We start from the raw sequence: 71,895 nt of genomic DNA, 5'->3' as shown, positions 1-71,895 counted from the left end.
GTGGTCGAAGTGCAAACTCCAACACCCCCATAACTCATCCTTTTTCCCTTTTTTAGATCTCACCACCTCTTGGACTAGTTAGTTGGCCTAGATCTAAATTGATCCAAAAAAATGCATTTACAAGATGTGTTCATGGTTGGTCAGATCAAACAAAAATATAAAATTTTTATCCAGATTTAAAACGAATCAACAATTAAGCCAAACAGATCACTCGACTCATGAACAAATCCACTAAAAAAAGAGTATAATTAGAATTGTGTAAATGAATATAGCTTTTAATGAACAATTCATGAATGATTTGATTCATGTTTTTTTTTTCGCTTATCAAATTAAATCAATAAACATGAACAATATTTTGAAGCTTATTTATTAAAGGAATCAAATATTAAAAAAATTTATTTAATTCATTTATGTTCCTAAATAAACTAGTTTATATTTGTTTAAAATACTTAAAACATTTAAAACTTATTTATTATTCAATTATTATTTAAAATTTTTAACAACCACACGTATGATCCTACCAAGAAAAAAAAAAGCAAGACTGCCTCACTAAATAATTAAAATACTAACTCTTCGTGGATGCTATCATTGAAACTCCCTATGCTTGTATCCTTATCGATTGCTGCAGATAAAGAGGCAACCAGAACTTGCATCGGTCCTACTCCAAATACTTCCATGTGCACTATCGTTTTCATTATTATCAACACTATAACCTTCATGTGTACCCACCGGTATAGCCGATATTAATGTAGTATGTCAATAGGCAAAATAGATTAATTTAAAAAAAATTTGATTGAATCTGAGCTCGAATTTGACCTATTTATGGTTAGCTTATGGAAAAGATAAGGAATTAATCGAAACTAAACCTATTCATAAATCGGGTTATTTCCTACATTGAAGGTCCATTCGAAATCAGAGAGTGTTTGGGCAAAAATATTAGACCCAAAATATGGGCTTGGGTAAAAAATTAGGACCATTTGAAATATGGACTGAGCTCGAGCTTAAACATTTAAGGCTTGAGCTCAATCGACCTGGTCTGTTTTCTAATTTTTCTGATATATTAAGCTTGATAATCACCAAAAGGGTAGGTGAATTGGTGTTTTAAAAAATTTAACAAAATATGACAAATAATGGAGACTTAAAAATTTGTAGTGGTTTGATCCTAATTGCCTACCTCCATTATCTTAGCTTACCACAATTTAGGAATTCCCAAGTTCACTAGATTTGAATTTTTCAATGACAAAGTTTAACCTGTACAAAACACTATCTTTTCACTAGACAAGATAAAATCACTTCTCTTAAAGCTTTCTGCCTAAAAAGCTTAAGCAAACCCTTACAAAGATGAAAAATAAGAATAAGGATTAAAGATAGTTCTCAAAGGAAGATATTACAATGGTAAAGTTCATTCAATGACAATATGACATTTGAAAAGAATAAAAGAGATGGTTACCCAAGTGTGTGTATGAATAAGAACAAAGAGAAGGTAAATGAAAAAAATTGGATTTTTCTGCAATTGACTTCACAATTTTATTGTTTGTCTTCAATATGGAGTTATTGACTTGTATTAAGCCTTCTAATAATCTTGGAGACGTTAGGAGATAATTAGAGTCATTACAACATTAAATTTGAGCATTAAGACAATAGACCACTTGTATCAGTACAAATGGACTTGTGCTGATAGAAGTTTTAAAAAATGTAACAGTTGGAACCCAATGTATCAGTAGAAGAGTACTTGTATCGATAGAAGCTTGAGGGTTTCAAGGGTTTGGACTTTTACCGATAGTTGTATCGATAGAAGGTGCAAGGGAACCCAAAAATGCTCACTGACTTATATTGGCAAAAGAGCCCTCAAGTATCGGTAGAATTATGGAGGAATGCTTGGGGTGCTCTTTAACTTGCTTCTTTCAATAGAACTCCTCCCAAGTATTAATATTGATGTCCACAAAACCAACTAAAAATATGACAAAAGCAAGTGCATCTATCAATAAATAGTATATGTTAGGGATCGTCCCGATTAAGCAACAAACAAGTAAAAATAGCGGAAGAAATTGAGAAGATGAACACACAAATTTAAAGTGGAAAAACCCCTCCAAAGAGGATAAAAAACCACGAGAAAATATAATTTTACTATAATAGCAAAAGAACGAAGAGTACAAAAGATGGAGATAAAACTAAATCCCAAAAACCCAAAAACAAAGAAACCTCAAAACGTAAACACAAAATTCTCTAAATGTGTTATGAGTTCTAATCTCTAATGGGTGTGTTTACTAATGTTGTAAAAGAGCCTATTTATAGGCTAAATTCATATGTCAAATAATAATAAAATAATCTAAACTAATCAGTGTTTGACTGAAACAAATAAACAGAGTTTAACTAATAGATTATTTATCAAATTTGACTAAAAATAGGAGTCATACTTAACAAATCTCCACCTTGACTCATATTTCCACAATGCCATCTTTGCCAAATCCCGCCACGAGCCTATCTTGAACTATGCAGGGAATTAACTGAGTCGAATCTGTGCTTAGAAACTGGAAGACTTCTAGCCTTCAACTTGTACACTGCCAAATCAAAACTAACCCGGGTTTGATTTTTACGAACACGGTGCCCTAACTTTTCAAAACCTGCATCCAAAAGAGAACCTCTCTTCAACAAAACGGTCATACATTTTTCCCTCCTATGACCAAGTTACCTCCGCTCCAAACGAGTTGACTTCGACTCTGTAACGGACGAGGGACGTCCGATTTCACCAGTCACTGTAGAACCTTCCATAATATAAAGACTGCCAGTTATTTTACCTTTTAACAAAATGAGAGCTTCACGAGATACTTTAATACCGTTTGACTCGATGTTAATTCTGTATCCTTTCAAGTCTAAAATACTCAAGCAGATAAGATTCTTTCGTAAATCAGGTACATACCTGACATATGAGAGTGTCCTAATCGTCCCATAATGTATCCTAATTTTAGCAGTACCAATACCAATTGCCTTACTAGATGAATCGTTTCCCATGCGCACAACTCCACCTTCAACCGAACTGTATGTAGAGAGCCATTCTCTATTGGGACACATGTGGAAAGAACATCCCGAATCTAGGATCCACTCGGACGTGAGCTTGGAGTTACTGCTCGTTGATACTAACAAGAAATCATCACCTCTTTCATCGATCAAATTAGGAACAGCTACATCTTCCTCGTTACTCTCAGCAGCTCTTTTATTTCGCAGTTTATAACAATCTGCTTTGATGTGACCTAACTTTTTACAATAGCGACACCTTTTGTCTCTTTTCTTTGATGTTATCAAAACGGAAGCTTGCCTATTTGCCTTGCTATCCAAATGAAGCTCATTGTCGAGTTTGTCTCTACTCAACAAATGACCCTTCACATTTTTGAACGAGATTTTGTCTCTGCTATAAATCAGGGTCTCCCTGAAGGACTTGTATGAAGGGGGTAAAGAGCACAATAATAGCATAGCTTGATCTTCATCATCAATATGAACCTCAACGTTCTTTAAATCATTTTAAAGAGTAATGAATTGACTGATGTGATCTCTAAGAAGCTCACCTTCGTTCATGCGAAATGTAAATAGACGTTGTTTCAACACTAAACGATTAGCCAAAGACTTAGTTGCATAAAGAGTTTCTAACCTTTTCCACAAGGCGAATGAGGTCTTCTCCATCAATACCTCTTGCAATACCGTATTCGCGAGGCACAACTGGATTGCAGACAAGGCCTTTTCATCAAGCTCTTCCCATTCTGTTTTATTTAGATTCTCAGGCTTTTTCTCGGTAACAACCTTTTTTCAAACCGGATTGAACTAGAATTACCATCATCCGAACTTGCCACAGATTAAAATTTGTCTCACCATCGAACTTCTCAATTTCAAATCTTGTTGTTGCCATATCTGAATAGGCTGATCTATGAAAATTGAACTAGCTCTGATACCACTTGTTAGGGATCGTCCCGATTAAGCAACAAACAAGTAAAAATAGCGGAAGAAATTGAGAAGATGAACACACAAATTTAACGTGGAAAAACGCCTCCAAAGAGGATAAAAAACCACTGGCAAATATAATTTTACTATAATAGCAAAAAAACGAAGAGTACAAAAGATGAAAATAAAACTAAACCCCAAAAACCCAAAAACAAAGAACCCTCAAAACGTAAACACAAAATTCTCTAAATGTGTTATGAGTTCTAATCTCTAATGGGTGTGTTTACTAAGTTGTAAAAGAGCCTATTTATAGGCTAAATTCATATGTCAAATAATAATAAAATAATCTAAACTAATCAGTGTTTGACTGAAACAAATAAACAGATTTTAACTAATAGATTATTTCTCAAATTTGACTAAAAATAGGAGTCATACTTAACAGTATAGCTACGGTGAGCAAATGTATCGTTCCCACAAGGACCAAAAGAACTAGTAATTGTCGTCTTTCTATTATTTAACCGAAAAATTGAAGTGATTGAATTAAACTAAAATTAACTAAGAAGTCGATAAAGAACAAATCAGGAAAATAATTGAATAATAACCAAGAAGGGAAATAATACCTAGGAAAGAATCCACCTAGACTGCATCTATCATTATTAATCTGAATTAAACAATGTATTCACTTAATATCTTGATCAGTAGAAATCCCTAAATTATGCTAATATCTCTATTCAAGACTAAGAGCAATTGACTCTAAGTTGATTAATTGAAATTTATTTCTAATTAAAACCCCTATTATCGCATTAACTAAATCTATGGATTCTCCTATTAGATTTGACTCTAATCCGGTAGATTTATGTCATCTTATTTCTAGGTTTGCATACAACTCCACTCAATTATGCTAGATCTACTCTTAAACAGGGTTTATTCCTCCTCTGAATTAAGCACATCAAACATGAACTAATAATCTGAAAATATTAAATCAAGAATTAAGCACACATAACTGAGAACAAGATTCAAGTATTTATTACGTAAAACAGAAATCAAAGGACAGAATTCATCAGAGGGTTCATCTCCCCTAGGTATTTAGAAAATTAGTTCATACTCGCGAATAAAAACATCTCAAAATCAACATATCCACAAGAAATAAAGAAACTCATAATAAACTTCAAAGAAATTAAAAGGAGATCTTCAATCTTGATGGAAATATGCTTCAGAGTTGAATTCAATGGCATTTTCCGAGTTGTTTTCTTCAATCTACTATCACGACCCATTTTCATCTTCTTATATTTGGTATTTATAGGTCTTAGAATGCCTAAAAAAACCTAAAAATTGTGTTTTTCTGAGTGCCCAGAATACAACCCACGAAATTGACACAGTCTAGCACATGGCCATGTCGCAGCCCGTGTGGCTCATACGGCCATGTGTCTAGCCCGTGTGGGAAGGCCCAACCCGTGTGACTCCTGAAATCTGCTCTAATTATCCGATTTTTGCTCTGTTTTGCTCGTTTTGCTCCTAAATGCTCTTCTGAGTATAGAAACATGAATTTAAAGGATTAGTAGCATAAAATTCACCATTTTGCATTGATTAATCACCCAAAAATTCATTAAGAATAATATTAAAATATGTTACTTTTGACACTTCTCAGATACAATTGTAAATGTATCAGTAGAAGAGCCCCCAAGTATCGATTTAAGTCTGGATGAATGCTTAGGTTGCTTTTTAACTTACTTCTATGGTTACTTGTATGCACTTGTATCAGTAGAAGTATTCTAAAGTTGTAAAAACTGTTCTGAATCAAGATTTTTCAATGGCAGATTATAACTTTAATCATTTGATGAGTCTGTAAACACTTAAAAATAAATTTACAAGATTATATCAATTGATTTCAAATATGACTAAGTGAGAATTAATAATTTGTCTTTTTTTATATCAAAACATTTTAAAAACTAGGGCTAACATAATATGTTATTGTATGTAATTTATAACAAAAAAAATACAGAAATATATAATATTTATAATTTTAACATTAAAAAAATTTAAGGGTTAGTATTTGGTACACTAGCAATATATATTTTTTATTCCACGACTAGCTTTAAAAAATTACCATATGTCTTTTTTTTAATAAATATTTTATTATACCTCTATACCACACTTACAATACCTTGACTCTGCTTGTAGAGTCTAAAAACGCAACTAGTAGTGTACCAAATATTATTACAAAAAGTCAATGTCTGTATATAAAATTTTAACAAATGAAAAAAATATTAAATATTAAAAAAATACAAACGAGTCTAAATTGGATTTGGTTAACCATTTATAAATATGAACAGGTTTGGGTAAAATTCTAAGTTTATAGTTCTGGCTAAACCAAACTTGAGTAAGAGTAAAATGTATTAATATCATACTTAAACTCGACTAGAATCTGGCCCGGTCCATTAAGGCTTCCAATAAAAACTCTGCTATGCTTGAGCTTGGGCTGCTTATGGTTAGGTTGAGATTGAGAATCCAAACATGTAGCTTGGCTCACAAACCTGCCTAGCCCATACTTGTTACTTTCACTGAGGGACGACAGCAAAAAACCCAACCCAAAACACTAAAACAGATTGTTGTTTCTTTGTTTTTTTATTTGGTCTAATTTTCTGTCAGTCCCTACATTATTCTATATTTAAATTTTAGTATCCTACTTTTAATTTTAAAAAAGTAATCCCTATATTCTCTTAATTTAATAATTGAAGTCTAATTAATAACACTATTAAATTATTCATTCAAAGACAAAAACAAAAACAAAAATACTAAAAATGAGATTATAAGAAAGTGAAAGTCAGATTTCTTTTTATATGACTTTCATATGCGTTTAAATTTGATTAAGTGAGCACTTTTTCTTATTTTAAAAATGTCAAAGAATTCAATTTATAATCTCTTTTATAAATTGAGCGAAATCTTCTACAAAACAATTTAAAATTAAAGGGATACAACAAAATTTAGTTCCTAAATATGACAATTTTTTCAACTTGGTCTATAAATCCTAACATTTTGTAATTTTTCTCAATTTTGATCACTGTGATGACAAGTAATTCTTAAATTGTGGCATGTTATCACCTAACCTTTTTTTTTATAGAAAACTATAAATTTGAGGTGATGATACGACACAATATCAAAGTATCACCTCATCATATGGACCAAACTAGGAAAACTTATCAAGTTATGGATTAATATGGACCAAAAACAAAGTTTAAGGACTAAATTGAAAGTAGTTATTAAGTTCAGGGACAAAATGTTTGATTTATCCCAAAACCAAATCCTGCGACCATTCCCACTTGTTTCCTCCGCCCACCCATATACCCCCTCCTCCATCGTTTCCCCCCTCTTTTATAATCACCCCCACTTTCTCTTCCCTCTTCACCTCCCATTTTCTCTCCTTTTCCTTCCTCCCAAACACTCCTCCCCATTAGCAAAACAAGGGAAGAAAATGGCTACAGCTTTCTCAGCTTCCAAGTTCGCCGCCCAACCATTCCCTCTCAACACAATTTCCCCCACTTCTCAAAACAGCCCTCTCACAATCCCACTACCACCTCACCCTTCCTCGGATCCACCCGCAAACTGATTCGCCTCAGTTCTTCTTCCAATTTGAATCTCTGCCGTCGATATTGGACCGTCGTCGCCGTCTCTGATGTCGTCAAGGGAAAGAAATCCAAATCTACTCCCAATCTGGTAACAACCCCATTTTTACTTTCTTTATGTTAATCTGTTTCATACCAAATCTGAGTTTTTTTATTTATTTTATGTTTAAAGTTCCCTTTTTTAATTTTGTTTTAGTTCATTGCGAAAGAGTAAGGGTTGTAATTATACGAAGATATGGTATTAGGAATAGCGTTTGAAGATATGTGTGCTCAGATGTATTACAGAGGCAAAATGTTTGGTTTCGTTCATCTTTACAATGGCCAAAAGCTGTTTCAACTGGTTTCATTAAGCTCTTAAAGCAGCAAGATTCCGTCGTCAGTACTTACTGTGATCACGTGCACGCCTTAAGCAAAGGCGTCTCTGCACGTGCTGTCATGAGTGAGCTCTTCGGTAAGACCACCGACTGCTGCCGTGGCCAAGGTGGATCGATGCATATGTTCTCGAGGGAGCACAATGTGCTCGGCGGGTTCGCTTTTATTGGTGAAGGGATCCCTGTTGCCACCGGTGCGGCTTTTACATCCAAGTATAAGAGGGAGGTTTTGAAAGAAGCGGATTGCGATCACGTCACTTTGGCATTTTTCGGGGATGGGACTTGTAACAATGGACAGTTCTTTGAGTGTTTGAATATGGCAGCGTTGTGTCGTGTTTATTGTTGAGAACAATTTGTGGGCTATTGGGATGTCTCATTTGAGGGCTACTTCTGATCCTTAAATTTATAAGAAAGGACCTGCTTTCGGGTTGCCGGGTGTTCATGTGGATGGAATGGATGTATTCAAAGTGAGAGAAGTGGCTAGGGAAGCAATTGGCAGAGCTAGGAGAGGAGAAGGTCCAACATTGGTGGAATGTGAGACATATAGGTTTAGAGGACATTCATTGGCTGACCCTGATGAACTTCGTGACCCTGGTAAGCCTTTCATCATCTTTGCTTATTTGTTATTGCTAGGGCTATTGTTACATTTATAAAACAAGAACGACTTGCATCCATGTGTGTTGTGCTAGTCCTAAAATATTGTCTTAGAGTTGAACTGATTAACTCTGTATGTTCCATGGAAATATGTTTGTTATATTATGCTTGAAATTAAAGTGTGGGGATTGAAAGATAAAATGATTCAATTTCTTGGTTCTTGTTTGGCAGCTGAGAAAGCTCACTATGCTGCCAGAGATCCCATCACAGCACTGAAAAAGTACCTCATTGAGAACCGTCTGGCCAGTGAAGCAGACTTGAAGGCTATAGATAAAAAGATAGATGAGGTGGTAGAGGATGCCGTTGAGTTTGCAGATGAAAGCCCTGTTCCTCCTCGAAGCCAGCTGCTCGAAAATGTATTTGCAGATCCAAAAGGTTTTGGAATCGGACCTGATGGCCGATATAGATGTGAAGACCCAAAGTTCACCGAAGGCAGTGCACAGGTCTAAGCTTTCAAAGTAGGAGAGTGATGACAACTATTTATGTCAACTTATTTATTATTACATAGTCACATATGTTTAGTTTGTGCTAGCAGTCACTTGTTCACTTGATTTTAGTGTTTATTGTGTACCAAGTATTGTGTTCTTTAGGTTGTCTATCCATATGAAATTTTGGGTTCATAACATAATTTCCATTTGTTTTTGGATAAATTGCTTTGAATGGCAAACCCCAAAGCTTGGTAGGCTCTATTTCCTGCCATGCTCATAGTTTGATGGTCTTCATATTTTTCTTTTATGATGTTGAGGTTCCTTTCATGAACTGATATTTTGTACATGAGTGAATCCGTGGCATTTGCAAATAGGTAACGATAGTTACAACAAATTGCTGGATGAAACTTTTTGCGACAGTTATTGAAACCGGACCAGTTGGTACTCCCATCTAAAGGGAGTGAACCGGGATAAAAACCGGTTGAGCCGGTTGAATCAAGTTTTGTACTTTTTTAATTTTTATAATTTATTTAATTAAAATCGGATTAGTAATCTGATCAATTGAACCGATAGTTAGACGAAAATTGATAACCTAATTGGTTCAACTATTAATTCGTTTTTAAAAACCATTATTGAAAATAAGGGTGATATTAGTTTGGTTTGGTTGGATTTTTTAGATTTTTAAACTGTCCATAATTCGATTTGATTTTTAGTTTTTTCATATATTTTTTTTGTTCTGAATTTTTTGACTTATTTAACAAAAATGAACTTTATTTTATGAATTTTATATATTATTTAACAAAAATTTAAAGTCCTTTTTTATAAATACTTTTAAAATCATTGATTATTCAACAACTTTTAAATTATTTTCACCATTTTAAATAAAAAAAAGTATTTAGAGAATCGCCCCTCTTTTAATTAGCATTTTTTTCTTTTTCAAATATTTTTCGCTTTTTGGCAAGATAAATTCGGGGTTTTCCTTAATATCGCCCAAAGATTTTAGGGCTACAAATTTTTAATTTTTTTCCGTTTCTTGATCCGATCCCGATCTTATTCGAGCTAGGGTTTCGTTTTTCCGTTTGTTGTTGTTGGTGGTGAATCAACAGATGCATGTCTCGATGTTTTCCGTATCCTCCACCGGGGTACGTAAAGAACGGAATCCGCGATGAGGCACTAATTGAATAGATTAAGATTAATAGAGAAGAAGAGAAGGACAAGAAGGAAAGGAAGAAAGAAAAGAAGGAGAAGAAAGAGAAAAAACGGGAGAAGAAAGAAAGAGATAAGTCTCGGGACAGTGGTGAAGCTGAAAGTAAAAAGCATGGTCATAAGAAAAGGCATATAGATGAGAGGAGCAAAGAAGATAAAAAAGGAGGAGACCGTCAAAAGAAAAGAGAGAACGAAGTGGAATGTTTTGAGAAGAGTACGCTTACCGAAGAACATGGTCAGGCGGTTGGACCACATTACTCTTCCGATAGCACCCTTAACAGCAGTAAAAGACAGAAGCTGAGCTCGACTCCCAACAATGGGCAAAATCCTGGAAGCATTATCCAGATTCCCTTGCCTTCCCAAAGGCATAAAGATCCTGAAGTGCTATCCAGCAAGGAACAGCCTTGCTCTACCTCAGGAAACACTGATGAGGCCTTTGTTCGACGGGTGCATGAGCATGCTCCTAGACCAGGCAAAGAACTGGAAGAACAACCTTGTTCGACTTCCGATATTAAACGCCCGGAGCTAACTTTCAAGCTCGGCAAAGAAAAAGCTTGCTCCACTTCTCGTACATCAGAAACTCTTGCTCATAATGCCAAGGCGCCAACGCCGTCAAACTTGTGTACCACTTGCCCTCCGAAATTAGCTTTACAATTAAAAAACCTTGTGGAGGATAGGGTTATGCCTACACTGCAAAGTGAGTTAACCAGTTCTGGTGATGATGACTGGCTGTTTCAGAAGAAGCAAAACCTCAACACTGAGGTTAAAACCCACAGAGATGGAAATCTTAACTCGAACCAAATGAGCTCGGCAACTTGGCCACGTGCTTGCTTCTTGCCCGACGCCGGTATATACGCATTAGCATTCACGGTGCCGTTCTGAACTATATTTTGCATAGGAGAAAAAGGCATGCAAAGTGTGAGAAACTAGAAAAAAAATTAGTGGTTAATTTTAGTTCATGGTGCTGAAAATGTGAAGGGTTTGTTGCCAGCATTTCAGCTCCTTAACTTCGTCTTAATGTTGGGATTGAGGAGAGGGTAAATTTTGTGCGGCTACCCCTCAGAAAAAAAAAGACAGATGGCTACTGAGGGATTTTTCTTTTTAAACCATTATTGGTGAAAAAGAAAAATAGGTTACTATTGATGTATTACAAAATTCAATTCTTTCTAGTAATATGGGTATCTCTATTTGTTCAAAAAAAATATATTTATATTATAAAAAATTAAAACTAATTATATATTAAATAAAAAATAGAATTCAATTCAGTTTCGGTAATTGCGATTTTTAAACTTGCATTCCCTAAACTATCCAAGCACTTCATTTTGGGTCGATTTAAGTTTTCAATTTTTCTTACTCAGCCTTAATTAAAATTGCATTAACATACCAAGATCAATTTAAAGGCATATAGAAGCGATTATTTTAAAAAGTTAAACATTTTAATTTAATGATATTATTTTGATGGCGTTATTATCGATTTGATGGGGTTGAAACAGTTGCACTAATTGTGTCATATTCAATTAGGGCACTTCAAAATCCCTAATTGATGGTCGACATAATGATTTGGGATTGTTGGCGGTGCATGGGAATGCCAAATCGTCATGGCAGCTAACAATTTAAGGATGGGTGCATAATTAACACCAATCGTCACTCGTCCCAAAAAATATCATTTTGTCCCTTATATGTTGGATCTAGTGCATTAAGTATAGTATTTTTTTTTGTATATTTATATTTTTCAAACAAAAATAATTGAATAAAATATTTATTAATTACATTAATACCCATTATATATTATTCTCAACTTTTTTGCACGCAAAGCAAATGAGAGCATATTGACTCACTAGTTATCTAACGTTTAACTAATACTAAGCGATATTATGTAGTCGAATCATAATATGGAAAGACAACTTGTATTAGTAGATAAATTTAAACAAGTCCTTAGTTTAATCGAAAATGAGCAAACTGATTGAAAGACTAATATGCCGTTTATCAAGTCCAATTAGATGATGCTTTGTCTTGAACATCAGAGCGGATGACTCCCAATAGATAGAGACATAGATATGACTGACTGCATTGACAGTACATTGGACAGAACCCAAGTAAAATAGATCTTAAATCTGTTTATAAATTTATTCACTTGTAACGTTCATAGTGTGCTATATCTTAATCTTGAGTGGATGATGGACTATGTACGCGTGACTTGTATGCTTTGATGTAAATAAAAGCCCGAGTTCAAATAAATAAGAAACTAAAAATTGGTGCGATGTGTTTGTGGGCCAATTCTGCCCAGAGCCCCTAAAGAATAAAACACAATACAACCCAAACTAAACCAATTACAGACCCAACAAAAACTAGACAGGCCCAAAACCAAAATTTCCCAATTCAAGCCCAATTAGCCCAATATCCAAAAAACAGAAAAACAAAAAGAAAACCCTAGCCCGTGCCGCCCCTAACTTCCCTAGGTTTGCCACCGCCTCTGCCACCTTTATCAGCACCGCCTTCCACTTGGACCACCACCTGCAAAGACCAAAAGCAGAAGTGACAACAAATATACAAAAATAGATTAAAACTTTGTAAAATGGCTATATAAGCCACGAAAAACCATTGTAGTTTTGTCCCCAGAATTTTTTCTTGAATACAACAAAAACAGATTCAAGTATACAAACAACAAAAAGAAACAAAGTAGATTGAAGAAAAAACAAAGTTAGAAACGTCCAAAGGTCATTTTTATTTTCTTTATTTTCCTGTTTTTGAAATTGTTTATATTCAAAAATTTCTATTTTCCTTTTGTTTTAAAAAATTGTATATATATATATCAAATATATTATAAAAAGAGGACGAAAACTTACCTGGGGCGTCCGACCACCGTCCATAGTGGAGGCGCGCCAAAGCCGCGGCAGTCCTCCTTCGCCGGATTCTAGGCTTCGACCAGAGGAAGAAGGGATAGCTTTTCCAGTTTTTTTTTAAAATAAGGGCTAAATGATTTTTTTTGTCGAAAAAATTAACTTATATAGGCCCCCCAAAACGACGTCATTTTGAGACTGGCCTCAAATGCCCAAAACAACGTCGTTTTGGGGCGACCCGATTACCCAACCCATTAACCCCTAGGATCCGTGTGTTTTTTAACGGAAGGGCTAATTGTGTCTTTAGCCCTTCCGCTTTTTTATTGTTTACAATTAAGTTTCTTTCATTTTTAATTTTTGCCCTATAATTTATTTCAACTTTCAATATGGTCCACCTTGAAGTTGTGCGTTTTGGAGGGTGGGGATTATTGCCCATTTTGGTCCCTCCTTGTTATTCACGCGTTTTACTTGGTCCTTGTCCTTTTATTTATTTCTGATTTGCCCCAAACTTCTGTTTTAAAACTCAATTTAGCCCTTTTTTTGTTATTTTTGTTATTTTATTATTAAATTAATTAATTTAATATTATTATTACTATTATTATTTTCCTTTTTATTTATTTACTTGTTATTATTATCATATTATTAAATTAATTAGTTTTGCATTATTATTTCTATTATATTTCTTTTTATATTTATTTATCTAATATTTTAAATACATTTATTCTATTTTATCATATTATATTTTTTATTCACATTCTTTTATATGATTACAAACCTTAGATTATTCATTATTTTTATTATCATTCATATTATTCTCATTATTAATAGTATTATTATTTTTAAAAGCCTTGTATATCCCATTTATTCATATGGTTGTTTACTGTTTTTTTTTAGTTTGCTTGTGATCTTTCTTTTATCTGTAATCAACTTGTTTGTTTCATTAATTCATTCTCGTCTTTCCTGTTGTTTTTTAATGCATTTATGTTGTTACGCATATTATCATCGTGATTTATTTTCACAACAAATTTGTGATACATTAATTTTACTCGATACATAAATTATGATTTTAAAATAAGTAATACTTCGTATTTTTAGATTCGAAAGGTCATATCCTAACTTACGGGGTTTCGATTTTCTCGATAAATCTGAATAAATGAACATTTAAAAAAATAGAATTTTAAATAATCTCGGGAATAAAAAAATCGTGTTCTAACTTACGGAATATGATTTCTTTCTAAAACCGAGATAATCGAGTATCTTTCAAATAAGTAAATTTTTCGGCATTTATTCTCGTATCGGGAATTTAAGACAATTGTGTCCTAACTTACGGGATGTAATTCTCTTTCTTAATTAACGTGAAATATGCCCCCTTTCTCGAAAAATTTTCAATATTTTAACAAAGGATCGTATTTTAAATCTCTTCAAGATTTTCAATTCTTGGCACTAGAAAAAAAACGAAGTAATCAACTAGGTACCAATTTTGAGCGTGACGAGAGTGCTAATCCTTCCTCGTGCATCGCCGACTCCCGAACCCGTCTTTCTGAATTTCGTGGACCAAAATCGTTGTTTTAATAAATCAATCTGTTTATTAAAAACAACCACTTTTCAAGGTGACCCTATCCTACCTCATCAAAAAAGGATTGGTGGCGACTCTCATGTTCGTTTTCAAAATCAAAGTCGACCCATTTTACAAAAAAATGGTTTCGATAGCTTGGCGACTCCACTGGGGACCCAAAATAAGAGAGTCAAGCCATGAGTTAATTACTTTTTATCTTTTTGGCAAAAATTAAAAACTTGGTTTAAATATACGATCCTTTCGTTGCATTTCATTTGACTTTGTTGCGATCTTCATTATTTTGGTTTATAATATCTTTACTAGGTTGAGCTTTTTATATATTTCTGCACATTACATCGCATAATCGGTTGATTTTACCCTTTTAAATGGGATTGAGAAGCTATTCCTTCGTGAGGTATTCACCTCCGTATAGGATGGTGGATCACTTTCAGAATACATCCATACCTATATCTTCGTGAGATTTTTATGTCCGTATAACTATAGGGAAATGTATTTCCCTGAACTAAACTCGGTCCATCTGAGCCTGTAATGGGTGAGGATCGAGGAATCTGCTGGTTCAAGTACCTTTACGTTAGAACCGAACCCCATATAGCGAGACCTAAGAGCCCACCTTAGGTAGAGCCATACCAAACCTTAGTGGTTACCCAAATAGATGCTTTACTTATTATTCTTCATTTGCTTTAAACTGTGTATAAAGTATTGACTTGTTTTACTTTTATTGTAACTGCGTGGCATTTTCATCAAAAAAGGTGTTGATTCACATTCGATTGCTAAATAGATAACTTGTCATGGAAAAAGGGTTTCTTGATAAAGTAGAGGATAATGCAGTCGTTCGGATATGGGCCGAGACAACGCAACAAGAAAAGGGTAATAGTCTTACTGAGGGGTACGTGTTAGATTTGTGGGATTTTATTTGTATTAGTGTAACCCAAAATAATCTTCAAGAGACGAAAGAAATATGGGACAATGGGATGACAAGATCAAGCAACTACTGTAATTATGGTGATTTCCCCCATCTATTTGATATCAAAGTTGACAAGTACTTATTCTGAGCTCTCGCCAAGTATTGAAACCCTGCTTATAGTTGTTTTACTTTTGGAAAGGTGGATTTGGTACCTACTGTAGAAGAGTACACAATTTTGCTCCGTTGCCTGAAGATTCAAATTGACAAGGCTTATTCCAGAGTTGCCAACATCCCAATGTTCTTAAAAAAGCTGATGAACATCATGGGAATGAGCGAACAGTGGGTTGCAGCCCGAATCAAGTAGAAAAGTGATGGTAAGTGCATTCCCTAGAGAAATTTGAGAGATTTGATCATAGCACATCCCGATGTGAAGAAGAGGGTTGATGTCTTCGCGTTAAGCATTTACGGATTGGTTATTTTCCCTAAGGGTTTAGGGCATATAGACGATGTGGTCTCTGATTTATGTGACCGACTTGATAAAAGGGTCACACTCATTCCCGTAATTTTGACTGAAACTTTCAAATCCTTGAACACATACCGATGAACGGGTGAATGGAGATTCATTAGATGCGCACAACTCTTACTAGCGTGGTTCCACAACCATTTTTGGAAAGTGAAAAAGTCTCATATCGAATCTTCTCCGAAAACTATTATTCGCTGAAAGGGTTAGTGGCTACGCCGAGACGAGATAATATCACAAAGGAGAAATGGATGATAATTCTCCAAAATCTGCGAGACGAATAAGTTGAGTGGAGAGCCTTTTAGATGGTCCCTGACGAGATTTTATATCGGTGTGGAGATTTTGATTAGGTTCCCCTACTTGGAATATGGATGGCTATTGAGTATACTCCTCTGCTCGTGTTAAGACAATACAGATCAAGACAGTTTACGTCAATAACACAAGGGTTAACTCAGTGCGAGTTTGTATACAAGGGAGATAATTACAAAAAAAAAAGTTCATGAAATATCGAACTCTTGGAACTGAACTTGCATAATGAAAAGGTTTGCTGCTAACCTGACGACTACCCCTGAGCACGACCGATGATGGGGTCAGAGAATCAAGGAAAACATCCCTACGTCAAACTAAAAAAACATCCGTTCAATAGAATAACACTTGCAGGTGATCCCGTCTGAGCTAGAGATCTTCAAACAGGATTCTGAGAGAAAGAGTTTGGAACTAGAAAAAAGGATAGAGCAATTGGAGGAGGAGAAAATGCAGCTGGGACTGGATGTCGACGTCTAGAAACTAGAGGCTGAGAAAGGGGAAGAATAAAGCTGAAAAAGATTTGGATAGTTTGAAAATAAACTACAAGAAGTTGCGATTGTCAATAAGAATTGTCGGTTTGAGAAAAACGTCAGAATAATGGCTGCAAGCAATTAAAGAGGAAAATAGTAGAGCCAGTCAAAAAGAAAGGAAATTCCGAGATGCTTAAGCACGAGAAGACGTTCTGTAAAGGAAAAAAGAGTAAAGAGGAAAAGACGTTCTGCAAGAAATTAAAGAGGAAAATAGTAGAGCCAATCAATGAAAAAGGAAATTCCGAGATGCTTAAGCATGAGAAGATGTTCTGCAAGGGAGTTTGGTAGAAAGTCAAAGTAAGAAGGTGGGGTTAAAAACTCGGGTGTCAGAGTTAGAAAGATCCCTACATCAGTATAGTAGTCATAACTCTGTAATCGAGTTGAAGGCTAGCTAGAGCAAAATTGAAGAGCTAAAAGGAAAGATAGAAGAACTCGAAACCGCGCTACAAAACTGCGAACGTCAAGTTGAACTCTTGGAAGCAAATAATGAACAGTGGCATGAGCAGCTTCATCGATCTCAAGATCAGGTCAGGGATAGGGATTACGTTATGGGTGCAGCTTTAACTCAAGTACGAGAGGTGGCTGATCATTTCCAAACCTTAGCAGTCCAGGCTGATGTACTGAGTCTGAAATACGAGTTAGAGTTAGATCGAGATCGAGAGTTAGCTTGGCTTCTTAGGAAGGTCAAGGCCTTAAGTATTACGGTGAGGCCTTATATGTAATCCATTTTATGTAAAGAAATTTGTTTTCTAGAAAAGTTACTCTAATGAAATTGAATCAGAATCAATGCCTTTTTTTTGCATGCATTTCATGCATTAGCATTACATTGCATCATGTGCATTAAACCTCACAAAGAGACCTTAAAATCATGGCAGTTACCCTGGAATATTGTTACGGTACCGAGGGAAAACTAAAGCAATAGACCAAAGATTGGAAAGATTAGAGCAAATGCAAAAGGAAATGCAAGATCAACTGCAAATACATATGCAAGAACAATTGGCCAAAATTTAACAAGACATGAAGGAGCAGATGCTAGAATCCCAAAATAATATGATGAGCCAATTAACCCAGTTGCTGACTGGAGGGCTAGAAAAAGGAAAGAGCCCTATGCTCAATTCCGGGGACGATAACGAGGACCTTGCTTATCCCCCAGGCTTTACCCTAACAAACACCCAAGCACAACCAAACGCATATCCACAAAGGGTGTCCGTTAACATCAGGCCCCAATATCAGACAGGTACCTCGGCACCGACAAGCTTCCCGACAGGTTCAGGCTCTAATCCAAAAGACAATCCAGCATATCCCGTTGTCCCTGATCTTGATGATATAGCAGAAATATAAAAGGCATTGATGCGGTCGTTGAAAGCACCAAAAATATCCTATCCCTAATAAATAATGAAAAAGAATAGTAAAAGGGAAGTAGGGTCAAATCCTCAGGAACTGAATTTGCACAATGTCTTGTTCCGTGAAATCCCAGGCAGAATCTTGCCCAAGAAAACTTGCGTTCCTGGAAAAAAAATAAGAAAATAACAAAATTAAAGGTTTGGATCTAGAAACTAAAAATAAAATAAAAACAGAATTAAGAATATTGAATCGAAGATTCGAGAAATTAAAAATAGAGTTGAGAGAAAGAAAATTCTTATGGGAGGTTCTAGCTTCCACTTGTCTCGTTCCACCTTGGGTTTAATCCTCGGCTTTTAGATGATTCTTCCCAAACTGAATAAGCCAGTTATAGTGGAAGAAAACGCCTACGACCACCAGCTCCAAGAATTTAGACTTACGATTTAGTGAAACCTGACTCTAGCCAAAAATCGCTTCTATGGGATCGTCTTATACTAGATCAACGCTTCTCAATGGCGAATCCCACGTCATTTTGTCTCTTGGGCTCGCTAACCTCTGACGCAGTAAGCTAACAAACCGACTGTGCAACTTTCCCAAAACAAACAAAGCGGTCGCTTTTGCATACGTTGAAAACCTTACTTCTTAAGGGACATGGATGGAAACGTCAGCCCCGTAGTGCAGAGAAATGATGAATACTCGGTGAGGAGGCTAAGTACGAACTCTAAGCCTCAAGAACCCTTTTTGGGGAATATCGACAACCTTCGGCTAGATGGGTTTAGTGGCTCATGGTTGTGGTGGAAAAGAAAATAAATAAAATAAAAATGGAGTTTTATTGAAAGGAAATATGATAAGAACAAAAGCCTAGACTTTTGGGGAGAGAGTGTTTACAGAAAAAGATGGATGCTTTTTGAGTCACTTCACCCCCTATTTATAGTGCTAGGGGAGATAGTCTAATCCTACTTAAACTCTCAAAAGATAAATACATTTAATTAAAAATAAATTAAGATAAATAAAATTAAATCCTAAAATTAAATAATCCTTAATAATTGTCTTAATATTAATTATCCTAATATAATTAAAATAGAGTCTGATAGAATAAAATCTCTTCTTTTTGCATTTCAACCCTTGTTTCTTCCATGATTGTACTTTTGGCACCAACTTTTCCTTGTGTCGCACATTGGCCCATTTTATCTCTAAATTCACGCTTTTGGCCCTTAATTTTGCTTTTGGCTCAAATTTAGTCCTTATGAGATAAAAGATCATAAATAGCTCAAATTAGCGGGATCATACTCAGAATAAATACATAATTCATACATAAAAATACGTTATTCTAGAGTGTTATCAGGCATGAGTGGAGCTTCCAAAGTAACTTGAAGATCAATACAGATGGCTAGAAGAGAAATTTAAGGCATTGGAAAGCGCTGATTACCATGGTGAAATTGATGCTAAAGACTTGAGCCTGGTTCCAGATCTAGTGCTCCCGCCCAAGTTTAAGACCTTAGAGTTTGAGAAATATAATGGGACTAGCGGCCCCGAAGCTCACATTACGATGTTCTATCGGAGGATGATAGGATATGTTAATAATGATCAGTTGTTAATTCACTGTTTCCAAGACAGCCTGACCGGGGCTGCGGCCAAATGGTATAATCAGTTAAGCCGTGCCCAAATTAATTCATGGAAGGACCTAACACAAGCCTTCATGAAACAATATGACCACTAACAGATATGGCATCCGACAGAATCACACTGCAAAATGTGGAGAAAAAACCAAGCGAGAGCTTCAGGCAATATGCTCAAAGGTGGAGGGAAGTCGCCATGCAAGTCCAACCACCTCTGCTAGAAAAGGAAATGACAATGCTCTTCATTAATACCCTGAAGGCTCCTTTCATTAATCACATACTGTGAAGCACAACTAAGAGTTTCTCAGATATAGTAATGCCCGGTGAGATGGTAGAAAATGCAATAAGGTGTGGAAAAATAGAAGTCGAGGAAAATGCCAAGAGAATGACCCCGAGAAAGAAGGAAAATGAGGTAAATAATGCGAGCGTGTATGAAAAGGGCCATTCAAAGCCGATCACTATAAGCCAGCCAAAGGTAGTGGCTACTGCCATCAAGGCCTCCCAAGGCAAGAATCCAACACAAGGTAAAATACGGAGAAACTCTAATTTATGCCCATCCCGATGACGTATAGGAAGTTGTACCAAAATCTGTTTGATGCACATGTAGTATTCGCTTTCTACCTAAAACCTATGCAACCTCCATTCCCCAAATGGTATGATGCAAACGCCCAATGCTAATACCATGTGAGAATCACAGGACACTCGATCGAGAACTGCACCACTTTCAAAAAGTTAATCGAAAGACTCGTCAAAATGGGCATTATGAGATTTAATGATCCATTTGGTGCAGAGAATCCGTTACCCAACCATTCTGACAAAGGGGTAAACGCGATAATCGAGAATGCGAGGAAGAGAATCAAGATGAATATAGTAGAAGTGAAAACCCCACTAAGAGGGGTTTGGAAGAAAATGGTAAAAAGATGATTAATCACACAAGATTAAGGGGAGAAATCTCGAGAAGCAAGGAACTACTGTGAGTTCCATGATGAAGAAGATCATGAGATTCAAAGATGCAGTGAATTCAAGGCCCTAATACAAGGTCTGATGGACAATAAGGAGCTAGAATTCTTTGAGTATACCAAAGGCCGAGAAGGAGATTTGTGTGCGCCTCAGAAGAAAAATTGACAGAGAAGGTCTATAAAGCCAATCACTCATTGGTAATCATCTCACGACCAAGAAACAATGAAGCTGTAGCAAAAAATTACACCAATGGTCATAATCTAGAAACCCGCAGCTTTTTCCTATAAATACAGTAAAAGGGTTCCTTGGATTATGACTGCAATGTAACAATCTCGAGGGAGGAGAACTTGGTTAACACCTCGGAAGAATGACAAGACGTGGGTTTCTATACACGCAATGGAAGACGCTATGATACCCTAAAAATAAAATATGAACTTGTTAAAAGAAAATCATTAGCAATTGAACAGAAGAAAGAGAAGCCGACCAGACTTGAATCGCCTGATAATGAGCCAGTAACTGAGAAATAAGCTAATGAATTCTTGAAATTTCTAAAACACAGTGAGTATAGTGCCGTAGAACAACTGCACAAACAACCAGCTCATATATCAGTACTGACTTTACTCTTAAACTTAGAGACACATCTTAGCGCGCTGATGAAAGTATTAAACGAAACCTATGTCGCTGATGATATCTCCGTAAACAAGCTAAACCATCTTGTCAACAATATAAGTGCCGATAATTTCATCTTTTTTAATAACGATGAAATACCACCAGAAGGCATGAGATCCACAAAGGCTCTACATATCACTATCCGCTGCAAGAGGTATACATTGCCAGAGGTATTGATTGACAATGGATTTACACTGAATGTCCTGCCTCTGTCCACACTGAATAGGTTGCCTGTGGACAGCTCTTATATGAAGATGTGCCAAAATATAGTGAGAGCATTCGACGGTACTGAAAGGAAAGTAATGAGAAGGATTGAGATTCTTCTCTTGATCGGGCTAAACACGTACGAGGTAGACTTCTTAGTGATGGACATCAAGCCTTCTTAAATTTGCTTATTAGGGAAGCCTTGGATTCACTTAGCAGGGGCAGTACTGTCATCACTGCACCAAAAGCTAAAGTTGGTAACAATGGGATGACTGGTAACGATAAATGCTAAAGAAGACATTATTGCATCTGTTACCAGTTATGCACCATACATAGAGGCAGATGATGAAGCGATAGAATGTTTATTTTGATCACTAGAATTTGTGAATGCAACCTTCATCGTCGAAGCAAACAAGATCCCAATACCCAAAATATCCAAAGCTACGAGGATGAGCCTACAACTAACGGTAGAAAAAGGAGTGTTACCGGGAAGAGGACTTGGGAAATACCTCCAAGAAAGAGCCGATGTACCAATCTTGACGGACAAACGGGATCGCTTTGGCTTGGGATATAAGCCAGATGTGAAGCAAAGGAAGAAGGAGTTAGAGAAGAAGCAAGAGAGGAGAAGAGCACGATTAAGCGAGGCAGAGGTAAAATGGGAACCAATGACCTTTCTCCATATGTCTAGAACATTTGTGTCAAGAGGAATTATTTACCCTGAACGGAAGATGACAAGAAAGGAAACTGCTGGAGAAATGGTGAGAAATCTGAACATCAACATCATATCTAAAGAGAGAATTTTGGAAAGAAATTTATCGGGCATTCGCCCTTATGTACCAGGAAGTGTTCTGAACAATTAAACTACAGAAGAGATTCCTGTAGTTTTTAAAGCTAATTTAGAGTCTCTAGATATCAATGATATGAGCGACGTTGCTACTGACTCAAAATCTCCTTGTGAGCTAGATATGTGTCTAGAGGAACCTGAGGACTTTGGAGATAATAGAGATTGTAACATATCTCCTGATTTGTTAAGAATGGTAGAACAAGAGGAGAAACAAATTCTACCTCACAAAGAGTCAGTAGAAATTGTGAACTTGAGAGATGGACAAGAAAAGAAAGAAGTGAAGATCGGAGCTTGCATTACCACAGAGACAAAGTGGGACCTCATTGAGTTACTCTAAGAATTCAAAGATGTCTTCACATGGTCGTATCAAGACATGCCTAGTCTAAGTATTGATATCGTGGTACACCGACTCCCCATAAAAGAAGAGTGTAAGCTAGTTCAACAGAAGCTCCGAAGGATGAGACCCAATTTTGTGATGAAAATAAAAAAAGAAGTCAAGAAGCAATTCGATACTGGTTTCTTACAAGTGGTCAAATACTCGGAATAGGTAGCCAATATTGTTATTGTCCCTAAAAAAGATGGAAAAGTACGAATGTGCGTAGACTACAGAGGTTTAAACAAGGCCAGCCAAAAAGATAATTTCCCATTGCCTCACATTGACGCCTTAGTGGATAACACGACAGGTTACTCACTGTTCTTCTTCATGGATAGCTTCTTAGGATACAACTAGATAAAGATGCACTATGAAGACATGGAAAAGACCACATTTGTAACTATGTGGGGAACATTCTGCTAGAAAGTAATGTCATTTGGACTGAAAAATGCGGGAGCGACATATCAAAGAGCCATGGTAACACTGTTCCATGATATGATGCACAAAGAAATCGAAGTTTATGTTGATGATATGATTGCCAAATCCTGAACAGAAAAGAAGCATGTACAAGTTTTGAGGAAATTGTTCTTGAGATTGAGAGAATTCCAGCTAAAGCTCAATCCAGCAAAATGTACCTTTGGGACTAGGTTGGAAAAATTGCTAGGCTTTGTAGTCAGCGAGAAGGGGATCAAAATCGACCCGGATAAAGTCAAAGTTATACAGGAGTTGTCTCCGTCGCACACTTAAAAAGAAGTCCGAGGTTTCCTTGGAAGACTAAATTACATTGCCCGGTTCATTTCACAACTGACTGAGAAATGTGACCCCATATTCCGTCTTATCAAGAAACACAATCTAGGTGTATGAGATGACGAATGCCAAAAAACTTTGGACAAGGTTAAACAACACTTGTTTAATACCCCAGTGTTGACGCCACCTAGTCTAGATAAGCCACTGATACTTTATTTGGTAGTATTTGAGAATTCTATGAGATGTGTGCTTGGCCAACACAATGAGTCTAGAAGGAAAGAAAGGGCGATATACTACCACAGTAAGAAGTTCACTGAATATGAGACAAGGTACTCGCCGATTGAAAATTTGTGTTGTGCCTTAATCTGGACAACTCGAAGATTGAGACAGTTCATGTTGTACCACACAACTTGGCTCATTTCGGAACCGGACCCTCTAAAGTACATGATGGAGTAGACTGCTTTGAATGGAAGGATGGTTTGATAGCAAATTCTACTTTTCAAATTTGAGATAGTCTATGTGAATCAGAAAGCTGTAAAAGGGAGTGCAATAGCAAATTTTCTAGCCAGTAGAGCTTTAGAGGATTACGAGCTCTTAAACTTTGATTTCCCAAACGAAGATCTAATGTATGTTGCCACCACTGAAGAAGACTCTCAAGAAAGGCATCCTTGGAAACTAAACTTTGACGGAGCCTCAAACACTATGGGTAATGGAATTGGGGCAGTCTTGGTATCCCCAAATAGAGATCATTATCCCTTTACTAGTAAATTGGATTTTGATTACACAAATAACATGGCAGAATACAGAGCATGCATCATGTGTATCCATGCAACCATAGAACATAATATTAAAATACTGGAGGTATATAGGGACTTTGCGCTAGTGATCTATCAACTTAAAGGTGAATGGGAGATAAGGGATCCCAAGTTGATCGATTATCGAAAGTTGGTCCTTGAATTAATTAAAAAGTTTGATGATATCACCTTTTGCTACCTCCCACGAGAAGAAAATCAGATGTCTGACACCTTAGCAACTTTAGCTTCCATGGTCAAGGTGAACAAACAAGAGGATGTGAAACCTATCTAGATAAGTATTTATGAGGCTCCTGTTCGTTGTCACAACATCGAAGAAGAAAGTGACGATCACCTTTGGTACCATGACATATTGCGGTATGTAAAAAATCATGAATATCCTGACCAAGCAGCTGAGAATGATAAAACAACATTGAGAAGGCTAGCCAGTGATTACGTCTTAGACGGGGAGATCCTATACAAAAGAAGAAAGGATCAGGTGCTACTAAGACGTGTAGACGCTGTCGAGGCTAAGAAAATCTTAGAGGAAGTCTATGAGAGTGTCTGCGGAACACATGCTAAATGGTTTACGATGGCCAGGAAAATCATGAGATTCAGGTATTATTGGTCCACAATGGAAGGGGATTGCATCAGTTATGCTAAGAAGTGCCATAAGTTCCAAATTTATGGGGACAAGATTCATGTGCCTCATTCATCTCTTCATATTATGACTTCTCTATGACCTTTCTCTATGTAGGGCATGGATGTCATTGGGCCGATCTTGCCAAAAGCTTTTAACGGGTATCAATTCATCTTTGTGGTCATTGATTACGTCACCAAGTAGGTAGAGGCTGCTTCATACGTCAATGTCACAATGTTGGTAGTCAGCAAGTTCTTAAAGAAGGAGATCATATGTCGGTATGGAATGCCAGAAAGGATCATATCAGACAATGCATTGAATTTAAACAATAGTACGATAGCAAAAGTCTGCAGCCAGTTCAAAATTAAACACCACAACTCATCACCATATCGCCTAAAAATGAATGGTGCAGTTGAGGCAACTAATAAGAATATCAAGATGATTGTAGGAAAAATGACTGAGACTTATAGAGATTGGCATGAGAAGTTAACATTTGCTCTTCATGCTTATCGAACATCAGTTAGGACCTCTACCGAGGCAACTCCTTTCTCCTTGGTTTATGGAATGGAAGCAGTTTTACCCATCGAAGTTGAGATTCCTTCCCTTCGAGTCTTGTTGGAGCTGAAGTTGGATGAAGCAGAATGGGTTCAATCCCGATATGATCAGTTAAATTTTATTGAAAAGAAGAGGTTGAAAGCTATCCATCATGGTCAAATGTACCAAAAACGAGTGATGCGAGCTTAAAACAAAAAGGTTCGCCCTATTGAAGAAGATCCTTCCCATACAAAAGGACTTCAGAGGAAAATGGATGCCAAATTGGGAAGGACCTTATATGGTAAAGAAGGCCTTTCCTGGAGGAGCATTGATATTGACCAAGATGGATGGCAAGAACCTACCTAATCTAATGAATTTGCACTCAGTCAAGAAGTACTTCACCTAAAATAAAAAAAGGAAGAGGCCAAGGCGAAAACTTGTAAAAGAGCGCTTTAAGACCAAAGGGGTTTTGAATTAAAAACCCGTGAAAGGACAATTCAAATTTTGATCAAAGATGAGGCACGCGGTAGTCTTGCTTTCTCCGAATTAACAAGAAGGAGAGATGCTACATCTTGGGGCATCAACAAAGTACTCTAAATTCTCTAAACACATGTTGAACTCAAAATGATCCTCAAGAAATTCGAGCAGAGAAGCTCATGCTGCGATATTTGGGGCACCTATTTCTTCTTACTCATTTTGTATTTCAACAATGTTTGTTTTCTTTGATTAATTTATTATTCTCAAATTCTGTTCCTGATAAATTTCAGTTTTGTCCATCATTATGATCTTTTTCAAGCATTTTGCGTTGAAATAACGATTAATGGGCTAATAATACTTTCATAAAAGGGTTTTGCATATTGCTCTGAAAAGTTTCCTAAATAGTACAAGAACTAAAATAGGACCATTGGTCAAGACTAACCAAATTTAAGAGTTGGAAACATGTGAGGAAAAATAGCCCAAATTGTGATTATTTTTTTCGGTTTCTTGTCAAAGATACCAGCCGAGCAAGAATGCAGCGTAATACGTCAGTGATAAAACCTCGATGAACAACGAGCAATGTCAACCTAAGCATTAAAAGGGGATCATCCTCGAAAAATGACATTCTGCATTCATCATGCATACACATCTAGTTAGGAGCATTTGATTCATTCTGATCATAACATCGTAATCATTTGCTACGAAATAGACCAATGAAATGAATTTTACAGGTCATGTTACCCAGAGAATGGTATAACAGATCAATGAAGTTACCCATACCCCTGAAGTTGTAGTGGAGCTGTTTGAAGTTACAAGTCTTATCACCCTAAAGTTGCAGTGGAACAGACTGAAGATAGTGAATCTTATTTCCCTAAATTTGCAGTAGAATAGATTAAAGCTACAAATTACAAATCTTATCTACCTAAAGTTGCAGTGGAGCAGATTGAAGTTATAGATCTTATCTTTCTGAAGTTGCAGTAGAGTAGATTGAAGATAGCAAATCTTATTTCTCTGAAGTTGCAGTAGAGCATATTAAAGCTATAAACCGTATCTTCCTAAATTTACAGTGGAACAGGTTGAAGTTACAAGTCTTATCTCCTTAAAGTTGTAGTGGAACAGACTGAAGGTTACAAATATTGTCTCCCTGAAGTTGTAGTGGGGCAGGTTGAAGTTATAGATCTTATCTCCCTGAAGCTTTAGTGGAGTAGATCAGAGATAGCAAATCTTATCTCTCTGAAGTTGTAATAGAGCAGATTAAAGCTATAAATCTTATCTTCTTGAAGTTGCAGTGGAGCAGGTTAAAAATAAACAAATCTTATATCCCTAAAGTTGCAGTAGAGTAGATAAGAGATAGCAAATCTTATCTCTCTGAAGTTGCAATAAAGTAGATTAAAGCTATAAACCTTATCTCTTTGAAGTTGTAGTGGAGAAAGTTAAAAAAAACAAATCTTATCTCCTTGAAATTGCAGTGGAGTAGATTGAAGATAAGCTACAAATCTTATCTCCTTGAAGTTGCAGTGGAGCAAATTAAAGCCGCAAACCTTATCTCCCTAAAATTGCAGTGGAGCAGGTTAAAAATAACAAATCTTATCTTTTTCAAGTTGCAGCAGAGCAGATTAAAGCTTCACACTTTATCTCTCTGAGTTCGTAGTGAAACAGATAGAAGACACAAACCTTATCTCCTTGAAGTTGCAGCGGAGCAAATTGAAGCTATAAGTCTTATCTCCCTGAAGTTACAGTGGAATGGATCGAAGCTACAAGTCTTATCTCCCTAAAGTTGCAGTGGAGTGGATCGAAGCGATAATTCCTATACCCCTGAAGATACAGTGGGTTAGAATGAGGCTACTTGAAGAAGAGAAGCACCTAAAGAAGTCAAGACTCGGCAAGACCAGGCAAAATTAGCCCTTCAAAAGTCTTTGCTCCATTCCCGTTACACGAAAATAAACAAAGAGGGGCAGCTATTGTGGGCTAATTCTGCCTGGGGCCTATAAAGAATAAAACCCAATACAACCCCATTACAATCCAAACTAAACCAATTACAGACCCAACAAAAACTAGACAGGCCCAAAACCAAAATTTCCCAATTCAAGCCCAATTAGCCCAATACCCTAAAAACAGAAAAACAAAAAGAAAACCCTAGCCCGTGCCGCCCCTAACTTCCCTAGGTCTGCCACCGCCTCTACCACCTCTGTCAGCACCGCCCTCCACTTGGACCGCCACCTGCAAAGACTAAAAGCAAAACAGACAGCAAATATACAAAAATAGATTAAAACTTTGTAAAATAGCTATATAAGCCATGAAAAACCATTGTAGTTTTGTCCCCGAAATTTTTTCTTGAATACAACAAAAACAGATTCAAGTGTACAAACAACAAAAAGCAACAAAGTAGATTGAAGAAAAAACAAAGTTAGAAATGTGCAAATGTCATTTTTATTTTCTTTATTTTCCTGTTTTTGAAACTGTTTATATTCAAAAATTTCTATTTTCCTTTTGTTTTAAAAAACTATATATATATCAAATATATTATAAAAAGGGGACGGAAACTTTACCTGGGGCATCCGACCACCGTCCACGGCGGAGGCGCGGCAAAGCCATGGCAGTCTTCTTTCGCTGGATTATGTGCTTCGGCCAGAGGGAGAATGGAGAGATTTTCCATTTTTTTTGAAAACAAGGGCTAAATGATTTTTTTGTCAAAAAAATTAACTTATATAGGTCCCCCAAAACGACGTCGTTTTGGGACGACCCGATTACCCGACCCATTAACCCCTAGGATTCACTTGTTTTTTAATGGAAGGGCTAATTGCGCCTTTAGCCCTTCTGCTTTTTTATTGTTTTTAATTACCGGTCTGTTTGATTGATGTAAAATGTTTTTCGGAAAACATTTTCTGAAATTTCCGGTGTTTGTTTTGTGTAAAATGAATTCCAATAGGAAAACATTTTACAAACACGGGTAAAATCCAAAGCTTTTTTTTTTGGAAATTGTCTTACCCATTTCTCTACCGTAAGACATTTTCCTTTTCCTTTTCTCTTCTAAGCAAATTTTCTTCCACATCTTCATCTTCGTTCATCACCTCCCCTCACCATCTCCATCCGTCATCTCCGTCGACCGTCAGCCTTACTTCTATTTTGAAGAAACCTTCATCTCTGTCATCAACAGGTATTTTTTCTATTAATTTTCACTGATTTGATTTCTAGATCGGGTCTGGTTCTATTTTTTTCTTGATTTTTAGATCAGTTCATCTGTTTCTAAAAGAGAACTTGAAGACATGAGATGGGAAATACTGCTTGAAATTGGTATGGGAAATACTGCTTGAAAATTACCCAAACAAACATTTAAGTGGCAAATATGGAGCCTAGGTGAGGAATCAAGCCTGTAGGGATTTCTTATTGGTTGCTCCTTACAGTTAGTCCGAAAGCAAGAGAGAAATATCAATTCTATTGACATGGTTACTGCTCTATTTCTTGCCAACTGGAATAGCAACCCTTTTAGAAAGAAAGAAAAAACCGATGAAATGTTAATGCATATTGGATATTCATGAATATTGATTAACTACTGTAGATATAATGGTGCATAATGGTATTTGTTTCTGTAAATTACTAATTTGCTTCAATTTGTTTCGGTGTTAAATTGTGTACTTGTTATTCGTCTGAAGGTGTCTTGATTCTTTCTCTATTTATGAAGTTTACTTGTACAAGAGATGTCTGAAAATGCGTAGAACTAGAAGAAAAAAAACAAAAATCAGAAACAACGTTGTTACTTCCTGTCATAATGAATCTTTTATCAGTTGAACTGGTTTACTTCCAGTCACTGAATCCCACCTTTTCTAACCGGTCCCAACTGATTCTTTTTCATCACTCACCAAAACAACCAAAGAGTAACGAGGAAAAAGAAACCCAACCCCCAAGAATTTAGTCAATTACCAGCAATAAGAAAAATTACTAGAGCACTACATCTAGGATGAGCTATGCAGATCCAGGGGCTAACAATTAAATACTCATTCATGTTTAAATCAAACACCTCACAATAATAATGTTCACGATTCATAGTCTCTTCATGTCAAAAAATTTAATCGAAACAAAAGTAAAATTCAAAGTAAAGCTTCTGTTATCTCATCTTTTAGTTTTTTGATGAAACCTTTTCCTTGGTTTAATATTATGTCAATTGGGTGAAAGGTTTATCATTTGGATAATCTTCTGCATATATTGTGCTTTCAGCCTGAACTTTTGTATATTGTATCGACTGTTATTGGATTCTTGGCTGCTCACTGTGTATGGAATGGAGATGTCAAACCGGTTTGTTCTCCACCCTTGTTTGATTCTCTCTAGCATTATTTGCTTGGCTTGGAATTTTTAATTCAATTTCTTTTGCGATTGGCTTTTTACATAAAATTCTATATAGGAGATGGATCCTTGTTAAAATTTGTTTGTTACATTGTCCCGTTTTCCAAGGACTAGCAACAAGTAGGATTTTGCATTTGAGAATCGGGTTTAATGCTTATGAAATGAACCATGTCCAAGTCTTTGTAAAAAGTAAGAAAATGGACTCAATTCCCATGGAGGTACAGGAGGACCTTATGCTTGACACAAACAAAAACCTGGAGAATGTTGGATTAATTGTGTTCCTAAATAATGATTATAGTTTGGTTATGGTATATGATAAATTTCACTATTCAGCTTTGAATATAATCAATGAAATGATTATGGTCTGTATTTGTATTTGGATTATAATATGGTTAATAGGAGCTAACTTGATGTGCAGCTATTGGAGTTTGACGAGTTGAAGACTGCGGTTACGTCTGAAGATGGTAGTGATGACAAATCCAGCAAGAAGGTTGAATGAGTTAGAAGCAGAAACCCTTACACTGAAACCATTTTATTTTAGCTGTGAGAAGGATATAGTGTTCACTTTTAGTACTACTAATTATGTATTTGGATAATATTATTAATTTCTAGTACTCATTGTGGTTTCAAAGCAATTTATAATTATTCAATACTTGTTTTTTAACACAATTACAAATAATTTATTTGATATTAGTTTTTTTCAATTTAACGATTAATATTGTAGCTTAATAATTGAGTATTATTATAAATAAATCATTGCAATATATGTAAAAACAATTTAAAATATAAAAAATTATTAATATATATTAATATATGTAAAAACAACTTTTTCGGAAAATATTTTTAGGAAATCTACTAAACAGCAGAAAATATTTTACACAGATTCAATCAAACACCAGAAAATATTTTCCAGTAAATCATTTTACAGAAAAGTAAAACATTTTCTAGAAATTATTTTACGGAAAACATTTTAATGGCAATCAAACAGACCCTAAGTTTCTTTCATTTTTAATTTTTGCCCTATGATTTATTTTAGCTTTTAAATTGGTCCACCTTGAAGCTGTGCGTTTTGGAAGGTGGGGATTATTGCCCATTTTGGTCCCTCCTTGTTATTCGCACATTCTACTTGGTCCTTGTCCTTTTATTTATTTCTGATTTGCCCCAAACTTCTGTTTTCAAACTCAATTTAGCCCCCTTTTTTATTTTTGCTATTTTATTATTAAATTAATTAATTTAATATTATTATTACTATTATTATTTTCCTTTTTATTTATTTACTTGTTATTGTTATCATATTATTAAATTAATTAATTTTGCATTATTATTTCTATTATATTTCTTTTTACATTTATTTACCTAATATTTTAAATACATTTATCCTATTTTATCATATTATATTTATTTATTCAAATTCTTTTATATGATTACAAACGTTAGATTATTCATTATTTTTATTATCATTCATATTATTCTCATTATTATTAGTATTATTATTTTTAAAACCCTTGTATATCCCATTTATTCATTAGGTTGTTTACTGTTTTTTTTTTTAGTTTGTTTGTTATCTTTCTTTTATCTGTAATCAGCTTGTTTGTTTTGTTAATTCATTATCGTCTTTCCTGCTGTTTTTTAACGCATTTATGTTGTTACGCATATTATCATCGTGATTTATTTTCACAACAAATTTGTGATACATTAATTTTACTCGATACATAAATTATGATTTTAAAATAAGTAATACTTCGTATTTTGAGATTCGAAAGGTCGTACCCTAACTTATAGGGTTTTGATTTTCTTGATAAATCCAAATAAATGAACATTTTTAAAAAAACTAATTTTAAATAATCTCGGGAATCAAAAAAATCGTGTTCTAACTTACGGAATATGATTTCTTTCTAAAACCGAGATAATCGAATATCTTTCAAATAAGTAAATTTTTCGGCATTTATTCTCGTATCGGGAATTTAAGACATTGTGTCCTAACTTACGGGACGTAATTCTCTTTCTCGATTAACGTGGAATATGTCCCCTTTCTTGAAAAATTTTCAATATTTTAACAAAGGATCTTATTTTAAATCTCTTCAAGATTTTTAATTCTCGGCACTAAAAAAACACGAAGTAATTAACTAGGTACCAATTTTGGGCATTACGAGGGTGCTAATCCTTCCTCCTGCATAGCCGACTCCCGAACCCGTCTTTCTGAATTTCGTGGACCAAAATCGTTGTTTTAATAAATCAAACCGTTTATTAAAAATAACCATTTTTCAAGGTGACCCTATCCTACCTCGTCAAAAAGGGATTGGTGGTGACTCCCATGTTCGTTTTCATTTTCAAAATCAAAGTCGACCCCTTTTACAAAAAAATAGTTTCGACACGGTGGGTATATGACTTTTACAATATGTAGCATAATTTACAATAGTGAAATTCATAGCCCAACTAATAGGTAAATAATATCCACTCATCGACATTATATGATAGGTGAAAAGTAAATATGGTTACGATTCATTTGTCTTTGTGATAAATAACTTGATTATTATTTGATAGTAATTGACTTTTCATGGAAAAAATTTAATGGTTACCATGAGTTAAAATCGGATCATATTGAGAGAACCAAGTTATTTAAAAGAGTTTTAAAGATATCCTATGAGGGTAACACAATTATGACTAGGTCATTGGACGAGCACTTATTAAGTAAGTTTCATAATGATATGTAATTAAAGAGACTTCAATCAGGGTTCTATAGTGGAATGACTTTGTGACTAAATAAGTTTATAATTAATAGGTAAAAAATTGAAACTTAATTATAAATTATTTGAATCCTAATTATATATGTTTAATTGGTCATTCCGGTAGTTTATTGAAACTAGAATTGAATTGCATGTAAAACCAAATGAATAGAAATGAATGGAAATGATGAAGTTAGAGAAATGAGTTGCATTCACAAATGAATGTGTTTTCTCACTAAGTATAGAAATGACTTGAGAATTAATTTAAAATTTTTAAATTATTATTTAATTAATTATAAATAATTGAAGTTCAAAAGTGGAAGTTAATTAATCATTATGAATCTGTTGAATATGAAAATTGAATATATTTCTTTATAAATTTGGCCCAAATGGTTGTCGTCACCATAGAACATGTGCTGCCATTATCGGCCTTCAGAGACCGCACCTAACGCCTTAGCAACTTCTCTACTGTCACCTCATTTATATCCATTGGGGTTATAACCCTCCAAACAATATAAGAAAACATTTCTTACGGTTATGACATCTTTAATAACTAAGGAACTGCCAACGTGGAGCCTTCTCAACTGGGCCTCACCTCCATCTGTCCTAATAGTTCGTTGGAAGGAGCACACATCCCCACTCGGAGCGAACCATTTTGTAGGAAATCCAAACCCATCTGCGAGCTTGCATTTCACACTGATATACTTCCCCCAGTTCAACTAAAGGTTGGGACATCCGTTCGCAATTATGGTTGGACCTTTTTCGCGAAGAGAGAAGTAATGAAAACCCACTGAATTCACTCAGTTTTGGGCCTTTAATAGATACAAACTCTGGAAAACTATGAGCTGTGGTATTTCATTACAATGGCAATAGTCAATAAAGTAAGCCATCGCGATCCACCACGAAAATCCACAAAGTTGACTAGGGGCAATCTGGTAATCATCAAGGAGATGACAGAAGAGCAAGTTCAAAGGTAAGTGAAACCCAACTTCCAAGGCGTGGAGGGAGAACAAGAAACTGCAATCGTTGGTGTCACTGAGCCTGTGCAAATTCTCAAGAATAGAGAATTTGTAGGCAAAATTGGGAATCTCGATTCCTCGCGCATGTAAGGCCTAATACGTATCTTCGTATTTTGTAGTGCATGGGACAAAGTTAACTTTGACAAGGGTTTTGGAAGCACGCTCCCATGGTGGGCAACGCGGAACTAATTGACCATGAGTTCCTCTCATTCTCGATATGTTTTCGACGCAAAAAGAAGAAGAAAAGAATAGAGGAAATTTAAAACCTAAAACGAGAAGTAACTAAGATTTACCTTGAGGAAAAGCTTCGACTGGTTCCAGTTACAAAAAATTTAAGAGCGTGAGTTTTAGGGTTTCAGAAAACCCCCTTTTAAAGAAGCCTCTTCCCTCCACATTCTGACGGTTCAAATAAATGAAGGACACCAATGGTCAGATACACACAAGCACAATCCGTCCCTACACGTGGCGAAGTTGACATAAGGTCACAATAGACGTTGCGTATTCTATAGGCTGTAATAAACACGAAGTGATGGCCCTAAGGAGCGCCACTTTATAACCCTCCTTAGGCCCACTAGGGGGGACTAGATTGTCATACAGAAATAGTCACCGACCCAAGACCCAGATATGCTTCAGGAGTTAGGGGAGCTTGCAATAGCGGCTCGCAGGAGTTGAATAGAGCTCGCGGTATTAACTCGCAGTAGTCAAAGGGAGTTTGCGGTCCCAACTCACATACACCCAAAGAGTTCGCATGGAGGGAACTGCGGACTCCAACATGCGACTTGGAACGATACACATGTCTAACATGCACGAGGCCTGCTCAAAGTGTTAGTCTTATGAATAGTGGGGTTAAGTCATGAACAGTTGAGTCAAATTATGAATAGTGATAATATGTATAAATACCCAAATGTTTCTTTTAATGAGACACACAGAAAATTACTCAACATGCATAATTAAAATTTTATTATTACCAAATATTGTTGGTTGGTTTTCAACACCTCAAAATATTAATCCTCCTCCTCTAAGCAAAACTATCTTTAAACAAATTTGCTAACTCTATTGACAAATAGTTTTTTTTAACTCCCTTAACAAATAGACTTTTTTCTTCTTTTAGCTAACAAATTGTTTTTCACGTCAAAGCTTAACAAGCATTGACTTCCCAAAGAATTGGGGTTTTTAAACACCTCTGCTTGTGGTAGGTCCGGGATTCTCGACCTTTAGTCATGTTGGACGGTAAGGGAGTAAAGAATTTTACTGTCTCAAAAGCCCAAATTGGCATGTCGATTGTCAATTTGGCCTTCTTAGGCAACAAAAATTCTTTGCTACATCTACACCGAATTGCTAGCCATGAGAACCCAAAATCAGCATATCGGTTGCTGAATTTGGGGTTTTGAAGATTCCCCATATCTATTTCTGATGCAATTAGTGCAACTGTTACTACTATAAATTGTTAACCATCATATCGATTTGGGGTTTCCATGCACAGTTCATATGATTTAAGTAAAAAATTTATATTATTTCAGTAATTAATTATTTTTAATATTAATCCGGAAAAATAATCCTTGATTCCACGATTGAATTAAAATCTAAAATTGAATTTCAAATATATTAAGAGTAGTGGGACAGGAATCATAGATAAACCTTTTTATTTTTCGTTTTCTTATGTTAAGTGTAGACCTGTTCATGGGCCGGGCCGACGACCCACCCGAAATATGGGAAGGTTCGGGTAAAAATATAGGCCCGAAATATGGGCTTGGACAAAAAAACGAGGCCCGTTTAAAAAACGGGCCGGGCCTCAGGCACCAATTTTTTAGCCCGAGCCCGGCCCGGCCCGGCCTGAATATAATAAATATATTTTTTTATTTTTATTTTTTAATTTTAAAATACTTTTAAAATAAATTTTTTTTATTTTTTTATTTTTAAAATAATTTTTTAATGTTTATTTTAAAAATAGGCCGGGCCGAGACGGACTCGGGCTTATGATATTTTTCCGGGCCGGGCCTGGGCAAAATTTCAGGCCCATATAGGCGGGCCGAAAATTTTTTCCCATGACAGGTCTAGTTAAGTGTATGTATTGAGCTGGTATCAATGGTCTCGCTGACAAAAACCAAACAACTAAACAATGCTTCAATGTTTCTTACGTTCCTCCAAAACTGTAACAACTGTTCCTCGTTCACTCACCTCCCTCATATACCCTTCATTCCTCTTGTTCTACTCCTCATCTCCGAATCCACCGCCCAATCAGCGGCAACCGTCGCCGTCGCCAATAGCTTCCCCTACGCGAGTCCTGAAACTGATATCCGCCCAGTCCGACCCTCTCCTCGCTAAAGAAATCTTTGATATCGCCACCACCCAACCCGGTTTTCGTCACTCTTACTCTTCCTTCCTCGTCCTCATTCTCAAACTCGGCCGTTCCAAGCACTTCTCTCTTGTCGACGACCTTCTCGTTCGTCTCAAATCCGATCAATATCGGGTAACCCCGACTCTCTTTTCTTACCTGATCAAAATCTACGCCGAAGCTGATTTACCCGAGAAAGCTCTCAGTGTGTTCTACAAAATGCTTGAATTCAACGTTAAGCCTTTACCCAGACACTTAAATCGTATCCTCGAGCTGCTTGTTTCTCATCGTAACTTCATCATGCCTGCTTTCGACCTTTTCAAGACTGCCCATAAATACGGTGTTTTCCCCAATACCAAATCTTACAACATTTTGATGGGTGCTTTTTGTTTGAACGGGGATTTGAGTATTGCGTACAAACTGTTCAACAAAATGTTTGAAAGAGACGTTATGCCTGATGTCGAGTCTTATAGGATATTAATGCAAGGGCTATGCAGGAAGAGTCAAGTGAATAGAGCTGTAGATTTGTTAGAAGATATGTTGAATAAAGGATTCGAACCGGATTCATTGAGTTATTCTACTTTGTTGAATAGTTTGTGTAGGAAGAAGAAGCTTAGAGAAGCTTATAAGCTTCTTTGTAGAATGAAAGTTAAAGGGTGTAACCCTGACATTGTGCATTATAATACTGTTATATTGGGTTTTTGTAGAGAAGGAAGAGCTATGGATGCTGTTAAGGTTCTTGAGGATATGCCTTCAAATGGGTGTTTGCCTAATTTGGTTTCTTATAGGACTTTGGTTGGAGGGTTATGTGATCAAGGGATGTTTGATGAGGCTAAAAAGTATATGGAGGAAATGTTGTCAAAAGGGTTTTCGCCACATTTTTCGGTTTCTCATGCTTTAATCAAAGGGTTTTGCAGTGTTGGTAAGATTGATGCAGCTACTGAAGTGCTAGGGGAAATGCTTGAGCTCCGGGTAGTACCACATACGGATACTTGGGGAACGATAGTTCCTACAATCTGTGAAGATTATGAAACAGAGAAAATGGAGGAGATTTTAGAAGAGGTTATGAAGGTAGAAATTAAAAGAGACACAAGAATAGTAGAGGCAGGCATTGGATTGGAGAATTACTTGATTAGGAAAATAAGAAATAGATCAAAGTGACATTGTATATTACTACAGATAATGCAGATTTCATTGGCTATATATGTTCCCTGGTGTCCTGGATTGTTGAGGTGTTAATCCAGGTATGTGTCTGTCTGTTTTTCAGTATTTTCTTAGCACAATGTTTAAGTAAGATTGAGCTCTTGTTAGGATGATTTGTTTCCAAGGACGGGAACATAAGCACCTAGTTATATTTTTGGTTAGTATTTTGAGCAAACTTGTTGAAGCAATTCAAAACCATTGGATATAGCAATTATAAAGGGTGAATGTACCTGGCAGTTCTGTTTATATAAGATCAAATTAGTTCCTCTACTATTAAATGAATCAAATTAGTTCCTGTATTATTAAAAAGAATTAAATAAGACCAAATTTCGATAGAATTGACAAATATCATTTAAAAAATGTCATTTAGTCCTTGTATTAGTAACGGTTGAAATTTTTTAAATATTAAATGTTTACTTTGTTGCACTTTAACTTTATTTTATTCTTTTTAATATTCAAGGGATTAGATTAATACATTTAATAATAGAGGACTCATTTGATCCAAATCCTATAATAGAGACTTGACATGTACTTTCACCAATATAAAGACATTTTATTGCTTCTGGTGGCTTGATATTGGTATAGTGTGGTGATTGCAGGTAATTTGGATGATTGGGTGTCTGCCTCCCCACCCTTTAAAGGGAGGCTGCTGATGCAGAGATGCCATCTACTTTCTGATATTTGGAGCCACATAAAAGCCATCATAAAGAAAAGCTTCAATGGCTGCAAGCTGTTTGTTTCAATAAAGGTTCACTTTATTACAGTCTTGAAGAAGTGTTTCCATGGTCCACCGGCCTTTTTGCCGGGTATCAAGGTGGTTGGTGGCAGTTGCAAAGCGTTTCTTCGAGCAATTTTATTTGTAAAATCATTACCTATTTGCAATTGAAAATTGGGCCTAATTCATTCTGGTGTTGCAATTGAAAATGGTCCCAACTTGCAAAATGTATACAAGAAAAATATGAAGACCATCAAACTATGAGCATGGCAGGAAATAGAGCCTACCAAGCTTTGGGGTTTGCCATTCAAAGCAATTTATCCAAAATAACAAATGGAAAGTATGTCACGAACCCAAAATTTCATATGGATAGGCAACCTAAAGGACACAATACTTGGTACACAATAAACACTAAAATCAAGTGAACGCGTGACTGCTACCACAAACTAAACATATGTGACCATGAAATAATAAATAAGTTGACAAAAATAGTTTTGATCAACCTCCTATTTTGAAAGCTTAGACCTGAGCAGTGCCTTCAGTGAACTTTGGGTCCTCACATCTATATTGGCCATCAGGTCCGATTCCAAAACCTTTTGGATCTGCAAATACATTTTCGAGCAGCTGGCTTCGAGGAGGAACAGGGCTTTCGTCTGCAAACTCCACGGCTTCCTCTACCACCTCATCAATCTTTTTATCTATAGCCTTCAAGTCTGCTTCACTGGCCAGACTGTTCTCAATGAGGTATTTTTTCAGTGCTGTGATGGGATCTCTGGCAGCATAGTGAGCTTTCTCAGCTGCCAAACAAGAACCAAGAAATTGAATCATTTTATCTTTCAGTCCCCACACTTTAATTTCAAGCATAATATAACAAACATATTTCCATGGAACACAGAGTTAATCAGTTCAACTTTAAGACTATTTTAGGACTAGCACAAAACACATGGATGCAACTTGTTCTTGTTTTGTCAATGTAACAATAGCCCTAGCAATAACAAATAAGCAAAGATGATGAAAGGCTTACCAGGGTCACGAAGCTCATCAGGGTCAGCCAATGAATGTCCTCTAAACCTATATGTCTCACATTCCACCAATGTTGGACCTTCTCCTCTCCTAGCTCTGCCAATTGCTTCCTTAGCCACTTCCCTCACTTTCAATACATCCATCCCATTCACATGAACACCCGGCATCCCGAACGCCGGTCCTTTCTTATAAATCTGAGGATCAGAAGTAGCCCTCAAATGAGACATCCCAATAGCCCACAAATTGTTCTCAACAACAAACACGATGGGCAATTTCCACAACGCTGCCATATTCAAACACTCAAAGAACTGTCCATTGTTACAAGTCCCATCCCCGAAAAATGCCAAAGTGACGTGATCGCAATCCGCTTCTTTCAAAACCTCCCTCTTATACTTGGATGTAAAAGCCGCACCGGTGGCAACAGGGATCCCTTCACCAATAAAAGCGAACCCGCCGAGCACATTGTGCTCCCTCGAGAACATATGCATCGATCCACCTTGGCCACGGCAGCAGCCGGTGGTCTTACCGAAGAGCTCACTCATGACAGCACGTGCAGAGACGCCTTTGCTTAAGGCGTGCACGTGATCACGGTAAGTACTGACGACGGAATCTTGCTGCTTTAAGAGCTTAATGAAACCAGTTGAAATAGCTTCTTGGCCATTGTAAAGATGAACGAAACCAAACATTTTGCCTCTGTAATACATCTGAGCACACATATCTTCAAACGCTCTTCCTAATACCATATCTTCGTATAATTCCAACCCTTCCTCTTTTGTAATTAACTAAAATTTAAAAAAAGAAAAAAAATTTAAACATAAAATAAATAAATAAATAAACCCACAGATTTGGTATGAAAGAGATTAACATAAAGAAAGTAAAAATGGGGTTGTTACCAGATTGAGGGTAGATTTGGATTTGTTTTCCTTGACGACATCGGAGACGGCGACGACGGTCCCAGATCGACGGCGAATATTCAAATTGGAAGAAGAACTGAGGCGGATGAGTTTGCGGGTAGATCCGAGGAAGGGTGAGGCGGTAGTGGGGATTGTAAGAGGGTTGTTTTGAGAAGTGGTGTTGAGAGGGAATGGTTGGGCGGCAAACTTGGAAGGTGAGAAAGCTGTAGCCATTTTCTTCCTAGTGGGGAGGGAAGAAGGAAAAGGAGAGAAAATGGGAGGTGAAGAAGGAAGAGAAAGTGGGGAGTAGAATATAAAAGAGAGGAAAGAAACAATAGGGGCGGAGAAAACAAGGGGAAAGGGCGTGGGAATGGTCGCAGAGAGCGTTGGAAGGATGTTGGTATTTAGGTGATGATGACTTAATGACATACATTAATTGTAAACACACCCAAAAAATTCAATAATAGATTTTTGTTGCTTATATTTTCTTGTTTTAGGGAGGTTTTGGCTGTTAACCATATGGTTTGCTATGGGAAAATTTGGGTTTGGTAAAATTAGGTTTTGATTTGGTCTACTATCTTTCCAATTGCGTCCCTTTGTACGTAGACAAATAGAATCCTTCGGATTTTAAAATTTTAATTTTAATTTAATTTTTTGATTAATTTTATGTTTGAATTCTTTCGAGTTAAAATTTTGATTCCAAATTATTTAGAAGTCCAACCATTTTAAAGTCAGATAATTTGTAACGACTCATCTTTCGATAATATCAAAAAATTTGATTTTGAGATCTAAGTCGAGTTAGTTCTAAAATTTTTAATTTAGTTAGTGATTAATTAAGCACAATATCTAATATAATACAAGGACTAAGTTGTAAGTGACAAATTGAGAATTTCATCAAGTCTTTAGGATACGATTAAACCAAGGGTCAAAAGGGAAATTTGCCCATATTTAATTATGGCTAATGTTTTGAATTAATAAAAGCCATCATTTTGCACTATCTTAAAAGACTATAGTGATTAAATGCATTATTATATTATATTAAACTAAATCAAATAAATGTGAAAGTGGAGAGAAGATAGCATTTTTATCATGAAAAGAAGGTTTAAGTTCATCCTCTATAATCGGTCAAAATTGGTCAAGGTAAACTTTCCTTCTAAAATTTATATGGATTTTTAATCTATTTAGCATAGTAAAGTTGATCTATAAGTTAAAATTTTCAATTGTTAAAAGTTATTCAAGTTATCATTGAAGGGAGTATAAAAATTGAGTTAAATTTATGAATTACTTGGTTGATTAAATTTAAATTAGGTGAAAATCTTGTTAGCAATGTAGTGGGTAAAGTTGTGATTAAGTTAATTTAAGTAATTGCTAAAGAACTTCTTTTTTGTATTACTAGGGATCTAATTGTAAGAGATAAAAGTTATATAATTAATTAGTATACAATAATAGATCAAGGTCCTTGGAGAAAAATTACGAAATTAGGTTTCAATTTGATTGAGAAAGTTGAAAGATATGAGAAATTTTGGATAACAGGTCCGAACGGTTATTAAGAGATTTTGCATTCCATGACATTATCATTTATTTGAATCATCATTGAGTGACTATTAGTTGTTAAATTATGGTGTTAATTATAGATTTGTATGATTTATTAGAGAAAGAATTGGAGGGTGTCAGAGCAAGCAGAGGAAACGATAAAATTGTTGATTAAGCCTTGAATGATATCTACTCATTTTGTGATTTGAAAGGTAAGTTCTCATGGAATTCACTATCTTTCTTTGATAGTTACGTGTGTTGGTATGTGTCATCATGTTTATAATGTTGCTAACTATATAACATGTTGAGTATTCAATGAACTTAACATTCTTGGCAACAAGACACTAATGAATGAATATAAGTTGGTGAATAAGTAGAATGAATATCATTTGATTAGTGGGATGGAAATCATGTATTTATGCAAAGTGATGTACTTATTGAAATGAGTCAAAAGAAATGGCTAATGATGTTTTTATGAGTTACATGAGAGATGTGTATTCTGTATTAAGCTATGGCTTGTAATCTATGCATTATGGAATGAGTCACGTAATTGTCAAAACTTGTATAGGTTCGTAAATGGTAAACACTCACGTAAACTTGATAGAACGACTAGGATACAGTGGGCATGTCAATATGGTCGTATGCACATTTCTTTATGGGTTTTGATGGAAATACGGAGACTAAGTTATATCATTGTAGAATTCAGCATTTGTTGCGGATCATCGGATATGCCTTGCGTCTACGGAGACTTTGGTGTGGTGGTGAATACGTTTTCATATGTATATGTATTTGTTGCCTACGGGCTTTGCACTCAGATGCTTTGGTGTAGTGTAGTTCATGCTCTTTTGAGCTATCTTGGTGTGGTGTAATTCACCCCGTGTCTAAGTTTATTTTTATTAAGGTTGTAATAGGCTAATCGTTAAATTGAAAATGAAATTAAGGAATGAAAAAAGAAATTGATATGTCATGAACTTTTGAAAATATAATTATTATGGTATAGAAGAATAGTTTGTTGGAAGGAGTTGAGAATTATATGATCACGTAAGAAATGTATGGTTCTTTGATGCTTTTGATTGTGATTATGATTTTTGATACTTGATTATATATGTTTAATTATGCTTACCTTGTCTTGTAATGTTATGTGTTTTGTTTAATTAGATTGTGCTTAGTTCACTTGGTATTTAATATGCTCACCTAAGATTAAGGTAAGTATCATGAATTCTATTTGAACTTACTATGCATTGAGTGCTTACTTAGTGTTATTTCTTTACGCATAGATTCCCAACTTTTGGAACCTCGAAGCCTGCTTTGAGCGGATGCTACACTATCCATAAGGTGACAAAAGTATGCTTATTTTTGTACCAAATGTTGTGGGTCTTTTGTAAGTACTGGTCAAACTCAAGTATATAAGGGTTAAGCTTAATCTTGTCATGATGGACCTAGAAAATGTCTAGTTCTTTGTTCTATATTGTTGATTAAATCCTTTTGCTATTATAAGCCCTATGATCCTCTTGTGCACAGGTTTATTTGATATGTTATGAAGTTGAAATGTGGTAATAAGTTAATTGGATGATTAGTTTCTTACTTTTCAAATTAACTAGATGGTGGGAAAGTTTAGTATTTATCAAGTATGTAAGTGATTAGGGTGTATGTATTGAAATAAGTATGTATGATGTTTTAAATATGATCTTTTGAGTCTCATAAGTTGGTCTTAATTAAGGTGTTGTTTGGGATCATTTTTGACCAAATGGGATTGGTGTTTAGTAATTTTGTAAGAAATAAGCCATTTTTGAGTAATTTTCCTCAGTCACAATATTCTCCGACTGAAGTCGTGACATCAAATCACTGTCTTCAAAGTCGCGACATTCCTTTATTGAAGCCGTGACATCAAACTGTTGTTTTTAAAATCACGACATTCCTTAGTAAAGTCGCGACACTAGAAGTTAGATATCCTTAGTGTCATGACATACATTCTTCAATGTCACGACCCGATTCCATTATAGGTCTTTTATCATTTTGATCCCTTATTTGTTACTAGCAATTCACGAGAGCTTTTTTAAGCTAACTAGAACCCGAATTTAAAATAATGATATATTTAAGTCTTAAAATTCATTTATTTTGTTAAATACATGATTAAACTTAATTTGTTTATATGATTCTTCTTTTGAATGTTGAATTTAATCTGTAGCCGCTATTATCTCACATTTGGAATACGACGATTGGATCGAATCAAGTGTGGTATACTTCATTATTAGTCAAATTGTTTTTCAATTGTTTCAAGTTAAAATTAACTAAGCTCCAACCAATTTTAATTTGAGTTAGATTCAAATTCAAATAGAATTAATTCTAGGGTCTAACTAATTCTAATTTGAACTAGACAAATTCCTTTCCACAATTAAATTAAATTGATGTTCAAATATGGTTATGTTTTGTTCCTTCAAACTGAATTTATCTTCTATTAAGGAATAATAAGTTATTGGCAGCCAAAGAGCCAAGCATGATGTGACCAATGCTTCCTATGAAAATTGATAGCCAAGAGAATCCCATGAATATTTCTATGAAAATTTTATTCCAACACGGATTTAACAAAATCAAAACCTCAAAATCATCATGCATCTTAAATTAAATCTTTTTCTTTTTGTGTGTCTGTTCATCTACAGTATACTTTACCGTGCCAATCCTCTCCTATGGTTTGCTTGTTTTCTCCTTGCCTGCAAAACAAATTCCCCCAAGGTTAAAAAACAAGACGGATGGTATCGGTAAAAAAGACCTTTCTGGCCTCTCTCAAGAGGGATTAAATTGCTCCAATTTGCTCGATATTGAAATAGAGAGCAACCGGAAAAGTAATTTAACTGAACTGAACTCACCAAAAATACTTGATTTTAGTGGGAATCTGAGAGATGATCCCTTTAATTTTAGATCCTTGAGTTGCTTGTTTCTGTTTGGTTTTTGGATTCCACCCACTTGACTGCTGCTTTCCCCTGCTGCTAATACTCCACTTCCTTTCTTCACTTTTTCGTGATAAATCGCCGGCGGTGCAAGCCTCAACTGTGGTAAATTTTCTATCTGGGCTAATCTCTGGTCTTTTTGAAGGTTACTTAAAATTTCAAACTGAAAAAACCCCAAATTGAATTATATGTAAGTGCTTTAGTAAAGTAGTAATCAGATATGATAAGCAGAGATATAGATTTACCCGCGATATTTGTTGAAGGCCGTAAGAGTTATCTAGTGCGTCATTTTCGTGAGGGTGTAATGTTGATCCTTGTGCTGGTTGGGATCTTGAGGGCAACGAACTAACTAAACCATTCTCTGTAAGAGCGGATTTACTTCTAGATCTGTGAGTGTTTTTCTTGGGCAAACAAACAGGGCATCCAGATGACAAGCCTCTAGTTGATGACTCGTTTTCCAGAAGCTCACATTGAATATGAGTTGCGTGACCACAACTGAAAACCCGAACACGAAAGCTAGAAGAGGTCTTGGTAAGAAGGCTGTTGCATATACAACATAATAAACTTCGAGGTGCATATCCATGAGAAGCTCCCTTCTTCAGTAAGCTCATTGTGTAAAATGTGTCATCCTCAATCAAAGATTTTGCAGTATCCTGAAATTTAACAGAAAAAAAGGAAAAAAGCAACAACTAAGATTCACCCAAGATTTTAATATTAAAATGATTCATGGCAAAGTATTACTGAAAGAGGAGAACCCCGAGTTGCAACCAAATGTAACTTAAAAGAGAAGGGTAGGGCACAGTTACTATACTGAAGTAAAATGATAATTCAGAAATAAAGCCTTGCTGCATTTTTGTTGCCTAGTGATGTATACTGGTGTAGTACATACAACATGCCAACAGAATCATAGTTTTTCTTTTAGAAGAGCCGAATTCTAGATTTATAGCATCAGCTGTGGGACTAAACTCAAAGTATTGAGGTTTGCAATGCAGGTAAAGGTTCTCGAGTTAGTTCTAACAATAAACTGGAAACATCAGGAGAATAACGTTTACAAGTATATAAACTAATCTTTATATTCAAAACGAACGAACATACCAGAATTCTTCTTTCAAAGCCATAAGTTCCGAGCATTCCCAATATGGTAAGCTTAAAATCTCCAAATTCCTGGCCGACATTATCAGATAGTAGTTTTGACATAATAGTTGGAAGATGAACATATCCTATCATTCCCTCAACAATCTCTTTGATGAATTGAGAGAACAATTTCCTCAATATATGACCACCTTTGTGAGATTTAGGTATCCTCCACTTGATCATGCATTCTTCTTCATCTTGAGAGCCCAATGACCCAACCAGTCCCGCATGATTTTCCTTTTCAGATACCCTATCATTGCAGTACGAACCCATCAAAGGTTCACAAAATCTGCATTGAAATTCAGAGGATGATAAGCATATATGTACTCTTTAATCATTTTAAGGTATTTCATTATAGATGTACTCTTTAATCATTTGGAGGATTTCACCACAGACGTACTCATCATATCACACACAATGGTATCTTCATTCAACTTTTAACTGTAACAATTATGGTATCATGTCTTGTGCCAAAATAAATGAGTTTCAAATTCAAATAAGGAAGATACAAAAATAAATGATGGATTTTTAGTTATCTAAAGCAGCCCATGGTTTTACACACCTCGTTTATCAAAACTTAGCAGAACATTGAAAAACATAAAAGTATGAGGTTTAAATTTTGAAGAAAAGCAAATCTATGAATATGTTGGACTTACGAGTCAAGTAATCTAAACCAAAGCATCTCAGACTCTTCTGGATTCAAACGAGGGGTATTCCGTTGGCATAATTCAATACAGGCTTGCAATAAATTGCGTATGTCATTCACCTGTTCAATAAAGATCAGAAATGACATCAAGGTATTCCATCATTAAGAAAAAAGATCTTAGAGATATATGGTACAAACCTCCTTCATTTTCAAAACAGAGTTGAAATACTCCATGCTACCAGATCTACTCAAAGATACCTTAGAGACCACACTTCCGATGGCAGTATCAAGCTCTGTAAATTTATCATTAAGGCTAGAAAGTGTAAGCAAAAGAGCACTACCAACATCACCAACCCTTTCTAATAAAAATGCAGCTGCATCTATGATTCCATGTTCCTGGCACAGGCGGAGACAGTGTTCAACTCGATAGCTATCAAAAGTTTCCAAGAACTTGAGAACTGAATCCCGTTCAAACTGACATAATAACTGTAAAAGGAAAAACAGGAGGCAGGATCAGGAAAAGTGGCCAACCTATATTATAAGAACAAATATTTTACTTCAGTAAGCAATTTCCTTTCTGATTATTATAAACCCTGAACCTGAAAACTTAAGGAAGACAGCTAATACAAAATGAAAGATGAATGGTAGAACAAATAAAAAATGCCATACAAGTGACTTAAAGCTATGCAGTTCTATTGGACACCAAGGAGAGTCAGGCAGTTGTATGCTATTAAATAAGGATTGCAGTCAATAGGCACTTACCTCCAGATAAAGCTCAATCATATCATCAGTTACATGAAGAGGATTATGTCGCAGATACTTGGGGAAATTAGACAAATTTTCCAAGTAGGCTTTAAGGACTTTTTCTGATTCTTTCCCCCTTTTTTCACTCAAGACATCTATAATCTCTTCTTCTCTTAAACAAGAGAAGTTGAAGGTGCCTGATAAGTGAACCTCAATGACCGTCTTTAAGTAAAGGAAAAGGCTTTTTGGATGAGAGTTAAGTTCAGATAGGATATGAGAACTTTCTTCTTTAAAATGGTCAACAATTAAGAATAATGTCAACTCTCTGCAAAAGATCATAAAAGCACAAGTTCAAGAAGGGAAGAATAATTTCTACAACAGCAGAAACAATCTTTTAAAGATGAAAACAAAAGAAAAGGTGACAATTTCGGAATTCATAACCAGTATAACCTGCTTAAATAAACCAGCTCTGGAATTCGAGAGATGACTGCTGATCTGAAAATAGTAAAATCTCCATTGCTCAACTGCATTAACATGTTGTTGATAAATGCGAAGGCATGAATTGGCTCTTTCACATCTTTCATATAGCTGTCGAGAGCAGCAAGATACTGATGTCTGATGGTATGAATTAAGGCGCAAACCTAAACATAACAAGACAAACTTAAGGAAGACACAAAGAGAGAAATCTAAACCCTTGCATTATGCTCACAGTGAAAACTCAAGACATAACACCATAAAGATACCTGGTAAAAGCATGCATTCTCACATAACTGTAGCACATAGGATTGGTCCCATTCAGTTTCTGGCACTACCTCCAAAAGTGCCAGTAATTGCTTCTCTCTTCTTTTGGATCTTTCAGTACTCATGGTAGAAACACTTTGTGAACTGTCATTTACTGAAGTCAAGTATTCCAAAATCTGATTTAGAACAGTTTTTGGGATTTTAGCTCTTCCACATGCAACATAGCATGCGATAAACTCAAACAGATATCCCATGTCCTTTTTTATAGGCCATGCTTCGATAAATTCAGAGTCATCATAGCTTGCAAGCCCGTCTGTTTGAAGGGTATTCTTACCAAGAACATGAACCAGAGCACCAATGGTTTTCTGAACCAACATTGTTTCAGATTCAGCCATCAAATCTTTCTCCTTTTTAGCTTCCTCATTTGCATCGCCAGATTCAGAAAAAGAGGAGTCCGGTTCAGGGGATTTCTCTTCTATGAAAGCACATTTGAGAACATCTAAAGTGGCCTCAGTATCCAACTCTAAGAGATAATACAGGTTAAGGTATGCCCCTTCAAAAGCCGAAGTTGAAGCTAATTTTTTATCCTGACAATCAGAAACCTCTAACAAAAACTGCAGAAGTTCAGTCCTAAGAGACAACAAGCGTGATGGTGGAAGAGTCCCTTGGCCTGAGGATGGCAAATTGTGATATTTCAATGATAACTGACAGAATCAATGGTGTATATGTTTCTTAGAATAACTTTGTGCAAATGATCAGCCTTAACCATTTCTAACTGACGACTAAACATGAAATCATAAAAGGATATGTCACATACAAGTGTGTACTAGTTCAGAAATGCAAAACGTAACATAAAAAGTTAATATAAGATGCCATTTTCAATAAGTTAATGCATTCAACAGCATTTCAAATGTATGCCAATGAAGGAAGCAGCAATTAGACTAATAAATTCCACATTAAGTCCAGGTCAATTGCTATCTTATAGATCATCCCAATTCTAGATCCTCATATAGCCAGGGAAGAAAGTTTCTATTTACTAGTTTTTAATTGTCAAAAGAGAAATTGAATTAACAGAATGCATCTTTTCACTAATTAGATAAAACAATACTCCTACCTGGTGGAAAAGCAAGACCTGTAAAGCAGTACTTCAAGTAAACAAGCATCCTGTACCTGATAAGATGAACTACTTTAAGTAATGATAGAAAGCTAATAATATGAAGACCAAAAGAAATAAAAAATTAAATTATAATGAATTTAAAATGCCACAATATTATAAAATTACCATTAATCTAAATAAAGTGAACAGAAATATTGCCATTAAACAATGCAATTTGTTCTTCCCTAAAATTTGTACAAGGGTCTCACTTTCAAACAACATAGAGAGAATATTTTATAAACTTGTGAAGTAACATAGAGTGCCAGAAGTTGCTCAAATATATCTCGTTGCTTCTGTTTTATTTAGGTAATTAAACAAGCAAGCCACAACAGTATATCTGACTAAACCTCAAGGTCAGCACTACTACTTTCATACCATTTCACCTCCACATGTTACTAAACAGAAATCTTAAGAGAGTAATTAAAACAGGTACTCCCAAGTGTTAGTTTCTGGTAATTAATGTACCATTGCACTGACTCCTTTGTTTTAGTTCAAGCTTTGCCAAAATAAGCTGAGTAAGGTAGAGGCACTTTAATGCTTCGGGGGTTGGACTGCTCACGTGGACAGGTTACTTACCTGGTTAAGACTTAAGAATGGTCCAACATCCAAGGTGTAAACAGCAAAAGGTACCTAAGTTACATAGCTTGTATCTCTCCAGAGAAAATAGACATCATGCAACTAAGCAAGTATCATCTTGAATCCAATCAAGTGAAAACGGGTAAAAAAATCGTGCACCCTCTTAATCCACATGCCTGTCTAACTTACCCAAGGCCAGAAGCAATTTCTCCTTGACTATTTCGTAAAACTACTAACAGCTCCTCTAAAGGTGCCCTGAAATCATCTAATCCTTTGTTGAAAAGATACACCAGAGCACCATATAAACCATGCTCCCGACATAAAATGACAACCTACAACAGAAACAAGGAAAAATAATGAAAATTTTGAGAAAAGAAAACAACCACAAGAAGAAAGCAACCAAAACGGAATTGTAGAATGCATATAATAACCTGATTGAAGTCCAAGGACGAAATATCCATATGGAGAACACACTGTTCAACTCGCTGCAACCATCCTTTGCTGCTGTAATGTTCTACCAGCGCTTGCATTATCTTTCCAATAAAGTGAAAGTATAATTACAATGTATAATAAGGTGAAAAGTATAGCACAGATTTAACATCAAATGGTACCTCAGGAGGCAAACATCCAAGCATGTCCTTCAATATGTATGGCTCCAGAAGCTCTAAAAATGTATCTAGAACATAAAAAGGTAAATTGTTCAGAGATTCTATCAAGACAGAAAATAATAATATCTGCAATAATTGAAACCAGCCAAGCATCATTCTCTTCAATATCTTCCCAAGTTTTCTGCCTAAGCCATTAAAACTCTTAAATGACTTTTCAGTGAAATTCTACCCTAAAAAGATGCAAGAAAATTTGTTGTTAGATTTGGGTTCAGGATTTTCAATTAATAAGGAATTATGAAATGCTATTCGTATTTATGTTATTTAAAAGTAGTTCCAATAATTGTAACGGAAAAGAAGTCACTCCAACTTATCTCTATTGGATGTGCAATGAACACCAAAAACAGGGCCAAGTTTATCAGATATCAGGCATGACATCTTTTCCTCAGCTTCAATTATAACAATTACACTAGAAAGATAGTGATTCTACATCATTAATTGTCTGACTTGGCAATATGGATCTCCATTTTGATATTGAACAGAGAATACACAATTTGAAGTAATTATTGCACGCATGAATGAGCTGTGTGTAATACCTCTTTGCTGAACAGCCACGAATTTGGAGAAAATTTCATCAAAAAGAATGTCAGTCCTCCTGATATGGACACAAAATTCAACAGCAACACCACCAACACGGGTGAATTGCTCTTTTATTTCTGAGTGCACGGAACCATTTCTACTTTCCCGGTCATCTGGCTGCTCCACCTTACCAATTTGGTTACCTAATGCCACAGAAATATAGGAAAACACTTCATCCACATACGACAAAAGCAACTCTACAAGATAGGGCATTATGGTCTCCTGCACTGCATCCAGGTTTCTAGGAAGGTCAATAACACCATGGGCTTGACCATCATAAAGTGTCATTGCCATGTTCAAAGCTCCCATCCAGTCACCGGCTTTCCGTAGAACCTGAATTCGTTCCTTCCATGGAAGGAGACGGCAGACAGTAAGATGCATAGGTCCTAGTATATATACAGATGCTCCTCTTACAGATACACAATTATGATAAGCTTTTTCAGGGTTTCCAAAGATATTAACAAAGTGAGTATGATACGTAATGAGATCATCTCCTCCCAAGCCATCTACAGCAAAACTTGTTTGGTGAATCAGGGTTCCATCCCTAGCAAACAAGTTGAGTTTTCCTGTCATTGTAAGAACCACCATCATCTGCATAGGCATGAAACCCTCCATTAGCAAATTGTTTTATGAAGGCAAAATTAGATGCAAAATAAAATCCTGAAGAAGATAAAATGCCTATGTGATTAAGCAAACAAAACAACTATACCTGATCATCCAACCAAGCCAAACCAATGGCTGAACTGTCAAGGGACCATTTCCCATATACTTTTAGGTCTGATTTAACCAATTTTGCAACCTGAACTTTCCGATCCCATGCAACTGCAAGAAGCGAAGTTCTCTCTGCTGTTTCTGTCGGTGAATTTTCTGCAGCATAGTCATCTCTCAGAAAGCTGTTAATCTTAAACTTAACAACCTTAATCACTCTATACCTGATGAAGATCCACAAGGCTGCGCCATACATGTCCATGCAGTGTATGGCATGGAACCCTCCCGCACACCATCCGGCCTAGAAAGTTGCGCATAGACTTCTAATGTTGGAGTAAGCCTTACCTATAGGCAAAAAAAAATGGCGGCCTCAGTAAAGGCTGAATGTGAACTTCCCAGAAGAATGCAAATTTAATCCTCAACACAAAGATACATGGAATTTGGGCAATCATCTGGACTTCATACCACCAGAGCAGTTTGATAGGTGACAAATATGACCACACCTTCTTCAGCCATAGACGAGCCTTCAGCGAAGAGTTTCCAACCTGCATCTCCCCCAACTACGCCTCCCACCTTGCTACCAATACTGCTAGTAGAAGTAACATTCCCTTGAGAGGTCACTGAAGTGCTCCCACATGAACCGTCAAAAAGAAGTGGGGAAGCTGACAATACGGTGCCCGTTTTTTGTCCATCAAGAAGACACTATTTCAATCAATATTAGAACATCATCAATGTGACAAGTATAACATTTGTGGCAACTGAATATAAGTTTAGAAAAAGTAGATCCTCGATGCAAATAGACTTATTTGCCCTTTACCTGTGTTTTGATTGAGAACCTATTAAGCAAGGGAACAACTGAGAAAGCATGTAACAGCACCAAGCCTTTACTATCACCTGTAACAGCTTTAAACTGGCGAGTAACTTGAGAATCCTGCCCCAGAAATAATGTATGTATCACTGGTGCATTATGTTCTCCAGCAATAACTTTTGTTGCTGATGCCCTCTGAACATCCCAAACTGTGACATGGCCATCACCATAGCCAGCTAAGAGAAGGTCTCCTGGCTGATTGAAGCACATGGATGTTACAGGGGCAAGGGACCGATCCCCTTGCAAACCAAGTATCACCATCTAGAATACATGTGACATCATAAAACAGCAAAGTTAACTTACAAAAATAAATAACAAATGGAAATTCAAATTCAAGAAAGTTTGAAAAAAGTATGCATATTGAAGCTTCAAAGTTCATCATACAATCCTCAATTGCAGGAGAATACAACACGGATAATTGCAGTCTATGGTTCACCACGTGAATGCAAGCAAATAAAAAAATAGATATGTAAAATATGTCAAGGAACTTAACAAGCCTCTGATTCCAATCATATGCTTCTTTAAATCTTGTTATGCAGCTGGATCATGCCTTTTTAGTCATAATGCACTATTGCACTCACAATATCATATAGGATCCCATCTTCCTAATTTCAATCCATCAAACCTGAATGTGATACTAAATTTTATTGTTTTGAATTAGAATGTGTTTTCAGAAGAATATTGTCCTACCCTTAAATTTGTCTTTACCAGAAGAGCAGAATTAAACAACTTTGAAAAGGCAAATAATTCTGCAGAAATGCAACCAAAGATAAAAAATTAAAGAGATAGGGCAATTGAAGCACCTTAGGATCCATGCTGTCGGCATGATGAGTGGAATATTTACTGGGGACTAAGATGATGACTCCTTTAGTCATTCCCACGGCAATGAAGTTCAGATGAACTGCCAAAACTTGAGGGGAGCCATGATCACGCCTGAATGCCTGTGATGAAAGAGTCCGAGTGATTACATTGCTAGCATCAACATCAAAGTATCCCAACGTGGTTGAACCCCTCCTAACACCTTCAAGCCTCATGGGTTGAGCAGCTGCACCCTCCTCCCAATGCAAACCAGTAGAAGCCTGTTTCTTCTCAAGCTCCTCAGCCAATTCAAGCGGCTTCATTGTAGCACGTGCATTGCTTTCCACCCTTTTACTCATCATCTCACTCTCTAGTTGCTCCAGTCTCTCCTCTACAAGCTCTGAAATATCACTCATTGAACTTTTATCATCACCACCACTAGCATTTTCCTCACCATCTTCGTAACTGGGCATATCACTTGCTACGTTCTCTCTTTCCAAACCCACCCTCTCCAAGTCCTTACTTATATTTCTCTCCTGATCAACGCTAGGCAAAGACAAAACACTCTTTTCATATGAATCATTGGCATCAAGAACCAGAGAATTCTCAGACACAGAAACAGGGTCAATTTCATTATCTAAAACTTCACCCGAACCCAAAACTGTAACTTCTTTATTCAAGCTGTCATCAAAATCAAGCTTAGAAGAGCCGTCAATTCGTTCAATTACTCTCTCAGCTTCACTTTCCTTATCTTTACTCTCATTAGCCTCACTATTTTGATGGGCATCAGCAGATTGAAAATCGCCCATTTTATTATCACTAGCATAATCATCAATTTCTAATTTTTCACCTGAAACGCTTGATTTCGAGCTAACCCCAATCGATTCCCCATTCAATGAGCTAACATCCTGATCATCACTACCTACAACCCTCTGAAGAACCCCACCACTTACCGCCCTCCTCGACTTGATAGCAGCCGCATGTGGAGTCGGAACCGACCTCGACGCCGCAGCCGCAGCCGCGAGCGCAGCCCCTGGTTTCGCATTGGATTTCACTCCACCAAACAGCGTCGGAAGCTGTTTCGAAGAAGATGATGACGAAACCCTCCAAACCGGATCACCAATCCGCTTGAACGGACTAGTCTTCGACGATTCCGCCGGTCCTTCTGAAAGAGCATCTCTTTCCTCTAGCAATTCCACGAATTCTTGCGGAACGGTATTCGACCGGGCAAGGCGGTTATCGGAACGGTGATGAGAAGAGAGAGGGGATGAAGGCGAAGAAGATGACGTGGATGCATCGGAATCGTTGAGGATTTCATCGATGGTACGGTGAGGAACGATTGAATTGGAATCGTCGTCGGAATCGGAGAAGTGTGAGTCAAGTAACGTGTCGAGGTCAGCTTCCATTTTGGGTAAAAGCTATGTCGTTGACACTTTAAAATTCAGCTTTATTATAAAATCTCCGGTAGTGAAAGTGAAAACGTTCATTGTTACCAAGAATTTCAGGCAGTGAACTTCTTTTCGGAGATCTTAGACTCCTTTGTTGTTTTCAAGCTTTGAAAATAACTAGGGTTAATTCCACCAAAAGTCTTCAAACTATCCTTATATTTTAAATTGATCCTTCAATTTCAAAATGTTACAATTAAGTCCTCAAAGTTTCAATCTAATACAATGGTTAAAATGTATCATCAGTCCCTGTACTCTTCTTTTATTTTGAATTTAGTCCATTTACTTTTCAGATTTTAAAATTCAAGTCTAATTTTTAACATCATTAAAACTTTTTTTGTTAAATTTATTGATATGACATTTTGAAATAAAAAAAAACACTCACTTACTAGCTATGTAAATAAAAATAATAATATCACTAGCTATGTAAATAAATAATAATAATATCATAATGAGCGTGAATTTAATAAAATAATTTTAACCAATTGGACTTAAATTTGAAATATGAAAAGTAGAGGGACTGAATTCTTAAAAAGAAAGTATATGGATTAAAATTATTTTATAAGTCTGAGAGGTCCGTCATCTCTTCTTTGTGGATGATGTGGTGCTATTGCCTAAGGTTGATGAGAATCAGATGGCAGTGATTAACAGGATGCTTAATGATTTTTGTAAGAGGAACCGGCAAAAGACTCAAAGTCTTCTTTTCAAAAAAACGTCCCGAGGCTAGTTTAGGTAGAGATTAGTAGCGGTTTGGGCTTCTGTAGAGTGGAGTACCTTGGTAGGTACTTGGGAGTTACCAAGGATATGTTTGGATATATACTACAACGAATGCGTAATAAACTTGCTGGTTAGAGCAAAGTCGCTTTCTCTTGCGAAAGGGGTGCTGGCTTCTATTCCCACCTATGCGATGCAAACCATGGTGGTTCCAATAAGTGTGTATGGAGATGGAGCGACTCATTCGAATTTTTATTTGGGGTACCACAGAAGATGGGAGAGGTGTTTAATGGGATAATGTTTATCGTGATGTGGTTAAGGGTGGTCTTGGTATCCGTCGTATGGTGGATTTTAATAATTCTTTCCTAATGAAACTTGGTCATCTAAATTTTTTTTTTTCAATATCTGGATCATTTGTGGGTAAAGGTGTTACGAGACAGGTACAAATGGATTGGTCTGGTTCGGATCTCTATTGCTAAAAATGGATGCTCACCTCTGTGGAGGGGCATTAGTCGGGTAAGGGACGAAGTTAAACAAGGGTTGTGTTGGAATTTGGGCAAGGCAAAACGGTGGATTTTTAGTTTGATAGGTGGCTTCCGAATGGCTATCCTCTCATTGATGATGTTCGGTCAAGGGAGGTGGCCCCGGCTGGCTTTACATCCGTCTTATCCATGACGAGTGTTATGGAACTTGGGCTTGGGAGAGATTTAATCAGCTATTGTCTCAACGTGGGATCTCAAGAGTGGTTGCGGCTGATGTTGAGGATTCCTTGGGTTGGAGATGGGGTTCCAAGAGGATTTTCAATATACGTTCATCATGTAAGGTGGTTGCGCTTACGATTTCCATTGCTGATGATGGGTAGAAACGTGTGTGGAAGCTTCAGTGCCCGCAACAAGTTCGATCCTTCATGTGGCTGGTGTTGAATAAAAGGCTTCTCACTAATGTAGAAAGAGCACGGCATCGCTTTACAGTCCAGATGGGATGTAACAGTTGCGGATGCCCTGTAGAAGCCATTGACCATGTGCTCTGGAAGTGTTGTCTGGCAATTGTTGTTTGGACAGATTTTGGGCTCTCGGGTAAGCTCACTGACTTCTTTGAGTTAAATTCTGAGAGATGGCTAAAGGTGAATATGTCGAGCTCTCATGTTTTCCTAAGGTTCAAGCTGATTGGGAGAGTCAATTTAGTATAATTTGTTGGGGGCTTATGGTAAAGACGGAATAGCCGTATTTTCAAGGAGAATTACGTTGAGCCGGAAGGAATTATTAAGTGGAGTAGTCATCTCTTGTTGAATATTCAACAGACAAATGCTTTACAGCAGCAGCTTGGTTTAGGTCGTACTTCCTTACATCATTGGAACGGGGAGCAAACCGACATAGGACTGGATTAAGGTGAATATGGATGCTTCGGTTGATACATTGTCTAGAATAGCTGTGGTAGTTGGCGTTGCTCGTGATCATAACGGTCGCTGCCTTTGGGGTTACACTAAGGATGTAGGAGTCTGCCCAGTTTTGGTGTCTTAACTATGGGAGGCATTTGAAGGTTTGCTGATAGCTTGGGAAGAAGGGTGCCGACGGATTGAGCTTGAATTGAACTCTCTACAGGCAGTGGAGCTACTGCGAGGCAGTGGAGCTACTGCGAGGCAGTGGGGTGAGTTGCATTGCTTGATCGTCAATGGGTGGTAAGGATCAGTTATGTGTTGCGATCTACGAATCAGATAGCTGATGGCATGCCATGACTACCGTCGACGATACAACGGGATAGAAGGGTGGTCACGAATCTTTCATATTTTGTCTGTTTTGCTGCAAGCTGATGCTGATGCTGTGACATATCACTAGGGATGTCTTTATCCCTCTCTGAACCAAAAAAAAGGGTACAACTAGATCTTTACTTTGGGTGCCAAGTAAATGTCACCGGCTAGACCTGAATTATTTGTACTATTCATAATAATTCAATTCAGTGTAATTTAATTTTCAAAATTTTCATACTATTTTTGAATTTTGGGTTTTTAAAAGTTAATAAAATAGGCCCTATTTTATGACTTGTGAATATTTTGATAAAATTTCGAAGTTTTCTTAAAATAAATAAAAAAATTGAATAACCCTAATAGAAATCTTTTGAAAAATATTTTTACATTGTAAAAAATAAAATTGATTATAAATTAAATAAAAATAAAACTCGATTCCTGTAACCGCAAATTCATAACTTGTGAATCAAAATTGTCTGCACCATCGGTTCAGATCAAATGTCATGGAGGGTAGTTCATCATTCTGCTCAGTGATGGTTGAAAGTTTGAGACAAAAATTTAATCGGTTAATGCCAAAACTGGTTAGGACAGGAGGAAAAAGTTTGCAACTTCATGATTTATTTAGTCCAATTATTCAGTCTGGTGGCCTAATCGGTTCAGCCATCAATCTAGTTTTGAAAACCTCATACCTCATATGACAGGAGATTCAGTTAATGTTCTTTGGAACAAAGGCTACGGCTAAATGATCCACAGACCAATACAGTTTTTGCATAAAGGAAATATAGACAAAGCAACACATAACCAACTTTCAGCATAAATTAAAATAGAGCTGCGTACCAATGAGCAATGACACTAATGTGGAAGATACAACAATCTATAATCATGATATTATGTCCCCAAGCATACTGAACTACCTACAGAGAAGTATTTGGAACCGAAGCATGCATAGCAATGGAATTAAACAAGGAAAGAAGGGAAAAAGATTGGTCTAGAATCTATAATACTTCTATATATAGGAAGATTCAAAAAAACAGATCACAAAGAAAGAGCTACTTAGTGTCAACTTTCATTCAACAAAAACGTAATATTTCTAATCAACATGCAAATACCAATAGCAATACAACTCTAAAAGCGTTACTACCTTCATGTGATATAACTAGTAATTGACCAAAACACACCTAATCAAACAAACTGAATCCCATATCGTCATCACTCTCTTCCTCCGGTTCTTCCTTCTTTTCCTCAGCAGGAGGTGGAGCAGCAGCACCGGCTCCTCCGCCAGCAGCAACAGGTGCAGCTGCAGCTACTGGGGCACCACCACCACCAGCTCCAACATTGGTTATGAGATCCTCAATGTTGCACTTCTCAAAAAGCTTAGCGAACAAGCTTGGCCAGTAGGATTCAACAGAGACATTTGCAGCTTTAACTAGTGTAGAAATCTTCTCAGCCTATAAACCATGGTTAAGGAAAAGAACTCATATGACAAAACTCTCATTCTTTTTCTAAGGTCACAAGTACGATAAAATTAAAGTATAAAAATACAAATACATGTCAAAACAACCACAAAGTAAAATAAATTATTACAATACAAAGGATTAAGAACAGGAACAATTCAGATCAATCCTGACTATATCAGACTAAGACCCACATATCAACAGGGACTCAAAGACCCCACGATATTATTACGCATGATGATCTCAAATTTTGGTACTCAGAACCCAAGGCCTCCGCTTTTTCCAACTATACCAATGCCTCATCGGCAGGAATCTCTCATTCTTTTAACATCAATAATTAATTTTTCGCCTTTTATTCAATAATCGTATCAGAGGAACGACAAAAATATCAAATTATAAATCATAAACCCTTAATTGCATAAAGGATACGGTGATGGGGATGCCATCATCATAAAGAATAAGAGCAGCGTAAGAGCAAGCAGCTTCTCCGACAGTGGACATCGTTTCACTATTAAACACTAAACAAAAACACAATTAAAACAAAAGGCGATATAAATATTCTATAATAAAATCGAGAGTATATAAGAAACAGAAATTTCTTGGGAAATTCTTAAAGAAAACGATCACACGAAAAAAGTAACAAGAAAAATATATTATAATGAATTGAATTATTACCTGAGAGAAAATCTGAGAATGATGGGTTCTTGGGGAAGCTGTGCAGCGCCGCTCTCAAAGCTGGTAATTTCTCGGGCTAGGGTTTCAGGATTAGGGTTTTAAAGGGAAAAAGGTGTTAATTTGGGGGCTCCTGAGATTTCTGAGGCCCACTGAACTAACTGGCCCGTTTCTATAAAAATAAGGTAAAAATATCTCTCTAGTCTCTCTCAATTTTGATATTGAGCAAATTGGTCCGTTTCAAAAAAATTGAAGCAATTTAGTCTCTATAAATTTCGAAAGTGAAAAAATAAGTATAATTAATCACGTAGTTAATGTTTTTCATCAATTTTACATAATTTTGAGTGATACAATAATAAATATAGCTTTCGATATTTGTATATTTTATGTAAATGTTTACGGAATATGTAAATGTTGCAAGCTAAATCTGTTAAAATTACAACCAAATAACAAAATGGGTAAATATTGCGATTTAAATTTGTTAAATGAAAACTAAATTAATAAAATGTATAAAATTTAAGGGTTGAATATGCAAACATTTTCTTTCTCCCATTGTAAATGTCTCTTTCTCTTGTATGTCTCCCTTCCTCTACAGCTACAGCAACTATTGGCCAACAAATAAATACATGTCTTAGGATTAATGTTTGGAGGACCAAAACTTTCTAGCATAACCTTTTCAATTCTCATCTTGTTTTTTTATTTCTCTTAACAAAAATAATTACAATTAATATTTTTTTAATATTTTTCATGTCTATTTTATGGTTCATGTTCGGGGTTTGTGGCTATCCCACCCAATAATATTGTCCCCGAGGTTCGAACCTCATTTTTCCTTTAAAAGTAAAATGTGCTTTACTACTACAGCACTTTTTGGTCCCATTTTTTTCATTGATAAACAAGAAAAATTCTATTTGCAAACCAACCAAAATTGCGTTTAAAATAGTAATCACCCTAGCTTAAGTTTTTTTCTTTTGCATTTCTAGGTTATTAAGGAACATAAAGAGAGAAGAGAAAATTATGAGTATGTTGTCCATTGCTTTATCAAAACCTATGCTGACTTCGTCTAAACATTATTGACTGAAATGTCTTATTATTTTAACAATAAGAATTTTCTCATAAGTGTCAAATAAAAATTCTAACCAATGCTCTAAACAAGGCTTATCAATCAATTCATATTAGTGATCCATAATGAATACAAAAAAAAAATTTCCTTTATTCCATGAACGGGTGACTAATAGCTCCTTAAGGTTTGTTGTTGATAAGGTTCGAAGCAAACTACAAAGATGGGATGTGAGACAATTATCCTTTGCCGGTAGAGTTACCCTTGCCCAATTAGTTCTTCTTCTGATACCCAATTTTTTTATACAGTCATTACTTGTTCCTCAAAAGCTTGGCGAGGAGATCGAAAGATTGGTCTAGTAGTTTATTTGGGGTTCATCAAGAGGGAATAAGAAGACACCTTTAGTTAATTGGCAGGAAAGTTTTCAACCAATGGCTTGTGGTGTTCTAAGTATTCATCTAATGAGAAAACAAAATAATTCCTTTATGTTGAAATTGAGGTTCAACATTGTGGCCAATACTAGTGCTTTGTGGGTCCAAGTCCTTAGTCTATGTATGGGCTTAAGGAAGGTATTCCTGAAGCCATATCTAGAAAAAAAATATTATTTCCTTTGAAGATCGCTATAAAAAATTTGGCTCCTGTTACAAGATAATATTGTTTGGTTTGTGGGTGATGGAAACTGTACCCGTTGTTGGAAGGATAGTTGGATTCTAGAACTTGGCTCTTTGGTTAATCATATCCCTGCTCACATTAATTTTGATATGGATTGTTGACTTAAAGACATGGTTACAGAAGAAGGTGAGTGGAATTTGGATCTTCTTAGATTTTGGCTTTCGAACAATATTATTAAATGTATTGTAAGTTTCCTCCTCCACATCCTTCTACTGATTAGGATGGACTTTTTTAGGCTAGAACACTATTCGGGTTCTCAGAGTTTGCTTATATGATGCTTAGGTAGGGTTCGTGGAATCAAAAAGAGGAATGTTGAAACTTAGCATGGAAATATCTAGGTCCACAAAGGGTACAAATGTTTATTTGGCTTGTCAAACAAAGATTACTCACATAGGTGGAGCGGGTGAGGCATGGAATTGGGGAGAATGAGTGGTGTTTGTTATACGAACATACTTCGGAGGATGTTCTCCATGCAATTAGAGATTGTTCAGCATCTAAAGGAGTTTGGTCACAGATTATTCCAGTCAACAAGTAGGACTATTTCTTTTCCGGAGATACGTATGAGTGGCTCTCCTTTAATTTGGGCAATCGGCACAGTTTCACCTTTAGGGATATTGACTGATCGTGTTTTTTTAGGTTAATTATTTGGCGCATTTGGAAGAACAGAAACCTTTTCATCTTTTAAGGATCATCGTAGAGTGCTGATGAATAATTAAGTGTTCCTATAGTTGGGCTCGGCAATGTAATTATACATATAAGGTAGATACTAGGATGAGGAAAACTTCACAAGCATAAACTTCACAAGCATCATCCTTTTCTACTGATAATTGGATCTGATTATACTTTGATGGCACAATCAAGGTGGATTGAAAGGAGGCTGTTGAAAGGGGAGTGCTGAGGGATCATCATGGTCAATGGATCATTGGGTTTAATAAGAGGTTGGGAATTTGTTTTGTATTCAATACTAAACTATGGGGGATCCTAGACGGCTTGACGATACTATATAACAGGAACCGGGAAAAAGTGTCGATTCGGATGAAGAGTGTGGAGGTTATGCAGGCCATTCAGGTAGCTTTCTTAAGATCATCTAATTCAACACTTTCAGACGTATTCAGCAAATATTGTCGACAATGGTACAATAGGAAATGATACATACCCCTCGAGAAGAGAACATAAAAGCTGATAATATCACTAAATTGGCTTTTAACAGGGATGAGGGTTCGCAGTTGTTTGTAGAAAACCCGTTAATTATTGGTAGTGCAATTTAATTATTGTATTGTCTATCCTTTTCACCAAAAAAAAATGCAGGAACCTTTAATGGGTAAATTTGTATATTCCCTTTTAGCATCAATATTATAAAATATAAGAAAATATTATTCTAGTTAAGTCATTAAAATATTAATATTATATGTAACACCCCTAACCCGTAACCATCGCTGGAATAGGGTTACGAGGGATTACTGAACTAAACTTAATTTCGAACGACCATAGATATACACATGTTCAAACTCTTAAACCAACCAAGTCTTAAATTCAAAAAAAAACTAATATAAACTTATTACGATTCATTTCATATCATATATCGACCATATTCATAATCACATAACTCATAAGTAAGAATATCCAGAATATCATTTTTTAACTAATTCAAACACCACATTCAGTCATACATCATGTCGCCTACTCGGCTAACAAACCAATTATAAACAACAATGATATATTTATGTATATAAAATTTACATTTAAAAATTTACCTATTTTACATGTAACCATTATGCTATAACATGCACATATATATATATATAACCTTTGTAAATACAAACAATTATATATATATGGCCGAATATGTTATAAGCATTTGTATACCTTCATAGTATATTCAATCATTATTAATCAAATACTTAAAGCCATTTATCAAAATCGCATATAGGTATTTATTCATCAAATAACTAAAGTTACTATTCATATGGTCAATTTCTCAAGCTTTAGCCGAATACAATTATGCTTAAAACTTATGTTTTAACTAATGTCAAGTTCACCAATACCCAAAGATTTCCATGCATAACATACTAAAGCCGATCCTATATATATATGCTAGTAATATTTATTTCCCAATGAATCAAAGGTCATTTATAAGACCAATTCCCTAAACAAGACTCATTATGCAAATTACCAATTCCAACTACCATATATTCATGGCAAATCATTACACAACTTTCACATAGCAAAAGATAATCCAAATTCAATCTCAATTACCGAATATAAAGATATATCCATCCATGATCTCAAACATAGCTCACACATATATCATATCATATCAATCAACTTTACTTGTCTATTACAACCAATATGCATAATTATCAAAACATGATATCTTCTAAAACATAACAACACTTTTTATTTATATAACATATTAAATTAGCAAGTCATTCTCATATATAATAAATCAAGTCAAAAAATTTTATATTAGCCTCAACCATTTACGAAACATAGCCAAATCTTCAACCATAATATTTGATCAAAGTATGAAACTATACACATCAAAATAAACAAGCCCTTTTCGCATGGCTTATTATATATATACACATCATTCAAAATATATTCAAAAGGGTAGTATAGCCTATACATGCAATAGGTTTTAAGTTTAACTTTTATAGGTACCGATAAACAGACGATAGTGTGATTCACTTCGCTGACTATCCCCAAGCCCGTAACTAGCTTCCAAAATCTATAAAATCGAGGCAAACACACATACACAATAAGCTATCACAGCTTAGTAAGTCATAAGCAAATAAACAATTCAATGACATTAATAATTTAATATAACAAAATCGAATAATGCTATCGTATTCATATATACACATTCGAGCTTGCAAAATTTAAATATCAAACATGTAACTATGAATCACATTCAACTTGGCCGAATACACATGTAAATAATAACATAGTTATTTTTCACTTTCAAGTCACATACACACTCTTTACCGAATGTATTCATTCATATATAAATGCATATAAATCACAATTACGATATCACATATACTTACCATTTGGCCGAATATAGACTTTCATACACACGTATACTTTCATTTGCATCATATATAATTTGTATCACAAATCAAGTAGCCAACTTACCTTGTTATCATATAGTATTTAACTTATTACATACATGTAATAACATGTATTTATATATCACATTTACCACTTTAGAACTCGATATATTAACTCGTTTGATCATCTTTTTATCATTCATTGAATCCGTACAATTAGTGCTTAATAATTAGCTGAATGCCATAATGAAATCACACACTTAGTGCCCTCACATTAAACCAAATTGGTCTCGATATCGCACACTTAGTGGCCGTTATTCATACATCGTCGTTTTAATTTCGCACACTTAGTGCCATTCGTATAGCCGTAGTTATTTTATACTCACACACTCAGTGCTAAATATCAACAAATCACATTCACATCTATTCCTGCTTCTTAAACATATACACATTTGGCTACCATATATATATTTGCATATTTCATTTCAGCAATATATAACTAATATTTATTTAAAATTTACAACGTCTATTTGCTTGTAAACTTACCTCGGACAACGATAATCGAAACGGAACTATTAATCAACGACTTTAGTTTTCCTCCGATCCAAGTCCGATTTCTTTAATTATTGATCTAAACATATTCAAATTAAACTCATTCAAACATAATTTCATTCAATTCAATCCAAAACACATAAATGAGAAAATTATCATTTACCCTTGACATTTTACACTTTTTACAATTTAGTCCCTATTGTATAAAACATAAAATATGAAAAATTTCAATGTCTCATGCTTAGGCCGAATTTAACCCATGATTATACAAGTCCATATATTTCATTTATTTCATATTTTAGTCCTTCAATTTATTATTTTTATAATTTAGTCCAAATTACTCAAATTCATCAAAAATCCAAAGACAAAACACTATAATCTATCACATATATTTTATTTTCTATAATCAAACAACAAAAAATCACAAGCTATCATCAATGACAAAACATAAAATCATCATCAAATTTAAAAATTAAAACATGCACTTTGTAGTACTCGAAGCAACGATCACAAAAACGTAAAAATTATCAAAAACCGAACAAAACTCGTACCTTAATTTTGCTTAAACATAGCCGAACCCTTAAAGCTTTTCTTCCATTTTTTTTTCAATATTCGGCGATATAGATGAACAAATGCATGCATTTTTTTATGTTTTATTTTATTAAGACATAGTAATATGAGAATTACTATTTTAACCATAATAAAATAATACATAAACTTTATAATTAATGTCCTCAACCGTCCACTAACCTTAAGAGTGGCCTAATTTCATTTTAAGGACTCTACATTAAAAGAACAATAGCAATTTAGCACTTACACATTAATTAGCTACTTTTATATTTTACGCGATTAAGTCCTTTAATTAAATCGGGCATTCAAACAATGAAAATTTTAAACGAAAATTTAGCACACACAAATTCACACGTAATAAACACAGAAAATAATTTTTAAATATTTTTTTAGCTCGGATTCGTGGTCTTGAAACTACTGTCCGACTAGGGTCTAAGCCGAGTTGTTACATTATATTAATTAAGAACTAGTTATGAATATTCTATTTTTTCCCTTAAAAATCAATTATCTTATGTGCAATGAAAACAAAGTTTCACAGAATCCGTTTTATTTTTCCATGACAATTGAAATGTGTGGTAGATGATACACCTAATCAATTTTATAATTTGTTTAAAAAGATAAATGCTCCTTGAAAGAAAAACCATTTAATAATTTGTAATGTAATATATATATTCCTCAAACTATTATATTATATATATTAGAAATCCTATCACATGCGTAGGCATATTGAAACTATAAATTTAGAATATAAATGTGTGTTAAAAATATATATATAATAACTAATGATACATATGATTTGAAACTATTTAATAATAACAAATGAAATATGTAGGATATTAAAATTAAAAAAATTAGATTAAATTGTTTATCATTATGTTTAATGTGAGTATCAATATCCAATTTTAGGCACATGAACATGGTGAACTTAGTTTTCCTCAAGGTCTAATTGCTCACTCCAAGTCCAAACAAATTAGAGCCCAATTGATTAAATGTATTGGTCCAAGAGTTTGTAAGAACATACCTTTAAGGAAGTGGTTTTAAGAGCTTAAACATTTAATACTTCATTGTGAGGTAGACTTGGCCAATGGATGCAAGCCCATAAAGTAAACATGGTTGGAAGATATTTTTAAGCAGCAGCAATTGAACCTGCTCGGGGTGCCGGCGGCTGCGACAACGGCATTTTGGTAGCCAAAAAATGGTCGGTGACAGTGATTCTACTGGAACTCTACCAAAGAATTTGATTTTAGATGAATTATTCCCAAAATAATATTATTTTAATAGATTTAATATTAAATTAAATTTAATACTTATCTTAATAATATTTTATTAATTTAATTAAAGTGATTATCTTAACATTAAATTTAATTTAATGTTTATCTTGTAGATAAATATTCTATTAATTTAATAAGATTTAATATTAAATTTAATCTAATATTAAAATTATTAAGTTTCATAATAGTTGAACTATCTAAACTCCCCCTATATAAAGAGAGTCTTTGGTCATTATTTACACACACTTAAATTTAAGAGAAAGTTGTAGAGAGAAAATTCTCTGAAGAAATTATTACAGAAAATTTCTAAAGATACTTTTCTTATTTACAACTTGACCCAAGAAAAATTGTGAAATTACCCCAATGGTAATTTTTGTGTTTTTTTTTATTCGAAGTGAGCCCACACTCAGCAGAAGTGAGCTTGAGGATAGCAGAGAAGACTACTCAGTGGAAGTGTTCATTCTAGACGAATCGAAAATGTAAAATTTTGATTAAGTGTTTATTACTTTAGATATCACAACCTAGTTCTTATTTTGGAAAATAAATTTAAACTCTAGTTTTTCTCTAAATTTATTTTTCGTTGTGTTTTCCAAACACGATTTTCCAATATATTGGGCATATTGTGAATAGTATGACTGAACCTCTCTGAAAGGTTGAGTAACATCATGAGTATTAATGCTTGTCTTCCAGTGGTACCTCTGTATATTAATTATGTTTTCTTTATTTATGGAACCCACTAAGTTCGTATGAACTTACTCCATTATCTTTTCATTATCAGATGTGTTGATAGAAGGAAGAAATTCTATTGGAGGGGACTAAGCCAAAGTTACTATTGATAGTGAGTCACTTGGTTATTTCTGTATCATGCATGATGTCTAAAAGGGTGGCGTGTAGAACTACTTTGCAAACAACCTTTGTAATTAATTATTGTTTTTGCCAAAACGCCATTTTATGAGAAATTTTACAAACTCTCGAAGTATATATTTAATCAAGTAAATCAAGGTTTATGAGATGATCTTTTATGACATATTCACTAAACTGTTTTGAATGATATTTTAAACACTTGCTACTTAAAATTATTTATAAAATTTGTTCACTTATATCAGAAATCTTTTCTTTTTTCCTTCTTTGAAAATGTCGAATCATCTTGGTTTGGCTTCAACGATTGCAATTATGTAGCCGAAACATCCATCTCATCCAAGGAAACATCAACTTCACATACATGGTAAGTGCTTCCTTCTTCAGGATTCTTTGTAGTAGCTACATCCTCAGCATCCATTTCTTCAACAATATCAGTAGCTGTTTGAGCATCTTTCCCAGTGGCTCGATTTTTTGTGTATATAGAAGTAAGTTGGTCATAATAAAGGAAACTGTGATGTCTGAATTGACCGGTTTCTTTATGACTATAAAAAATAAGGAATCCACATTAGATATAAGTTTGGTAAAAAAATAAATACAGTAAATAATTCTTACACTTATATATGGGTTCCACACATCTTCAGCAACAACCATTTGTCTATGCTCGTCCTAACATAAGCCGCTATTGTCGTTTCCTCTGAGCATGTCGTAAACTATTGCCCAGTCCTTTTTCAATATCCTAATCCTAATCCTCGATTCAAGATTAGGTTTAGCCTTAGCATAGCATGAGGTAAAACTTTTTCTAGCATTCTTTCCAACTTATTTAAATAACTGGCCTTGAATCTCGTATTTGCGTTAAAAGTTCTAACATTGTGCAATTCAACCATACAGGCAACCAACACAACATCTTCTTCTAGAAACCATTTCCTTTCGATTCCTCGAGAATTTTGGGAAGAAGTTGTAGTTGATTGTGAAAAGTCTGACATAATTATCTTAAGAAAAAAATGCAAATTAAAATTAGGTTCGATATTATGAATCAGAAGGTAGACACTTTATAAAATTATAACACATGATGAATCAGAACAAAATAAATCAAAGTTCTAATTTAACAAGTCCAGTACAATACATAAAGACAATACAAACAATACCAAAGTGTCATAAAGTAGATACATGAAATAACATCAACAAATTAACCTTCTACTATGTTGTATGCCAATGACCACATTTCTTATCCATTCCATTATTGCATATAAAAATGGGTATATTGGAATATACCATTTGTATTGCTATATATATTCACACTTAACATGCGCAACCATTACTATGAATGTAAGAAATATGAGAAAAAAAGGAACTTACCAGAGGATTTGCTGCCAAACTTTGGAATAAGGTTAAACAAAGGTTGTTTAGGAGTAATAATATGTAGAGCAAAGAGTTGAGAGGTGCATAATCAAGAACTGGATTTAAATATCTTATCATGAAATCCAGTGTTCTAACTCAATTGATTCATGTTTTACATGATAACGCAGATATCAAGTTTGAATCCTTGTAACTGTAATCTCTTATCTTAGATTATGATTTCTTTTGTGAGTGTGTGTATGCAAATAACTCATATTATGCAAACAATATAGTTGAAATATATAACACCCCTAACCCCTATCCTTTGCCAGATTAGGGTTAGAGAGAGTTACTGTACAATCAGAACATTTAATATACATTTCATATGTGAACATACACACATTATAATCCATACATTTACACACATATCATCCCTAAATCGAGCCTTCGTGGCCCTAAAAATATGTTAGAAACAATTCAGGACCAATTTGAAAACATTTGGAAAGTTTAAGAAAAAGTTGCAAAATTTTGACTACAAGGGTCACACAGTTGTGTGGACATTTGAAGTAGGGACACACAACCATGTCCCAGCCCGTGTAACTCACTGACTTGGGTCATACGGCCAAGCCACATGCCTGTGTGCCAGGCCATGTGACTCTCGAAATGGCCTCACATGTTTGTGTGCCAAGTCGTGTGCTCAGCCGTGTAACTGCCTGAATTGCATGCAAAGGAACCTACAAGGGACACACGGCCATGTCGCCAGGCCGTGTGTCACACACGGCTGAGACACACGCCCGTGTCTCAAGTCATGTGGTCTAAAAATCACCTAAAAACAAGCCTTTTCCAAACCAATATAAGCATAACCAATCAACTACCTTACTACACTTTAACAAGGGACCTTTAACAACAAAACTCAATAAAACATGCTCAAATCATATTTAAACAAACATCTTAATACCTAACCAATGTGCCCTCACTGACACTACATTTAAACATCCATCCATAACCAATATACCCTTCATAGGTATCTCAAATAAAACTCAAACAATCAAATAATTGAATATAATATAAACATAACTTATACTCATTCTTCTCAAAAATAACTACTTTCATTGAATATTGTCCTATGAAATAAGTAAATCAAAATGGACGACTGTTTGACCCCTGTAGTCAAAATTTTGCAACTTTTTCTTAAACTTTCTAAATATTTTCAAATTGGTCCTAAATTGTTTCTAATGTATTTTTAGGGCCACGAAGGCTCGATTTAGGGACGATATATATAAATGTATGGATTGTAATGTGTATATGTTCATATCTGAAATGTATGTTAAGTGTTTTGATTGTACAGTAACTCTTCGTAACCTTAATTCGACAAAGGATAAGGGTTATGGGTGTTACATATTTCAACTATATTGTTTGCATAATATGAGTTATATATATACACACACTCACAAAGAGATCATAGTCTAAGATAAGAGATTACAGATACAAGGATTCAAACCTGAGATCTGCATTATCATGTAAAACATGAATCAATTGAGTTAGGACACCGAATTTCATGATAAGATATTTAACTCTAGTTCTTGATTATGCACCTCTCAACTCTTTGCTCTACATATTATTACTCCTAAGCAACCTTTGCTTGACCTTATTCCAAAGTTTGGCAGCAAATCCTCTGGTAACTTCCTTTGTTCTCTTATTTCTTGCATTTATATTAATGGTTGCACATGCTAAGTGTGAATATATATATAGCAATATAAACGATATATTCCAATATACCCATTTTTATATGCAATAATGGAATGGATAAGAAATATGGTCATTGGCATACAACATAGTAGAAGGTTAATTTGTTGATGCTATTTCATGTATCTAGTTTATGAAACTTTGGTATTGCTTGTATTGTCTGTATGTATTGTATTGGACTTGTTGAATTAGAACTTTAATTTATTTTGTTTTGATTCATCATGTGTTATAATTTTATAAAGTGTCTACCTTTTAATTCATAATATCGAACCTAATTTTAATTTGCATTTTTTTCTTAAGATAATTATGTCAGACTTTTCACAATCAACTATAACTTCTTCCCAAAATTCTCGAGGAACCAAAAGGAAATGGGTTCTAAAAGAAGATGCTGTGTTGGTTGTCTGTATGGTTGACTTGCACAATGTTGGAACTTTTAATGCAGATACGAGATTCAAGGCTAGATATTTAAATGAGTTGAAAAGAATGCTAGAAAAAGTTTTACCTCATGTTATGCTGAAGGCTAAACCTAATCTTGAATAGAGGATTAGGATATTGAAAAAAGACTGGGCAATAGTTTACAACATGCTCAGAGGAAAAGACAATAGCGGCTTATGTTAAGACGAGCATAGACAAATGGTTGTTGCTGAGGATGTTTTGTGGAACTCATATATAAGTGTAAGAATTATTTCCTGTCTTTATTATCTTGTTTTGACCAAAATTATATCTAATATGGATTCCTTTTTTTTATAAAGTCATAAAGAAGCTGGTGAATTCAGACATCGCAGTTTCCCTTATTATGACCAATTTACTTCCATATACACAAAAAATCGAGCCACTCGAAAAAATGCTCAAACAGCTACTGATATTGTTGAAGAAATAGATGCTGAGGATGTAGCTACTACAAAGAATCCTGAAAAAGGAAGCACTTACCATGGATGCGAAGTTGATGCTTCCTTGAATGAGATTGATGTCTCGGTTACACAATTATAATCGTTGAAGCCAAACCAAGATGATTCCACATTTTTAAAGAAGGGAAAAAAGAAAAGATTTCTGATGTAAGTGAATAAATTTCTTTTACTTCACTTATTAATGCTGCCACATTATTGGGAGAAAACATACGGACTGTTGGTCTTGAATTAAGTAGGAGCATTGCCTCCGAAGTGTTAATTCAAGAGAAGCTAGAAATGCTTATTCAAGAAAGTGTCCAATAAGTATATATGGCCTTAGGTGAAGTTGGAGGGTTAACTGAGGATGAGCGCTTTCTTGCGTTGAGTAAAATTCCAGACTATCCAATGCAAATGCTCGTTTTTA

The 71,895-nt window shown here is 35.4% G+C and overlaps 4 protein-coding genes, 2 long non-coding RNA genes and 2 pseudogenes across 8 annotated transcripts; 5 read left to right on the top strand and 3 right to left on the bottom strand.

Moving 5' to 3' along the window:
* The first annotated feature begins 7,311 nt into the window (after nucleotides 1-7,311).
* On the top strand, nucleotides 7,312-9,303 carry LOC107945876 (pyruvate dehydrogenase E1 component subunit alpha-3, chloroplastic-like; annotated as a pseudogene).
* A 498-nt stretch (nucleotides 9,304-9,801) lies between these two features.
* LOC107945877 (myb-like protein X) lies at nucleotides 9,802-11,405 on the top strand (annotated as a pseudogene).
* A 17,572-nt stretch (nucleotides 11,406-28,977) lies between these two features.
* On the top strand, nucleotides 28,978-31,081 carry LOC107945878 (uncharacterized). Its single transcript, XR_001696766.2, has 3 exons — nucleotides 28,978-29,247; nucleotides 30,306-30,383; nucleotides 30,850-31,081. It is a non-coding gene; the product is annotated as an uncharacterized lncRNA (long non-coding RNA).
* Nucleotides 31,082-36,247: 5,166 nt separating this feature from the next.
* LOC107942833 (pentatricopeptide repeat-containing protein At4g01400, mitochondrial) lies at nucleotides 36,248-38,745 on the top strand. Of its 2 annotated transcripts, none has more exons than XM_041106741.1 (2): nucleotides 36,248-37,755; nucleotides 38,314-38,745. In XM_041106741.1, the coding sequence occupies exon 1, from the start codon at nucleotides 36,296-36,298 to the stop codon at nucleotides 37,670-37,672; it is 1,377 nt and encodes a 458-aa protein (XP_040962675.1). In that variant the 5' UTR covers nucleotides 36,248-36,295; the 3' UTR covers nucleotides 37,673-37,755; nucleotides 38,314-38,745. The 2 variants fall into 2 exon arrangements, with proteins under 2 accessions (XP_040962675.1, XP_016732047.2); XM_016876558.2 differs by having other exon boundaries at nucleotides 36,256-37,755; nucleotides 38,300-38,745.
* LOC107945879 (pyruvate dehydrogenase E1 component subunit alpha-3, chloroplastic) lies at nucleotides 38,674-40,929 on the bottom strand. The gene is made up of 3 exons (XM_016880031.2): nucleotides 40,346-40,929; nucleotides 39,454-40,234; nucleotides 38,674-39,226 (listed from the first exon to the last, which is right to left on the bottom strand). Exons 1-3 carry the CDS (start codon nucleotides 40,772-40,774, stop codon nucleotides 38,949-38,951), a joined length of 1,488 nt encoding a protein of 495 aa, XP_016735520.2. The 5' UTR covers nucleotides 40,775-40,929; the 3' UTR covers nucleotides 38,674-38,948.
* Nucleotides 40,930-41,368: 439 nt separating this feature from the next.
* Nucleotides 41,369-43,386, top strand: LOC107947529 (uncharacterized). The gene is made up of 3 exons (XR_001697156.2): nucleotides 41,369-41,485; nucleotides 41,998-42,090; nucleotides 43,156-43,386. It is a non-coding gene; the product is annotated as an uncharacterized lncRNA (long non-coding RNA).
* A 995-nt stretch (nucleotides 43,387-44,381) lies between these two features.
* On the bottom strand, nucleotides 44,382-55,013 carry LOC107945880 (vacuolar protein sorting-associated protein 8 homolog). The gene is made up of 19 exons (XM_016880032.2): nucleotides 53,447-55,013; nucleotides 52,593-52,904; nucleotides 52,241-52,477; nucleotides 52,000-52,120; nucleotides 51,777-51,934; nucleotides 51,025-51,658; nucleotides 50,435-50,499; nucleotides 50,255-50,356; nucleotides 50,013-50,155; nucleotides 49,206-49,261; nucleotides 48,094-48,761; nucleotides 47,801-47,991; nucleotides 47,369-47,675; nucleotides 46,805-47,092; nucleotides 46,617-46,726; nucleotides 45,922-46,249; nucleotides 45,072-45,479; nucleotides 44,746-44,989; nucleotides 44,382-44,589 (listed from the first exon to the last, which is right to left on the bottom strand). Exons 1-19 carry the CDS (start codon nucleotides 54,845-54,847, stop codon nucleotides 44,564-44,566), a joined length of 5,799 nt encoding a protein of 1,932 aa, XP_016735521.1. The 5' UTR covers nucleotides 54,848-55,013; the 3' UTR covers nucleotides 44,382-44,563.
* Nucleotides 55,014-58,379: 3,366 nt separating this feature from the next.
* LOC107945881 (60S acidic ribosomal protein P1) lies at nucleotides 58,380-59,622 on the bottom strand. Of its 2 annotated transcripts, none has more exons than XM_016880033.2 (3): nucleotides 59,474-59,622; nucleotides 59,228-59,316; nucleotides 58,380-58,792 (listed from the first exon to the last, which is right to left on the bottom strand). In XM_016880033.2, exons 2-3 carry the CDS (start codon nucleotides 59,297-59,299, stop codon nucleotides 58,523-58,525), a joined length of 342 nt encoding a protein of 113 aa, XP_016735522.1. In that variant the 5' UTR covers nucleotides 59,300-59,316; nucleotides 59,474-59,622; the 3' UTR covers nucleotides 58,380-58,522. The 2 variants fall into 2 exon arrangements, with proteins under 2 accessions (XP_016735522.1, XP_016735523.1); XM_016880034.2 differs by having other exon boundaries at nucleotides 59,228-59,306; nucleotides 59,474-59,616.
* Between the last annotated feature and the right edge of the window lie 12,273 nt (nucleotides 59,623-71,895).

The sequence above is a fragment of the Gossypium hirsutum genome, chromosome D12 (genome assembly GCF_007990345.1).
Source record: "Gossypium hirsutum isolate 1008001.06 chromosome D12, Gossypium_hirsutum_v2.1, whole genome shotgun sequence".
NCBI classification, from domain to species: Eukaryota; Viridiplantae; Streptophyta; class Magnoliopsida; order Malvales; family Malvaceae; genus Gossypium; species Gossypium hirsutum.
Note: the sequence above shows the minus strand (reverse complement) of the source record. Positions and strands in the feature narration are given on the sequence as shown.

What these genes read in the sequence shown, in the direction of transcription:
- LOC107942833 (XM_041106741.1), top strand. Translation starts at nt 36,296, where the DNA reads ATGCTTCAATGTTTCTTACGTTCCTCCAAAACTGTAACAACTGTTCCT.
- LOC107945879 (XM_016880031.2), bottom strand. Translation starts at nt 40,774, where the DNA reads ATGTCATTAAGTCATCATCACCTAAATACCAACATCCTTCCAACGCTC. An exon ending in CCAAATCTACCCTCAATCTG is followed by an intron (nt 40,235 to 40,345) that starts GTAACAACCCCA and finishes TTTAAATTTTAG; the next exon opens with TTAATTACAAAAGAGGAAGG. An exon ending in TGATGAGCTTCGTGACCCTG is followed by an intron (nt 39,227 to 39,453) that starts GTAAGCCTTTCA and finishes CTTGTTTGGCAG; the next exon opens with CTGAGAAAGCTCACTATGCT.
- LOC107945880 (XM_016880032.2), bottom strand. Translation starts at nt 54,847, where the DNA reads ATGGAAGCTGACCTCGACACGTTACTTGACTCACACTTCTCCGATTCC. An exon ending in CCGACAGCATGGATCCTAAG is followed by an intron (nt 52,905 to 53,446) that starts GTGCTTCAATTG and finishes CATGTATTCTAG; the next exon opens with ATGGTGATACTTGGTTTGCA. An exon ending in TGGTTTAGATTACTTGACTC is followed by an intron (nt 46,250 to 46,616) that starts GTAAGTCCAACA and finishes ATTTCAATGCAG; the next exon opens with ATTTTGTGAACCTTTGATGG.
- LOC107945881 (XM_016880033.2), bottom strand. Translation starts at nt 59,299, where the DNA reads ATGTCCACTGTCGGAGAAGCTGCTTGCTCTTACGCTGCTCTTATTCTT. An exon ending in ATGATGGCATCCCCATCACC is followed by an intron (nt 58,793 to 59,227) that starts GTATCCTTTATG and finishes CATGGTTTATAG; the next exon opens with GCTGAGAAGATTTCTACACT.